Source organism: Zonotrichia leucophrys, chromosome 7 (genome assembly GCF_028769735.1).
Source record: "Zonotrichia leucophrys gambelii isolate GWCS_2022_RI chromosome 7, RI_Zleu_2.0, whole genome shotgun sequence".
NCBI classification, from domain to species: domain Eukaryota; kingdom Metazoa; phylum Chordata; class Aves; order Passeriformes; family Passerellidae; genus Zonotrichia; species Zonotrichia leucophrys.
The window spans coordinates 15088694-15140794 of NC_088177.1; the positions used below are offsets into that span (position 1 = coordinate 15088694).

General features: G+C 40.2%; 1 protein-coding gene and 1 long non-coding RNA gene across 3 annotated transcripts; one reads left to right on the forward strand and one right to left on the reverse strand.

Annotated features, from left to right (window-relative positions):
* The first annotated feature begins 19225 nt into the window (after window positions 1-19225).
* Window positions 19226-36340, forward strand: WDR75 (WD repeat domain 75). 2 transcript variants are annotated; one of them, XM_064718277.1, is made up of 21 exons: window positions 19226-19688; window positions 20267-20396; window positions 21131-21196; window positions 21762-21855; window positions 22445-22569; window positions 22887-22957; window positions 23265-23378; window positions 23917-24005; window positions 24782-24940; window positions 25222-25281; window positions 25371-25486; window positions 25956-26128; window positions 26923-27086; window positions 29272-29455; window positions 30860-30954; window positions 31305-31400; window positions 31947-32116; window positions 32692-32751; window positions 33805-33948; window positions 34031-34122; window positions 35981-36340. In XM_064718277.1, exons 2-21 carry the CDS (start codon window positions 20391-20393, stop codon window positions 36183-36185), a joined length of 2283 nt encoding a protein of 760 aa, XP_064574347.1. In that variant the 5' UTR covers window positions 19226-19688; window positions 20267-20390; the 3' UTR covers window positions 36186-36340. The 2 variants fall into 2 exon arrangements, with proteins under 2 accessions (XP_064574347.1, XP_064574346.1); XM_064718276.1 differs by lacking the exon at window positions 19226-19688 and adding an exon at window positions 20012-20119.
* Window positions 36341-36425: 85 nt separating this feature from the next.
* LOC135450264 (uncharacterized) lies at window positions 36426-51431 on the reverse strand. The gene is made up of 3 exons (XR_010440995.1): window positions 51358-51431; window positions 43315-43455; window positions 36426-36663 (listed from the first exon to the last, which is right to left on the reverse strand). It is a non-coding gene; the product is annotated as an uncharacterized LOC135450264 (long non-coding RNA).
* Between the last annotated feature and the right edge of the window lie 670 nt (window positions 51432-52101).

Here is a 52101-nt window from a genome sequence, read left to right on the forward strand (position 1 = left end):
AGAAACTGCCTTAGTAGTAAGGTAAAGCAACTCTAGTTTAAAAATGAATGCTCCACAGAGCCAGAAACTGAGTAATAGAACAGAAAGAAAAATTACTCTATAACCTCCACTAAAGAGGTTCAAAAGTTCATTTCATTTTACTGTCTTGGAAAGTTGCTGGTACATATCCAACCAAGTTTTGCTTGCACGTATGCAAAGCTGATAAAGTTAAATCTACAGTGCATGAATACTTAAACTGTTGAAAGACTGGAAACTCCAGGGTCCATCAGGCTCCAAACATCTTTTTCACATGTACACAATTAGTTTTATTTTGGGAGGAGAAAAAAAAGTAATAAGAAAAGAACAAAAGCCAGAGACAATCATATATAGCCTTGTTTTTAACTAGCAAAAACACACTGAGGAAGACAAAACATGAAATGTATCCTGGACCCTAAAATCCTACACTTCCCAAGAAAGCAGACCACAACTTAAAACAAGTCTGACTTGAAAGAGACCTTTGAAGGCTGGTTCTAAATGAACAAATAGCTCAATTACTAAATTAAGCTCATTTTCACCTGCCTGATCTCCTACAAACCTGTGACAAGGTTGGGATTCACATTTGTATTGAGAGCTTTGTTGGAACCAGATGTGGGATTACAAAGCCAGAAGTAGGTTTTTAGCTGTAATGTGTCTTTTGCCACTGAACACACTGTGGATGGAAAGAGCTGTAATAAATAGCACAGAATGTTCCAAAGGCTGGTGAGATGAAAAATGTTGGTTTTTGGTTTTTTATCCTGCTTGGACTAAGCTTTGTAAGCACAGACAAAAATGTGAGCAAGTCACAGCTGATTCAGATAGAAGGAAATTTCTACTCCAAACTCAAATGCAAAGGGGTTTTGTTGAATGCCTTGGCACTTTTAGTCTCAATTCTGAAGCTAAAGCAACAAGAACAGATCACAGTAGGAGAGATCACATACAGAACTAAGATGCCATTTGATAATTTCCCTGCAAAATAATTTAAATTTTAGAACTGAAGAAAAAATACTCCAAAATTCCTGAAAAAAGACTTCAGATAACTCCAGACTCAGAAGGAGGGGAGAGGTTGCCAGTTGTCCTACATCAGTACTTTCAGATATGCAAGAAGCCAAGTCTTCAATACTTGGAAGTTATTTCCAGCTCTGCAACCCTCACTCTCATTTTCATTACCTGATTGTATCATCTGAGATGCCACAGATTTCCCAAAGCTCTTTAAAGATGCTTAAAAAATAAATTCACCAGGGCTCATTTCAAATACCAAGGCAGACTAACAATAAATAGTGCCTCATGCAGCACTGATTTAAAAAAATGAATTATATACACATAATTTGTATTCATATGTAAATAAAAACTACATTAACAAGAAAAACTTGGATTATGTATTGCTGCCTCTGCTTTGCAGTAGTGTTTCTAAAGCAGAAACTGTAACTAGAAGATTAGAGGAGTTATGGAAAAACTGATCTCTCAATTGAAAAACAATCCACTGGCTTATTTTAGAAATTATTTAACTGGCAGTTGCTACACTTGGCCTTTTATCTGTTCCACAGCATAAACTCTGACAGTCTAACACACTCTTTCTTTCTTTCACTGCTGGCTAATGAAAGTGTGCATTTTCCAGTGACTGTGTAATTCTGTTTTGGACTGATGTCATGGCTGCCACTCCAGCAGACCCATTAAAAATAAAAAACAAACACACCTAGAACTTAAGCTGTTACCCAAACCTGAAACTTGTGATTGGAGAGGCAAGCTACACCACCTTATAAATGGATTTTGATATATGGCATCTGTTTTACTGAGAAATGCTGTAGATTCCAAAGCATGCACAGTTTAGGAGCATTTAAGCTCCAGGGGAAAAAAAAAACTGCATGAGAAAAATGTCTGATCAGTTTGAATTCACTGCAACACTAGATTAAAATGTGAGAAGGCCATTGCTTGGGAAAAAAAAAAAAAAAAAAAAAAAAAAAGCTTAATTAAGACAAACTAGGACTGAAATACAGGAGAAAATTCAGTGTTCCTTCACAATGGAATCTCTTGTGGAATGCTGCACCAGGGGAAGAAAGATTTAAAAACTTGGCCTTGACAATACTGATCAGAAGACAAGTTGCCAATAATCCATTTTCATGCGCAAAACTCATTTCAAAGTATACACATAATTGAGAAGAGATGAACAGAAATTATTCAGAGGCATGCTTTGGCAAATGCTTAATGAATATACTTTCTTCCCCCTTAACTTAAAAAACATGCCATAGACATGAGGGTTTGCACTTTGTCACAGCAAGGCCAGAGAACAGATAAATATAGAAGAGCTTTACATTAGATTTACAAATCATTGGGTTAGTGGAATTTCCAAAAAGGGAGATTATATACATGGTGCTAAAACTGTCATCAAAAGCAGTTACTGGAAGAATTCTAGAAAAAACATTCATTAAGGCTATTTCTGTCAATCTGTTGCCCAAACATACAGAAGCCTGGACAACTGTGCTTTGAGCTCAGGTGATGATAGCTAAGCAACATAGTTGTAAACAGCAGAAAAATCAGCAAAGTTAAATATCTGTTTTATCTCAAAATGTTCAGTATACCAGGGTGAGTGAAAGTGACAGAAAAATGCAGCAGTCACCTGGACATGGCCAGCTAAGAGATCAAACAGCCACTGACACAGCTTCAAGGCAGACTGTTATGTGTATTGAACAAGGCATTCTAATGAACAATCAAAAGTCATAGACATCTTGGGGCAAAAAAACTATCAACTCATCTTTGGTTTTGTTAACAAAAATTCAAAATATTTATGGCTGATGTGCATTGTATAAACAAATCAATCTATCTAAGTGAACTCTTAACAAAAGTCTTCTCAAGTGTTTTGAAACATACCAACCTAATTCATCTTACAGTAGAAGCTTGCTACATACTTTTCCTACCATTCAAAAATAATAGTCAAAACAATAGTGAAAATTTTTGTTTCTCTACAGTCCCATACAGAAACAATTCCCTTTAAACTACTTTAATGATGCATGTGACAGCAGCAGAATAGTCAGAAGATCTCCAAACCAGCAAGAACAGATGAATTCCTACCTGTAGGAATAGGCTGTACCTGTCCTTGGGAACAGAGGGACTGGTATAGAACTTCTTTAGCTGTACCTGCTTGGCAGCACAGCAACCTCAGCCAACAGCAGGTGCTAGGAGACAATCACATACATAGGTCAAACATAAACTGGTATTTTCCCAGTATATCACCCTTTCAATCACCCAGCCTGTGCAAATGTGACAGAAAATAGTGACATGCACAACTGTATTCTGTATTTTATCTTGAGAGCCTGGAACAAAGAATAATTTAATTATTGGCTTTAAAAAAATAATTCTTAAATGCAAAATAACACACATCTGTTTTCATTTATTTTTAATTCATATCTCAGGAATACCTGAATGAACAGTATTGGTTTGTATCTAGTACTTACATGCCCCTTTTAAAATGTCACATTTTCATAAAACAGTGTAGGGGATTAAGATCAAATTATCCTACTATTGACCAAAACTAGGTGGAAGCAAGAATGTAAAATATTTAATAGCATTTTTCTGGACAATCACAAACCTGTCTAAAAAAAGTAGAAGGTTTGGTGCTCATACACAGAGCCTGCAGAATGCCAATGGCTATTGAGGAAGGCAGCAGAACATGAAGTAAAGCAACACCATGAGGGTCCTGTGCTGCTTCTCCAAGTTTCTCTTCTGGGTGCGTGCCTGCAAGCACAGCCCATGAAACTGCCTTTAGAACTGAACTAGTCTGAAGTGTGCAACATACAAATCACTTTTGTTTCAGTATGCCTCCTGAATCCACTTACTATAGCACTACTGTGTGATCCTGAAAGGAAAATTCCAGTCTAGAGTATTGCAGTTTCTCCCATCCCCACCTTTTGTGGCATCATCTCTGGTAGCAAGCCCAGCCTGGATGACAATTTACATTGCTAACTGCTGTACAGTGCAATGTAGTCAAAAAGTTATGTGGGGGAATCCACAATATTTATAAGTAACTAACCCCTACAAAAAAGGTGAACATAAAGCCAAAACACATAAAGAAATATCTATTTCTCTATTTGCAATCCTAAGTTTTAAAACCTGGTTCTCAGAATAAGTGGATCATGTACATTTCCCAGGAAGATGGGTGGCTAAAAAAATTCCAGAATCAGGAAGGCAAGTATCACTTGATATGGCATTATGTTAAGTCCTTGGAAGATGCTGGCTCTAAACTGTTCAGTGTAGGAAGGTATTCTGTAGGTGTCTGAATTATTCCAAAGGAAAAATTTTACCCTGATTTTAAAATAGGCCCACAGAAATAAACATACAACAATCAAATTCTCTCCCTACTGCTACAGTCACTGATACAAATACATATTTTGCAGTATAGCTAAAACATTAGGACACCTCCTTGAGTAGGAATATAAGTCTTCTCTTTTTCTACTAAAAGTCAATATATTATTTTGATTAATTACTTGTCAGGGATTTGCTTGGCTGTCTAACAAAATGAGGGAATGATTTTTCCGCTATAGTTTGAAAAAAAAGTTATTCCTTTTCAGCAGATGAATTATGTCTCTGCTTTCCTCTGAAGAACTGGCTTTGGAATGGGTTTGGGCAACACCTTAAAAATAACATGGGCTGGATATTTCTTTTCCACTCTGGGAGGGTCAGTTCTAAGTAAACACTGGAAAGAAAATCTGTCTGTTTTGATGCTCAAAAATAACTAAACTGAAAATATTAAAGAACAGTTTATCAGCTCAAGTAATCTATGTGTAGAATACTGGTAAGTGAGAAATTTCACCACAAGGAGAATGTGGGACATGCAATGACAGATGGAGATAAGAAACCCCCTGACAGAATGAGTACATGTTGATAACCATAGACATTAACCAGTGTAGCTGCAGACTCCCAGAGTTTGGTTTGTGCCAAAATTCTATTGCAAGGTAGATGCAGCAGAATGGTCTTATGGTGTTTCTTTCCAATCCACAAGTAGTTCATTATCATTCACAAAGTAACAAAAAGACCACAATACATTCACTGCTAGAGAACTCCTAACTACTGAATGCCTTTCCTTCTAACACTGCCCTACCTTTCACCCTAGAACAAGTTCATCTTTTTCCTACACACCTAGGAGGAACTGGTTTATTCAGGGTGGCATACAGGCTTTGCCCTTCTCCTGAATATGCACCATACACATTTTGCCACTCAGGTCTCAGTTCAGAACAAGTGATTACCTCTCCAAGACAAAATATTTTTCTTAAAGTGCATCTTTCCAAGTCTCAGCTGTACTCCCAAAGGCCAAATGGAAACACAATTCAGGCTTCTCTTAGTGTAGAGAGAACTAAAAGGAATTCACTTAAATTTTATAGAAGACTGTCCCAAATGTCTTAGCAATTAGCATTGTCAGCTAGTAATTAGTGTTTTATTTTCTTTAAAAATCATGAGTCACATTCTGGAAAGCAGATCCTCTGTTTGACAGGGGACAGACTTAAAAGCAAGATTAAGCAAAAGGCAAGCTCTTTCCAACCTTCTCTTTGCTTATGGTAAGGTCTCCTGGGACTAAAACACATGGCTAGAAAACAGTTGAAGGACGCTTGACTGTGCAGTGCATTCAAAACAAAAATGTCACTATGTTGTTTTCAATTAACTTTTAATTATGATCAACATAAATCTTACTCACTAGCTGGGTATGACATTAGGCTCCAGCCACTCCTCTTTTCTATGCCAAAGCCCCTCTCAGAGTGTGGGGAGGATGACTTAGGAGCTGGCTTCATGTGAACTCATTCAATCAGGGCTGACCCCCGATCCCAAAAGCAGGAGCTGGCACAAAGAAAGCAGAGAAAGGGATTTTGGAAGTGTAAGTAGACAAAGGTGAACTAATAAACACCAGGAACAGTATGATCTGGTGCAGCCTCCCTAATGTACATCCCAGATGTACTCTCCCCAAAACTGAAACATGGCAATGTCCTTTAGCACCTGCCATGGTGGCTATTGAGCAGCTATCAGCATCTACACAGTGTGCACTTAAACATATAATTCTACTGCTGCACATGGATTGTAACTTCTCCCCACTCCTGTTCTGAGGGCTGATTTATTAAACACCAGTGTGCAGCATCAGGTGCTTGGGAGTTGGCTCAGTGGAAAAACTGATCAGATTGCTCCTCTGCCTGCCTGTCCCTGCTGCCAGAGCACAGGGCAGCTGCCGAGGGGTCGCACACTCCTGTCAGGTGCAGAGCAGTTAAACCAGCACCCAGCTCACTTGGAGTCCCTGCTTTAGCACTCCACACCTTTAACAGTTTGTACAGAAACCAAGATTCCTAAAGCCAACCAAGGCAAAAACCAAAACAAAGCCCAACCCCCCCACCAGAAAAACCCCAAAACACCTTACAGAACCACCCAAAAGCTACACAGAAGTTATTTGTCCACCTCCTGTCTTCATTTGTTTTCAAATTTCATACTAGCCCTAATAGCCAAAAAGTGTCCAGCACCTTCCTTCTCTAACCTCATCTCCTTCATTTAGCATTTTAACAAATTTTGTCTTTTGACCACACAAATTTTGTCTTTTGATTTTTCTTTGGAATTACCTTTTTTTCCCCTTTTATCTTTGAAAGCAAACTGATAACGCTGCTGTCAAGGTTTGGGCAAACAGGTCTTTGTGTAAATACTGACCTAGCTACCTAAGAAAATAAGCCTTACCAACATCACACCTGCTCTTAGTTTTAGTTTCTTTAATGCATTTTAAATGGAAGGTATGAATTTAAACTGAGTAACTTGAGAGGGAAAAGGTGCTTCAGAAAACACAGGTATTGTCACCATGTCCTCCTCAGACACATCCAAGCACCAGGCACCTGATAATCCATCACTTCCACCTCCCACAGACAACCACCATTTGTCCCAGCCTGTTCTCATGTGCTGTACCAGGGACAGATGTTTCTATCCACATAACAGAAAAAGGCATTTTTTTGACATGGCCCTTTTGATGCAGAGACCCAGAATACCTTCTCAGTGTAAAATCTGTCCTTTTCCTCAGTAATCATGATGCTGGTCTCAGCTATCTGCAGACCTTGGCAATACCCTCTGCAGGTGGAGTTTAATGAGCTGTCCCTGTCTCCTCTTTGCAGGTCTGCTGCAAGAGAATGCTCCAGTTCTGACACTGGCACCAGGATTTCACTCACATTTGACAAGTCAGCATAGAAGGCTCCAGCTATGAAAATTGCTCTCAAAGAATAGAATGGCCTCAGTATCTTGATTTAAATCACTTTTTAAAACACATCTCAAGGTAACATCTCATTGCACATCTACATTAGTCTCAAGCAATACGAGTTCCAGATAAAATTCTAATTTAATACAAGAATGAGTTCCACGTGCAATAAGTTAAACTGAGTAACAAAAGTGCTCATCAAAATGCCACTTTTACATCAGAACTGAAAATGCAATTACCAAGTCCACTTACAAATTTGATCTTCAAACTTGCTTGGCATGCTCAGAAGCCCACCTTTTTTTGTAAACTTCTTTGAAATACAAAGCCATTTTAAGATAAAATACAACTGCATTCTTTTTCCACTGCATAATTCCCATCAACTATATATCCAGCACTTCCATTTCTAATGGAATGACCTAATGAAAGCATCTGAAAACACATGCTTTTCAAATTATCCTTAAACCCACAGAGCTGGTTTCCTCCAGACTTCATGATGTTGAAAGTCCTAAAAAAAATTATCACCAAGCTCCCCTCAGGTAAGTTCACTTTACTCTAAGCATGTTGCATCATCCACAAGGAATATAGAAATAAATCTCTATGAATGTCCTTCTGTCCCCTACTATTCAAGCTAAACAGACCTTAAATACTTAAGCAATTTGTCCATTTTGATGGAATTGCAGTGTGATTGTGTGCAATTCTGTGATTATTCTGTGCAAGCTGAAAAGTTAGATGTTCCTATGTGGTGCTGTACTAAGACTGCTGGTGAAAAACCTTTGGGAGGGATACAAAGCCCCTGACAAAAAAGGCCTCTCTTTTTGCTGCCACAAATAGGTTAACTTTGTTATTTTGTGAAAGATCAGGCTGGCAGTTTTCCCTGTTTAAAATTCTCTTGAGACTACATGCAATTTTATGGCTAATGAAGTGGGAGAGAATGGTGAAAAGCAGGATCTCTGATTTCCCCCACACAGCACACACAGTGGGCAGCAGCACAGCATCTCTTCAGCTGCCTCCCCACATTTCCAGAGCTCTGGGCTAGTGACCATCCACAAAGAAAGGTCAAATGAAAGTAATTCATTTTCATGCCCTTCTAAGGCCTTTCTGCTTCTGCTGGCCCTCCACCACAGGCACAAGCACAAACTGCTTCTTGGTGTGCTGTTGACTTTCCATAAATATCTCTTGTGTCTCCTGATCTGAGTCTTCTCGGATCCTTTCATATGGGGCACAAAGGGAAAGACTCCTCTTTGCTAAGTCTGAAAGTTTCAATGTGGGGACTTTTCAAACTAATTATAGTTCACAACATTCAGCTTTGAACATTGTCTTCCCTTCTTTTCTACAAATTCCTGGTGTGCTTAACAAGTCAGAAAGCTGTAGCATCACACTGAGATTTGTCCCCTCACTTAAGATATGCTCTGTTCACCTAGTGCCTTTTCAAGGCAGTCTATTTTCACACTGCCTTGCCTCTTTGTCTTGACTCTCCTGCTCTGCCTCCTGTAGTTTTTATATATGCTCCTGCTTCTTTTGCTGCTGGAAATCCGTCCTCTAGCTTTCAAAGTCACACAAAGACAAAAAATTAAGCAATTCAAAAAAATTTTCTCTGTCCTTGAAGAGGTCCTTTCTCACTCCCCTGTTCCTAATATTCATGTGCCTCTTAGGAATCAAGCATAAAAGATTAAATGCATTTGAAGGAAAATCTTGATAGATGTGAAAAGCTATCTTTCAGCTTGAAATTATGAAGAAAAATTATTATTCCATATGCATCCACAAATAAAAAAGGAAATTAAAGCTTCAGTGATTTTGTTTCAAGATTATTCCAATTTAGTTTCATGTGACTGTTTTTGACATCAGGGCATCCTGGGTCAAAGGAGGGTCTGCACTGAAGGGCTGTTTAATCCAAAGTGTGACAAAGTAAGCATAAAACATTTATTTCCCTTGGACTTCCCAGGCAGCAAATATAGCCTAGCTTACAACTGAAGTGCAGATAGTATGCTGCAGAGAAAAATACTTTTTTTTTGTTGATGAACTTTCTTATTTATTCCATTCTATTTTGTCTTTTTGTCAGTTTCTTCCACACACTGCTATCTCAACCACAGTTCCTGCACAAGCCCATAAGAGACTGACACCCACAAGATGGGGCATAAGCAGGTGAGAAATCTTCCTTACAACATCAGCACATGTCGTGCTGAGGAAGAGAACAACAAGGAAAGAACAACAAGGGAAATGACACAGCAAAGCAGCTGGTGCCAGCTAGGAGGGTCTGCTGGTGAGGAACAAAACACTTCTTGTTACAGCATCATGCAAGTGTGATACCCAGAAACCACCTTGCACCAGTTAACATTCAGTTGGCTTCAAGTAGTACAAAACAGGAAGAACCTGCAGCACTGCCCATGGAAATAGTTCATAAATACAAGAGTAGGAGAGCTCTTGTGCTTGTGGGCTCTTAGTAATAAATGGCACAAGTAAAAGTAAACCACATTTGGCTCAAATCATTTAATATGGTTTTCTCTAACATTATCTGCATTTTTTTTCTATCTAAATTGGAAATTCATAATTCACAAAGTTAAAACTGATTACCCACATGGGCCTGAAGGATACCCAGTCAAACAAAATGCAGAGGTAAGCAAATTCCAGCAATTGCCACAAGGCTGACTGAAGCCTGGCTCTCTAGATTTGCACAGGAAACCTTTGTTGTATTTGGCAGCCACTCTCTTGTGGGGCTCTCAGAATTATTTTTTTTTTTTTGTCTACAGACCTTATTGCTCAACAGAGGAAAAAAATTTAGCCAAAATAGCTGATACCTTTGCTATTTTACTTTGACAGTCTAGATTATTTTGAGTATTTCAAAAGCTGCACATCCTCTAAGACAGATTATTTAACCTGCAAACTATAACCTTTGGTTCTGCTCCTCAGGCCTGATAACTGCTGAGCAGCACAGACTCCACAGAAATCATCAATTGGCTAACAAACAATCAGTTTTATAGAGAGACTCAGTGCTTATCAAACTCTGCCTTGCCGGCCAAATTCTGCACTTCCTCCTGTACCATCATGTAAGAGACCAAACATTTCCTATGGCTTTCTCTCCTCCATGCAGGAGTGCCTGGAAGCACTGCAGTACCACAATACCCAGTCTCTGTGGGAAGGGAGGCTCTCAAATCGCTCAGCAGCCTCTCTGCTGGCTGACAAAAGAGAAGATTTTCATGGCTCTGGCAGGAGTTCTGTCCAGCCTTTCACAGCCAGTAACTATGAGTTCTCCAAAATTATGACACCTGCAAGTTTCAGGGAGGAGTGGAGGCCAAATATTTATCCACAAATGTCAAATACAATCTTATTTATTCATCCCTGAGATGGGAAATAGCTGTGTGGCACATCAATCTGACTGACAGAAGTGGGCACATGGCAGGACCTTGCTGAAATTACAGGGCATTAACTCCCTAGGCACCTGCCTATAATGGCAGCAAAACAGCAGGACACACCATACACCAGCCTGCAGGCTGTGCTGGGGACATTTCTAGGATGTGGCAGTTTATTTACCTCTGATACCGATAAGAAACTACTGAAAATTTTGAAATTCAAAAGGAAAACAATTTGAAAATGAAAAATAATAGTAAGTTAAGCAAGAAAAGTAGCACAGCAAACACATTCATCTTCACAAAAAAAACAAAACCTGAAACACATTTAACAGTTTTACTGCAGTTCACAAGCAGAATAGCACTGAAGACCATGAAGGCAATTGTGAATCTAGAAGGGAAACTACACAGAACATACCACAAGAATTCATATGAATTACCTTCAAAGAGGGTAGAATAGAAGTAATAAGACCAAACTAGCATCTGCAATAGCAACCCTAATAGCTTGAGGATGTATTAACTTGTCCACAGCACACCACAAATTAAATACATAGTCAAGATAGGAGAAGGCATTTACATGAAAAGAAAAAAGAAATGGAATCAAGACAAATAAGCAAATTATTGCAACCAAAATAACTTTGGATATTTAGAAGAACAGGTATCTCAGTAAGATTCTCTCTCAGAGAAATAACAAGTATGAACACCTAGGTTAATCAGATTAAGATTACTTTTACCACAATATTCAAAGAATTTAAATTGGCATAAACTTACAAAGGTGCCCTAATACAATACAAGTCTGAGGTGCTTATTCATAAAAAGACTTGTCCAACAGACAGAGAGCAAAACTATAATTAAGCATAATTTGAAACAGGAGACTGATTTAGTGTTCATGAACAACACTAAAGTAATCCAAATAAATGCTTCCATTGCATAGAACATTTTCTCTCACCTCCATTTAATTAATTACAAACTTTATCTAACTCCACCACTTCTGTGACTTCTAAAAGTAGGAGGGTTTGACCGTGTTCTCTCCAGATGAACCAAAACATGGTTTGTAGCAACCCCAGGTTCTTGCTACAAGAATGCATTTCAGAGATAGCATGAAACAGATCCAGAAATTCATGGAGCTGCTTCTGCTGGGATCCTTCAATAAGACCTGCCATCATTTGAAGGCTGCTGCTTCCTTCTGAAACATGGTGCCATCCTTATTATTTCACTGGAGCAATGCCTTCCCTCTAAGCCACAAAATCAGCTGCAGGTCAATACCATGAGCTCTCACTGTCTCAGGGCCCTCCAAGTGCACTGGGTGGATCTGGAGTTCACTGTGCCAGGAGAACATGAAACCTTCTGAAAAAAAAAACAAAACAAACCCACTCTAATTGAAGCTACAGAATAGTAGCAATATTAATTATATCAACAATTGCTAAAGGCAACATTGTCTGGTTTTCGGCTGTTTGAAGGGCCTGGAAAGGCCCGGAGTGGCCTTGGGGCAGCCCACGTATCAAAGGACGAGAAGAGGCTTCAGTTCTTCTTTCGGTCTTTGTGTTTATTAATTGTTTATCTAAAAGATTTTCTCTCGGCCTGACAGAGGTCTGCTCAGCAGCCAGCCATGAGCACACTGTGTCCGCCCTCCGGACAGTCACCTATCTTTATACCTATAGTTACGTGTACAATATTTATCATTTTTCCCCAATCCTTTTTATTCTTATTGTCCAGTGCACTTTCAGTAATGACCAATCCCAAAGTGCCACCATCACCACAGAAGATGGAGGAGAAGAAGAAGAAGAAGGACAGGACACGCCCCAATTCCTCCATCTTACTTCTCTAAACCCCCCTGTACAGCAATCTTAAACCCTGTGTCTCACCCTCTAATTAACTAATCCCTTCACCATTCACCCCGGTGAAATCCTCCTATCCTCATACAGGTGTTGTCTCCTGTGTAGGATCAAAGTCCAGCCACCAGACACTTCTGGCAGCATTCCAGGACTCCCGAGCCCCCCAAGGGTGGTCTCGGTGACTCGGCACCTCAGTCCTGAGGTGCTGAGATCCCACACAACATAAGCCCAAACCCAAAGGCAATTCTTGCTCCACCAGCTACCAAGTTCCAGTAAACTTTGGGAAAAGGCATGTAAAGGATTTAACAGATGTGCATACCAATTTAGAAGATCCTTAGCTAGAATTGGTGCCTGTGGATTAAGAATGTTAAGAGCAGGTATGCAGACTACAAGTAAGCAGCCATGTGTGAGAGAAGACAATTTGGAGGGGATAATGCCTAAACCACATTTCACACAACCTGTTACTTGCATGAGAGCTAGGAGAGAGTCTCCTGTTAATTTATGCTTGTCAGTGCAATAGGCCTTACAATGCAAAGCTATTCCATGATGACTGTTGTTTCTAACAGGTAAAGTCCCAGTTCAGGATACATCATGGTTTGTGTTGGTTTTTCCTGGTAGCTAAAGCAGCAGCATTTACCCAGACTACTAAAAACATTGTGCATTAAAAGATACCACACAACTCTGAAATAAACAACACATTTGGACTCATTCTCCCCTCCAAAATCCTTCTTTCAGTAGAAATCATGGTAACAACCATTTGGCAACAAAACCATTTTCCCTGCTATGAAACTCAATACAACTGTCCAAAAAAAAAATAAAAACCCACTCTGCAGCTGCTGCAAGAGAGAAATCCAAACCCTAACAACAGGCATCTGGACTTGGTGCTTGGAAATAACTTGGGAAATGAATTTTACGTCAGTTTGAACATACTTATAAACTAGAGTTCGGTTGGCATCATTTATCTCAGAGGAGATGTGAATAGTAAAGGGCACCCACCCCTTAGAATCGGCCCCTTTGTGTCAGACAGAGGCCACAAATGCCAAGGCATCAGTGCAAAACGCAGGAGAAAAGTAGAGGCTACATTTCTTGTAAGAAATAGACATATGAGAAGAAAAAACAAGTAACCCCGCTTGCTGCAGTATCAGAAAAGGGAAAGTGGATGTTTACTTGAGCTAGTATATTGCATTACTTAGGACACCCACCAGTTCTGAAGTATCACTAACTCTGATCTGTGAACCCTTGAGGCTCCTGTCAGAGTTCTCTGAGAGAACAGGATAACTACCATTAAAGATAACCACCTCCAGTAAGGAATGTTTTAGTGTTAATTCATGAAACACAAGAAAAAAAAGAAGAGTCTATGCTTGCTCAATGAATTGCTTCTTGAAAAGCAGGGCCGTGGTTATGAACTAATGCATTAAAAGTTCATTGTTTCCATGAGTTCAAAGATTTTGCAATGAGACTTTTCCCAAAGACACTAAAAGCCCCACTCTCCTAGGCCAGCTTTCAGCCTGTCACTGGGCATGCAATCCAGCGCTGGCCCCTGCTCTTGCTGGCCTCAAGAACGGGAGAGGATTTTTAAAAATAGGGCAATTATCAGTAGTAGGGAATTAACACAAGTTGAGAAGAGAACAGTAAAGCTTGTATGTCCTGCTTTGTTGTTGGAAACACTTACAGCAAGGGAACACTGTTTACACACAGTAATGCATGGTTACAGCTGGTTTGTATCACAGCAGAGGCTGTGAACATTTGTTAGGCTACAGGCATGAAGCTTTTAAAAGACTGAGAGTCTCTCCTTTTCAGCCAGAATCTTTTTATAACCATTGCAGCACTTACCTTCCCTAGCTGAACAAAGCTTTGTCTCCCCTGCTATTAGTAAGGAAAGAAAAAATTTTAAAGACATGGGAAAATGGACACTAAAGATTCAGCAGCTGCTTGATGTAAATAAGATTTTGAGACCCATTTTAGCTCTGCTCCCCTTAAACTCTATCCTTGCTTACTGACAGGCACAGCTTAAAGAACAAACCCATGAAGGAAGACCCCCACATACAATAAGATATAGAATACGCCTGTCTTTTTATGGCAGAGTCTTTACACTGAACAGTTTCAATTCAGAAGTTATAGGTGCAGGCTCTGTTTGGCTTCTCAGGTTATCTTTTGAATAGTCAGCATTGTTTCAGCTGTTATGAGTTTTTCCATTTGCAATTTTAGGAAAAGGTATCCAGCAGTAACCAATGCCTTATTGATAAAGTAACTTAAAGTCTGTATGTAACACAGCTAATTAGAAAATACTTATTATCATTTATTTCAGAGCTTCTTTTCTTTACCAGAATAGAGGAGATACACCAGAATACAAAATCACACCTCTACACCTGGCTGGTATGAACAAGCAGTTAACAGTGATGGGATTTGACTGGCATTGCCATGACAGGTGTGTACAAGACACCATCTCTGCTTTTCAATGAGGAAAACGTGCTGTAAAATGCACCTGGATCTACACTGTCCCCACTCTGTCTGTTGGGGTAATTGGGAAGACCCTTGGCACTTGATCTAGCAGGCACTTGTTTGTCCAGCCAAAGCCCTGACTCTTCAGTGACTGCCTTGGTGTAAGGCACACACAGCTGCAGAAAATGCATTTGATGCACAGCTGGTACAAGCCACCATCTGGGACAGCACATACACAGGAGCATACAGAGCTCCCATAGCAAGGCTCTGAGACTGTTCACAGCCTGCATACAAAAGCACAGCTGTGTCAGCATGGAGGTCATTTGGTACCACATCTCCACAAAATGCCCTTTCCAAAGGGAAAGGCACAACCCAATGAACAAAGAAAAGGCCAAGTGCATTCACACCACCTTAAGGCGGGCTTCTGTTGTCATATGCTATAGCTTTTTCTATTCCAACTTGTAGAAATTGTCAGAAAATAAAGCCTATTCCCTTTTTACCATTAAAAAAGGAATGCATGAAATGGGAAGAAATTTCAGTGGAATTCTTGTTATCAAATTCTCATATAAAATATCCATTTTATTTACTTGCAAGGCTTCTCACTGTGTCATTACCTCCTTACTGGGCAACTGACATCTTCTTACCTTAAAATGTTGGTAACAACAATTCCAAACAGCTCTATCATCAAACTAAATGTACTTCAGTAATTATTGGCCAGTATTTCCAAAGTACTTAAAGAACTTGTAAAATCAAGCTAGTATGGGATGACATTATAATCAACAACTCTGTAGTATTAAACAGTCTTACAATCTTCAAAACAAAAAAGTACTTTAAAAATTAACTATTTAAGTTAAACTGAAACTATACTATTTACTCTGTCGCAATTTATCAGACACCAAAACATACACAGGTGAAATTATTTTAAATACCAACTTCAGAATCACTATCAAGATTCAAACTTCCATTTATCAAATTGGTCTCTACTCATTCTCACCATATACTCAGTCCCTCTATTTAGAGTTGTTTCAAAACAAAACTTCTTTGAAAAAGTGATTGCAGTGTTTCCACTTGTTGTGCCATCACCTGTTGAGCACGGCTAAGGAAGCCGTCACACAGATTCCCTCCAAGGTGCCGGCCCTCCCTTTGACAGCAGCAGATGCAATAGGAGAACACCGGGGCGCTGTTTCTGGCAAGGCTGGCTCAGAACAGAGCTCTGAGGGGCGCCACGCCTCTGAGGAGCTCCCCTTTCCGGGGGTTCTGCACTTCCAACACGGAGCTGTTCGTGCTGCAGTCGTTCTTGCAGCACCCTCTAGTGCCCACGGCTGTGACTCGATGCTATCATGGATTACTGCAAATGCCGTCTCTCCATAAGCCGAGCCTCCCTCCCCGCAGAGCTGCTTTGCCAGCTTGAACCCTATGGATGTGCCCCGCTGCAGGAGCTTCCCACACCACCACGCCTTCCTTCCTTCTGTTCTCATCTCTGTCACGTTCATTTTTCTTTCAGCAAAGGAAATGTGAATTTTTGGTTACCACAAAAAAAAACAGTGTAATTTCCCTTCAAATAAATATATCTCCTGAACTGAAGTCAACATATGAGCACATTGTCTTTGTGTTGTTTACTTCGGCAAATAAGTAATCATTTATTGGAGTTGCTCACATCACTGCCTAAACGAAGGCATTTGATTAGGAGGTGATGTGAGCAGCCTTTCTTATCCCTGATTTCCTTCAATAAGGCTTCAATGCATGTATTTCAGAACCCTCTTCTCTTTGCAGCCACAAGCTGGGTGAGAAGGGCACAAAATGGAAGACAAAAATCCATTCGAGACCAGCGGTGGAGTTTACAAACAGAACAGATTTTGAGATGTACCAGATCCATTGCTGGCCAGCCAGCATCCCAGTGTGAAAGCAGTGTGGGGAGTGATAGATCACAGCTCCCAGGCTCCAGACAGGGAGACAGAGCTGGATATTCTATTGAGGAGCAAGGCTGAGATCAAATAGGGCACAGGAAAGTAAGAAACCTGCTGAAAACCAAGTCAAATATAAAAGGCAGTTAGCATTTCAAATCAGATACCTGCCTTGTGTTGTACTACTGGCTCAATGAACTGAGAGGCACTGTAGCTCCTAAGGACAGTCCCTTCCTTAAGGACAGTCATTCTGCTTCCTTGAAGCCCCAACAATGGTCTTTTCTCTTAATCATTCTTACACTGTATTATTTACATAGGATTTCACAAGTGTTGGGACAGTTTACAAATTTACAGATCAGGCAGACTACATAAACCTAACTAGTAACACTTCTATAAAAAGAACTCACCTCTTGGCCTGGAAGGATTTCCATCCTTCCATTGATTACATATTTAAAGTTATTCTATTTCTATTTGCAACATTAAAAATAGATGTCTCAGAACTACAGCTGCATTCTCTTCTGTACCTGTAATTTACCTGTATTTACTTGTTTACCTGTAATTACTTACACAATCACACAGCAAATTCTAAATGCAAACAAATCTTTGGCCAATACCATTTGCTATGATTTATGAACTATTTGCTCAATTCATTGCAATATGCTTTTTCAAAAATTTGCAAAAATACACCTTGTAGTATTTCCAATTACATTCCACTGATGAATTCCTAAGCATCAACTGAATACATTAGAATCCTTACTGAATCAAGTCACTGCTTTGGGAAAGACAAAAGCAACTTTCTGCAGACAGACAAACCTATGAATTTTGTACACTGGAAATGTAAATTTATATAAATAAACTAGAAAAGCATACAAGGCCAACACTTCAAACAAATAAAATCAAACGAGGTTAGATTAGTTTTGCTCCTTTCACCATTGAACACCACAAACCAGGTACTTTCAGTATCTTCTACTACCTCAACTTCCAAAAACTGGTACAGGTAAGTTTTGGTTCTTTATACATCAGTGCATCAAACCACACTTAAAATATAGGTTGTGACAATGAACTAAAAGGCTGAGTACATCTAAAAAAAATTTTTTTTAAACAGACTGTGTGTGTGTGTGTGTTTACTATTTGTTAATAATTCTATATTCTATATTATTAATATTTAACATTACTATTCATTATTTCCTAATAAATGTATGGCAACCATTTTAACTTTGAATACAAAAATCTGCCATAGTGACCCAATCAAATTCACAGAAATGTTCCATTTTTAGAATAGCTCTACTAAAAACTTTGGGCAGCGTTACTTGGAACAATTACACAGAGAATCTACAGTTGAAAAAACTCTGTATATAATAACAAGTGAAATTGATACTGAAATCACATTAATTGTGGGTGCATTACTGGGTTTTCTGCTGAAGCGAGGGAAGGAAAACCGAATTAATTGTGCTGCTGGAAGCAGAGAAAGCCAGTGCTGAGAGCAGTGGCTGTGCTGTGGGGGAACAGTGCTCTGCACTGGTGCTGGGAGTTTATGGTTTATCACTCTGTGCTCCTGCCCTAGGATACATGTTTGGGGGTAGTCTTGGTCTCTACGTGGTTAATCAGCTTCAAAGCTTAGGGCAGACTCCTTAAAATAATAAAAATAAATGCACATCAGAAAAGCATATGCATTAAGATGCACAAGGTATTTGCCTTACTCCCTAATCAAGGAGAAGGATAAGTATGCTAAGTTCCTGTGTTTTAACAAACTTGACTACATTTAGTGGAGACCTGACAAAAGAGTCTCATTCACATAATAGTGTGGATTAAAGGGACCGGCTTTATCTGGAGACCTCAGCTTTTCCCCCCTCTGGCTTTACTCAGAGTCTGTGGCTCAGGGCCTGGACACGATGTACTGTCCCATACAGGAGGAGCACGAGGTTGCATCTGCCTTTGATTGTAAAATATTCACCAGAATGAGAGCACGACACAGCTGCTGCAGCCAAATGCAATTGAGGCAGCACTTGTAAATTGTGTTTTCAGCGCCGGAGAGAGCACACTGTTTAATTGCCGAAGCATCTGAGAATGGCAGCCAGGTTTCGGGGTGCACTGTGCCCTCTCACACCCATCCCCAGCTCCACATGACCACAACATATCACGGTGTGTGCTCCTGTCCCTGCAAAATCCTCACTAAACCTGCGAACTAGGGTTCAGCCAGCAGGGGAAGAAAAGGATTGACTTTACAGCGGGATGATCACAACCACCCGCTCACAGCGCACCTGTCCCTGTTATTGTCTGTGAAGGGCGACTGTTTGAAAACCAATTACAGGCATACCAGAGATACCTTCAATCGCCTAAACAGCCGCCAAAACTCCACAGCTGTGCAAGAACTGCAATTGCCATTCCGGAGCAGCAGTGAAGGGCGCAGACACCATAAATCACGCTGTACTCCAGACATTCGCATTGCTCCTGACAGCGGTTTTCCTCCCGATACGAGAACACGATGTGCTCAGTAACTCTGCAAACCCACAGCTCGTCCAAGTCGGCGAACAAGGCGGGGGTTTAGCAAAGCTTCCCCATCGGTTTCCTCTGCTCAGCCTTTCTGCTCACTTAAACAAGGGAGTTAGCGCATTTTTCTCCTCAGACAGGCGCAATTGCAGACCCAGGCAGAGAACTCTTCCTTACAGCCCGTGCCAGGCGCTGAGGCCAGGAGGGACCGGAGTGTGGGGTGGGGGGTAAAAGGGGCACAGCCCCTCACGGGCCGGCGCTCCCACCGCCTCTTAGCCTGGGAATGGCCGCGGGGAGCAGCCGGGGGAGGTCTCGGATGAAAACTCTGGTAGTGGGCACGGGCAACATGCCCGCAAGCTCCACAGCTCCCCACACTCACCGGAGCTCTGAGGGGCACTAGGCAGGGCACTAATGAAGGGCGGAGCACCCCGTAAAAATCACCCGTGGCCAGGTGAGGGCGGGCTCTGCTGCCAGGTAACCGGCGGGAGGACACAGTCTCAAGCTGTGCCAGCGGAGGTTCAGATGGGACATTAAGAAGAATTTCTTCAGAGAAAGTGGTTGTCAGGAGCTGCCCGGGGAGGTGGCAGCTCCTGGAGGTGTTTAGGGAGAGCCTGGATGCTGGGTGCCACGCTCCGGGTGATGGATGAGGCGGTTTTGGGGCCGCTCCCCTCCTGCGCCGCCCCGGAGTGTCCATGAGGGGGCGCGCGTGCAGCCCGCCCGCAGCACGCGGCGGCGGCGGCGGGGCCAATCAGCGCGGGGCGGGGCGGGGCTGGCGCGCGGGTGGCGGCGGGACAAGATGGTGTCGCCGGGCGCGCTCCGCGTGGTGCGCTGCGGCGGCGGCGGCCAGCGCGGCGCCAGGGCCGTGTTCTCCGCCGACTCCAAGCAAGTGCCACGGGGGGCCGGGGCTGCCGCGATCGGGGGGGGCTCCCGAGTTCCGGGCCGGGCTGTGCCCGCCGATGTCTCCGCGGCCTGCGGCTGCTCGGAGTGCCCGGGCCCCTTGGGCCGGGGTAACGGCGTTTCCCCCCGCAGGTACCTGCTGTACGCCTCGGGGGACTTCGTGAAGGTGCACAGCGTGAACACCGAGGAGACCCTGGGGCTCCTGTGCGGCCATGCCGACCTGGTGACCGGCATCCAGCTCAACCCACACAACCACATGCAGGTTTGCGGGGGGAGGTCCGGCTGGGGGTGGCCGGGCTGCCCCTGAGCCTTGTGTGCCACCGCCGGGGCTGGCTGGGGTTCGGGAAGGGGCTGGGAGTGGTTAGGGTGTCGTGGAGCTGATGTTTCGCTGAAATCTGACAAGAAGGGTAGAGCTATGTCAGTTTCCTACAGACACAAACGTGAAATGTCATGTGAATTTCACTCCTTGAATGGAATGACAACAAAACGGAAATACAGCAAAATTTCCGGTTGAAATTGATTGAAAGAGTAAAAGAACCGTATGAGAAGATCAGAAATACTGTGGTTGGTGTTCACCCATCTGTATCTGCTGGTAGTGATGCAGATGTGACTAAATCCCTTTAACTTGCCCAGTGGCTCCCTCTGCCCCCAGCCTGCCTTCCCTGTTCCTAGTTTGCTCGGGCTTTTTTGGTGTCTGGATATAAACCAGACTTATTTACCAAGAGGGACTGAGATAAGTCAGTGCATATCTTATGCATATTAGCTTTGTAAAACTGGATGTTCACATGGTGGGTATCTGTGCATTCACTCTTTGTGGCAATGTACATTTTGGACTAGAGTAATGATGTTGTGTTTGCACTTCATTTGACGTCAGCACAGGGCTGGTCTGTGTCATGTATTTTTTATTATTCAGTTACCTGGTTGTGATCTTAAGTAGAATCTGGCTTTGATACATTGATATTACTTATATAGTTGGTTTGGGTTTTTTTCCTTCAGGTCTATTCTTCCTCTCTTGATGGCACCATTAAGCTGTGGGACTTCATGGATGGCATTCCTATTAAAGTATGTTGAGTTATTCCTGTTAAGAGCATTTAAAAAACGGGCACAAATCAGTCTGAGATGGGTTGTTCTACTATGAACACAAACTAAAACCCATCTAATTATGGCAGTAAAGGGATGTGTGATGATGATAATGATGCAGATCCTTTTGGGGTGGGAGATGTACTGACATACTGACCTTGCTACCTGCTGCAGTTCTGAGTCCAGGGTAGCTCTGGGAAGTCTGCTGCAGTTTGGGATACACCCATAGGAATTGGTCCAGTGGCTTGAAAATGTGGGCTGCTTACTCTTGCTCATATTTTCTGCTAAATACCCACTTCTGGATATGCCTTCTGCTTTGTGTTAGGGATAAGATATCCTGAGGCTTTTCAGTAAATCTGATGTCTCATATTTCATTAGTTGTGTTTTAACATTTGTGTCAGTCCTTGATAGAATAAAGATGTATTTGTTTTAGAATTGAGAATTTTAATTAGTACGTGAACCTTTCTGTAAGACATTATTTCCTTATTTTAAAGACCTATACACAAATGTAGTAATTGTTGATTTCCTTCTCTTTTTTTTTCTTCAGACTTTCACTGTAGGATCCAAACTTCTGGCACTGTACGCGCTTGCCAGTGCTGAGGACTCAGTGTTTGTTGTCATTCCAAAGAAAGGTGAACGAGGTACAGTACAGGCAGCATCATCTATGTCATCTGTCATTCTGTGTCTGTGCTGCTGTCCCAGCAGTGAGCAGTGTGCTTCAAGAATGGGCTTTGATTAATTGTGAAATATTTTTTAAATCCTGTGGCAGATGTCTAGTACTGCAGTTTGTACCTCTTTCAATCTCCTTCTGTGACATGTATCATTCCAATATTTGTCTAGAAGAGTGCTTGTCTTTGCTTTTGAAGCATGTACTGCATGGTTGTGGTCTCACAGATGCAGTTCATCTTTGAGCAGTGCTCACCAAGGTTCAGGTTATACTGCTGAAGTTGGGTAGGAGTGCTGGGGATTATTCTCCCACCTTAGGCAGTATTACCATAAACAGATTTGTCCTATTCACAGCATGCCTAGGTATTTTTTAATGGGATTTTGTCTGCAATAAATACAGCTTGGCCTCACTGTGTACTAAAATATATTGCTACTCCAGAGCAAGAGCAAATACTGTGCAGCTTCCCTTGGATTCTCCTGCTTACACTTGCACTGACACCCACTGTCTCGTCCTCATTCTTCAGTACTACTGTTGGTTTCAGACAGATTTTTTTCTTTGGTCAGATACATTCCAGCTGGTCTCAGTTAAGCTGCCAAAAGGAGCAGGCCAGGATCTGGAAGGCAAGGAGCTCTCAGTGGTTCTGGATGGTGTGGGTGCATCATCAAAGCAAATTGCATTTGGAAGAGAAGTATGTTCACCTCTGGGTTTTTTTCTTCTCTGAGTGTTGGTTGGTTGGGTTTTTTTCCTCTCAAATGATATCTATACTGTTTATGCCTTTATACAAAGTACAGCAGTACTGAAACAAAACTAGAAGTAAATTAATCGGTGTAAGAACTATACTTTTTTAATATTACAAAAGCAAAAAAGAAACTTTGAGACCTAAAATGGGAAAGTATTTACTCAACGTCAGCTTATATGTTGTAAAGTATTTTGTAGTGAAACGTATTTTATTTTTTTCTATGTGAAAACTTAATCTGTATGTCCTAAATGGCTTGGCTTTAACAGGATTCATATGTGGTGTCAGTGAAGGATGTGGATCTCCAGGTTTATTTTTTTAAACGGAAATTGTTGAACAGGTAAGAATAAGAATGAAAATATCAGGTATTGATTCAATCTGATATATCCTAAATGGTTTTTAAATCATGATGTGTGCACACATGGTCTCATATTTGGTTTTCTGCTGGGGGATATGTAGTCATTATATGAGAGGAAAATAAGTCTGTCGCTATTTTTTGAGAGTGCATGTAACCATAACAACTTGAAAATGTTTAATTTTTCTAATCAGAATTATTTTTTATGTGCACTAGCTGATCCTTTTGAAGATTTGTTTCAGAAAAACCAACCTAATTCTTAAAATTAAAGTTCTTTTTTTAACTTTTGAAGGTTTTCTTTGAGTACAGCAAAGACAAAAGGAGACAATCGCTTCAGTTGTGTCGTGTGCCATCCTACAGAGGATTGCATTGCAACTGGCCATGCTGATGGAAAGATTCGCCTCTGGTACGTGGAGCTTGGTTAACTGTGCATCCCATGAGCTCCTCTGACTGTAGGAATTAAGTCAAACCTTAGCAAAGCAGTCTGATTTATCCTTAGCATTGCCATTTTCAGAAGTCAGAATGAGCAATGAACCTGCAGTGCTGACAGTCTATATGTCAAGTGGAAAAAATGCCTATGTTAAGTTATGCTCTGTTAAATCTAACCTTAGGTGTAAAAGGTAATGTGAGAACAGCTGAAATAACTCTTTATGGGCACATCTAAGGAGAGCACATCAGTGGAATACATGATTAGAAACACTACATGGTTAAGTTACTTCCAGGGCTGAGTTGCTCAGTATATCTAAGATATGAGGTGTGCACCAGGAAGTTTCTGAAAACCTGTAGTGTGGTTCCTTCCCTCCTTCTGCATCACTTGAGCATAGGATAAACCAGTCTAGAAGTTAGAGGACAGGATGATATAATTGATTCAGTTCAATATTTCCTTTGGTTTACTCTGTTGTTGATGTTGTGAGTAAACAATTGTTTTGTTCCTCTCCACACAGGAGGAATTTCCACCACAAGAAAGGATACACATATTCAGCACTGCACTGGCATCATGATACTGTCATGGATCTGGCTTATTCTTTGGAGGGTGAGTAAAAGAAAAATAAAAACCAAAACAAAGCAATAAGAAAAACCTTACCCAAAAATCTCCATCAAACAAACAAAACCTCAAATTTGAAGTGTTGCAGCAGACAAGGAAGAATCTGTAGAAGCTCCAAATTTGTACACTAACAAGTTAATTTCTAGAATTTTAAGTGTGTCCAGGAAGGATCTGAAATAAAAACTAAAGGAGTTATTTTTATATGCATTTTGATTGGCATTTATAATGTCAAATACCTTTCTCTTGTTGTAGAAGGAAAAATCTAACCCCTTATCTCACCTCTTCTCCCTCACCTCCACTCTTCCTCTCCTTCTTTTTTATTAATAGTAGTACTGATGAGTTCTTGCATCCAAATAAAACAAGTCAGTCTTGTCTGAGCTCAAACCTGCTGTCAGAAATAATACACTTCTGTTTGAATTGTGTGATCTGAACTATTCTTCTTAAGGTATTTCTTACTGCAGAGTACTTTTCACAGAAGGAGAACAATTTAGCCATATCCTAACACAAATATCCAGCTGATTCAGAAAGTGATGGGATCTACTACTCCCAAAGCATTGCTTAAATTTCACTGTAGACCAAGTTCCTGTTACTTAATCCAAGTTTCTCTAGCAATTTTAACAGGAGATAATGAAAAACATGTCTTCTCATTCTCAGTTTAAAAACTTTTGAGAAACTCATGCCTGTCTGTCATTGTAAAGACACAGGCTGCTGATTTCATTTATTTTTAAGCAAAACCTTTTAACTGTATTTTGTTGCTGGAAAAGGAACCAGGTTGCTGAGTGGTGGAGTTGAATCTGTTCTAGTCCAGTGGCACAATGAATCTTCATGCCAGAAGGATTTCCTGCCTCGTTTGGGGTCTCCCATAGAGTGCATCTCCCTGTCCTCTGACGGCGTTCTCTGCTGCACCCTGCACACCGACAACAGTAAGCCAAAACACATCCTAGCATCACTTCAGTGGAAATGCAAATCTGTATGAGCTTTATTTTGTTGATTTTGCATGAATTAACTAAGAACTGCATAAAATTTCATTAATTATCTGAAAAAACAGTTTCTTTTGCTCTTTGAAAGTTCTGTGAATTTGCTTGGTGACTGCTGTAACTTGGCTTTCCACTTTGGTGTCATAAATTGGGAAAAGATACATTTGCAGTACAGAAGGTTACAGTTCTTTCCCACCATGAAATGTGTGCCTTGCTTTCTCTTTCAGGAATTTCAATAATCAACAGCAACCTAAGGTTTTCCAGAAGTATTCAAGGGCTAATCAAAAGTAAGTGCAGTAAAATTTGTCTTCCACTTAGAGGGTGGAATGTATCACATGACATCTTTGGTCATTTGTCACCTGAATTTTGTTTCCAGGTAGGGATGTCAAGACTGGCCTAGTAGTTGATCCTAGAACCAAAGCTTTGGTCCTGAATGGAGAGCCAGGCCACTTGCAGTTCTATTCCCTCCAGACTGACCAACAATTGTTCAGTGTAAGTTGGATGGGCTTGTACCAAAACTTTAACTTACTCAGTCAAGTAGCTTGTGCATCAGGATTTATTTGAAGGCTTAATATGGCAAATGGGGAATAAAACCTTGCAGCTATCCCACAAGGCTGGATTCCAGGCTGACATGTTCTTGGCTTTATCTCTATTCATGTGCTAAGCAAATCTAAGTATTGATACTGAAAAAAGTACTTTAAAACAACATGCTATCCTGTTAAATGCCAAAAATTTGTAGGTAAAACACCTTCAAATTATTTTTCATTCTTTCCTACACTTTGCATCGCTGTGGAATGTACACGCTCTAATTCTGCTTTCCCCACACATTGGCATACTTCTTCATGCCACAGCCCAGTCAGGTCTAACTGGAGCCCTCAGAACATCCTTTCTCCGTGGTTTCATGAGTGGTATCTCTTCCAGCTGCAGCTGAATTTGACTCCCCTGTGGGCTTGCTTTGCAGCTGGACATCGTGCAGCGGCAGTACATCCACCAGGCGGGCCTGAAGCAGTCGGACCTGGTGAAGGTGGCGTTCAGCGCCCGGGGCACCTGGCTGGCCACGGTGGAGGAGAGCGAGGAAGTGGCTGACCCCGAGCTGCAGCTGAAGCTGTGGTTCTACACTGAAGAAACACAGAGGTAATGGTAACAGCTGGCCTTCCAGCTGCCAGTCACACAAATCCCTGCACACAGATTGCCTTGCAAAGGCAGAGTTTTCCCAGATCTGGGAAGTTACCGCGCACACAGCAGCATCTGCAGCAGAGCACAGAGTTGCACTGAATACACACACGAAATAATTGCTCTGGATTTATTTTACTTACAGTAATTAGAGACTATTGTAACCATGGGACTTCAATTCACATAATTTCTTGGTATTAAAAATCATGGACCTGACAGAATGATTCTGTAGCTCATATAGTTTTCCCACCTCTGTGTAATCCATCATTAGTTGATTAGTCCTTCTCCAGAAGATTCAGAAGATGATAACTTTATTGTTGGTTTTTGTCTTTAGCTAACATATGCATTAATAGCCTTTCTTTAATTTTCCTTTCCTGGTTAATTGCCTTTCCTTAATTTTCTTATTTAAAAAATTGCATTTTGACTACAAATTATTTTCTTAAAGAAACAAGGTAAAAGAAAAGATCTTACTACACAGATAAACCATGTTACTGATTTTCTAAGTACTGGAAAGACTGCCCAGGTTCAGGCTGAGTATTTGAGAGATGCTTGCCTGCTGATAATTTTTGGTGCTGGGCTACTGTATGGAAGCCATTAGGGAAACCTGATCTTTAATGCTGTAGCATTTAGCAGTGTTAATTACAAATTCCTTTGATTGCTCTTCTCCCTGCCCATTCCAGAATCCGCTTGAACTGAAGTCTTCCCCAGGTTCCAAATGAAATAGAATGGCAAACTTTTGCTTTCTTTTCCTACAGCTTTGCACTGAACACCAGAATAAACACACCCCATGACAACCACATCACAGACATGTGCTTTCGTGACATGGATGAACTGGGAGATGACTCTCTCATCCTGGTAACAACTGGCAGAGACTGTGTGTTTAAAGTCTGGGTGATGGTAGGAGACTCTGATCCAGAAGGTAAGCATGGCCAAAAAATAACTTACTTCATCTTGTAACATAGAACTGTAAGAATAACCTGAGCTGGAAATTACCTGTGTTGCCATTTGAAGTCATGCTCTACAAATCAAGACCCTGCTTTTATTTGCTTAGTCCCCTGCATTGATCTGCTTCTGCTGCTGCATGAAGTATTGTGTTCTCCTGAGCATCCTGTGATGGAGTTCTGCCATAGTTCCATAGTATTAGTTTGGTCTGGAGTTTCCTGATATAACCAAAGACCTTGGCAAGCTGCTGCAGAAGGGAGTGGCAGCCTGTTCATTGGTTAAAGAACTATTTGTGGTAGTGATTTTTCCATGCTGAGAGAATGGATTTTTGTCAGTCCTCTGGGTTGGCTTTTCCTTTGAGAATCTTGCTCAAAGGAGCAGGATACAGAAATGTGTCAGTCTGTTTGAGCTTAGTGTAAAATAAGAGCGCTTTTGCAATTCAACATATCTATCACTTCAGAGTTCATTTTTTGAACATCCTTCCTTTCCATTAGGTACTTGAACATCATAGAATGGGTATTTAGATATTTCTGATATTTCTGGTATTTTTAATAACTAAATTTAACCTCTTGAAAGACATGCTGATGTTCACTTCTTTCAAACACACCATCTGTGTATGTTTATTGATTGCTCTGTATGCCTTTGGACATGAAATACAAAAGATTTCCAACATATTAATGTCTTTTTACTTCAATGTTATTACAGTGTCAGGGACACTTCAGTGAGTTGGCACTTTGCTGCCACTTAGCTGTCTTGTTATTTCATGTTCCTGAGTAGCTGTGATAGTGGTGTTGCTGGACTGCTTGCAGTTTAGTAATCTGTTTGTCTTTTCATGGGCAGGTGAGAACATGTTCAAAAGTACTTTAGAGCTACTAGGGTTTCCATTTGGCAGACTTTGCCAGACTTTCTCTTTCCAAGCTCTTTATCCCTCAGCTGTGGCTGCTGATGAGAAGAAAGGCAAACCTTGTGTCATACACTGTATTAGTAGTAATCTCCCCAGTGGTATCTGAAAGTGTGTTTGGGTTTGCTTTTTTTCATAAATTATTCTGAGGCTAAATTATATCTTAACTTAATGAGCAGATACTTTGATCTTGAGTATAGTGTCAGTTGGGGATGAAACTTAATTTTCTTTTTCCTTCCACAAAATAGTTTTGTCTCTGCTGACTGGCCTCATCAGGGTGTTTGTATTTGAGGTGACTGCAGGGTTTCTTGGCATATGTGAAAGTACCAATTAGTGGTGGCTGCTGTGGTGTATTTGCCCAGTGGGGCAGAGTAGGAATGCTCAGGTAGAAAACTTGACATGCTGCAGCTTTTCTGCAGCAAATACTGATTTAGCAAAGAGCTCCTCAGTTGAGTTCATTCTGGTATGTGTTCATTGCAGCAGGTCTCTTGCTGGGCCCCTAGATGGTGCCATGCACTTGGAAGTGCTCAATCGTTTCTGGCTTTTTTTTTTTTTTTACAGGCAGGTCTTTTAATCATCAACTTTTAGCCATTATATAAAGGGTAGCTTAGCATAAGGTGATTTTCCTTTTTTTCCTCATCCTACTCAAATATTTTAAAAGCATGCTGTAGGAATTATTTTATACTGGGAAATGTATGTTAATGTGGTAAGTACATCACTTTGCTCCAGTTTATTTTCTGGTAACTATCAAGAGTGGGAAATGTGTCCAAACAGAATGCAATGGCAGATGAACCAACAGAAGGAAGCATGCTGGTGGGTCACTTGATGATCCTCAAATCCTCTGTAAGTGAACCATGAGCTTTGTTGGACTCAAATGCAAGCTGTGTTCAGATTTTGAGTGATGCTCCTGTGTTCTTGCTAGAGTTATGACAGAACAATTTTTACAGAAAAATAAGTATTGAATCTACTTGGGTATCATTTTACCTAAGCTCTGCCTCTGTGAGAGCACAGTTAATGGAGCTGGCAAACTAAGCATGAATATTGTACCATGTCAGTCTCAAGGTTCTCTGTTCAAATGCAAAACTGAGGACAAATTCAACCCCTACCAGCTATTTCTCATATTAAAACAGGGCAGACTCTCTCTACTCTTCAAAAATTGTGAAAGAAAACTGCCTTGCCTCGAGCCTGTTCTGCAGTAATAATTGACTTCTTCTTTCTTCATGTATGGACTTGAATTAACTGGCTTGTTCATTCAATGCAGCACACCAGAGTGTGAGCTGGAGCTGTGACTTTGTGGGCAGCTACCACAACTACCAAGCTACAAACTGCTGCTTCTCAGAAGATGGCTCTTTGCTGGCTGTTAGCTTTGAAGAAACTGTCACTGTATGGGATTCACTTACTTGGGATCTTAAGTGTACATTTTGCCATCCACCTGGAAATATAAGGTACATTTTTCATCTGCTCTTTTATATCTCATTTGAACTCTGAGAAAGAAAGAATCCATTCATAGCAGTCCAAGACCTTGTATATGTTCATAAACGTATACACATAAACATTGAATTTATCAGTCTTAAATTCATATATAGAAAATACTAAAATGGCTTTTAGGTGTTGGTTAAAAATAAGATTGAGCACTGCACTTCCTTCTTACTTGTTTGTCTCTTGTACCTCTCATCCTTGAATCTGTATCATGGAGCACACAAGTAGTGTGTTGATAGCACTTCTCTTTTCCCCCATTAATCCAGGGGTGAATAAAGTCCTGGAAAAATGTAAATGCAAACAGTTGGTTCATTATTTGCGTATGTATGCATGCAAATGGAAATTAGTTCATCATGCCTTTATGGTTTATTGATATTACCTGTACTATGAAATACATATGTTCAACCTCTGTAACCTCTGTTCAAAAATCCATGTTTTCCTGGCAGACTATTCCAGCAATGCTCTGTTGTATGCTGTCATGATAAAAGACATCAACATTGTATGGTCACAATATTTTAAAGACTCTTGGCACAAAGAATCATGGCAACATACAGAGGTTTCTCCCTTCCATGTGCTGTGTGTATATTTGTAAGCTTTTCTTTTGTGTGATGAAATCTGTTTTGTGCTCGTCCTCTAAGATTAGAAATTGAGAAATGTTATTCTGAAACTGCTGTGGAGGAAAGTTGTGGGAGGCATGTGAGCCACCAGCTTGGTGCAGTGGCAAGTTTTTCCCAGGCCAGCTGCCTCCTCTTATAACCTTTACTATTTGTTATATTAAAAGGAAATCAGTTACTCTAGGAATATAAAGAATTGCTGTATTACTTGCATAATGTCAAAGGGCTTTGCTTTAATATACAAATTCTGTCCCTTATTAGCTTTTTTTAAAATCTTTTATCATTACAAGTCCTAAGGCTGTTCTGTTATTCTCAAACAAGAGACTGAGAAATTAAATCACATGCTGTCTTCAACTGGAGTTCTAATAACCCTTTTTAAACTACTTCGCTCATTCTAGTTCCTAAACAATAGTAGGGCTTCTTTAAATATTAAATTATTTTCCAATCCCAGTGTGAATACTTAAAATTATGTATGGGTTTGTAATTTATTTTAGAGTTTTAAATCCCTCCTTTATATTGGAACGCTGTAGAAACATCCTTACATATTTATGCACACTTTAAATTATCAGATTTATGTGATAGTTGTGTGTGGAGTTTCATGCCACTTGAGGTGAATGCAAAAAGCAAACTTTGGATTTAGATACCAAAACTAAATCATAACTAAATGGTTTTTGTGACTTGTGAGTAATTGCTACATAGAAAAACAAAGATAAACTCTGAAGGTGACTAATTTGTTTTGATTTTTTACTTCTGTAGGAACATCTGCTTTGGGAGACTAACATGTTCCAAGTACCTTATTGGTGCCACTGATTATGGCTTTCTGTGTTGCTGGAACCTGCTCACTTGTGCATGTAAGATCAGCTTGAACGTGTGCTAAAGTAATTTATTGCTTGAAATTACTGTGAAACCTTGAAATCATTCTAGTTCAGTGTGAAAATGAGATTATTTTCATACTTAGGAGAATATCCTGTCCATGTGCATGTGCTTTGTGTGTGCAGAACTAAATCTTGGGTTAGGTGAACGATAACCCAGTAATAGTAATTTCTTACACTTGTGTAGGAGTTGGTAGCATTTGTGGGTTTTTATTCACCAGGGAATGAGTGGAGCTGCTTCTTCCAGCAGCTAAGGCCCTGTGTGGTGTTTGCTTGACCTTTTGTTTGGCTCCTTTTCACCTCTGCCTCTTGCTGTGCTTGCTTTTCAGTGGAGTGGAATGCCCACCTCAATGTCGTGGTTCTGCAACCTGATCCCCTTTCTGAGCACATTGCTGCAGTCTCATGGCTCTCCAAAGAGTCCAGCTGTAAGTACAAAGCCTTCTTTCACTAGTCATGATCAGCAGAATTTAAAACTGGGGAAGCACAATTCCTAGAAAAGGTTTTCTTAGACCATGAGAGCTGGAGAGGGACTTCAGTGGGTGCTTGCACCTGTGGGAACTGAGCCATATCTGGCAGCAGCATTCAGATAAAGTGTGTTACCTTTTCTTCCAGCTGGTACTTTCAGGTACAGGATAGATCTCAGGATTAACCACACTTTCTGGGTGAGGGTCTCAAATGTTCTTGACCCTCTCTTGTAAATGCAGAACTATGCAGCTACATTTTAGAGCTCTGACAATAAATTAAGATAACTCTTCCTACAGAAATGTTAATTTCCAAGTGTGTTCTCTGGACTGGAGTATTGTGAAAGGTCCCTTCTGTTATTGACTAAAGTTAGCCAGTTATATTCCTGTGAAGTGGTGCTTGGAGGCAATCCTGTCCAGCTTTCCTGGCTGTGATATGCAGGGCTTTGACAGCTAGCCAGGAGCATAAGAATTTCCTGATTTAAAAAGAAGGTATTTTTGGTTTTGCAGTGTTTGTGTTTAAACCAAGTGAGCCATGGCCAGTCTACATCCAGAGAAATCTTTGTAAAGACAAGATCCTGCTTGCTGCCTTCGTTCCAAGAGATGAACCTGAAATGATTAGCTCAGAAAAATACCTTTGGCTGAGAAAATCCCAGCTGTTTTTTCTTACAGATACACAAGTAAGGAATAGTAATTGGTAGGTGGTTCCTGGGGAAAAACTGTTTTCTTTGAAATGGATTGATGGGAAATCAGAGTTCTGCTTATGAGCATAGAAGTTCCTTTTTTGATTTCATGTCATTGTAAGCTGTGCTTTGTTGAAAGCTTTTAACTGCCAAAACAGCCTAAGATCAAAATTATTTACTGGTTTTCTACTATTCTTGTGAATAGTTTTATGCTGCTTCATTGATACAAGAGACTAGATAACATGGGAACATTGTCTGTGCTGTTTAACTTAAACAAGCACCTAGAAGCTGTATGGATTATTGCTGATTATTCACATGTTCCATGTGATACTCAGTTTCCCTGTAATTTCTGGATGGGGTTTTTGTTTGTTTTCCCAAAAAGCCCATAGAACCTTTAGGTCCATTCTTGCTTCTCTTCAGTTTCTTTACAAAATAAAGATGAAGAGATGGTTTTCCTCTTCCACTTGACTGATAAAACTTTTGGGCCAGTTGGAAGCTTCTGTAGGCAAGCTATGTAAATATAGAAAGCAGTTTCACATATGATAACTCTGCTACATCCTTCTGTATTTTAGGAGCTGATGACACTTAGCACAAAGCCTCTGGAAGAAAGGCTCACACCATCAAGCAAACAGGTACCTCTCATAGAACTTCTGACTGAGATGGGCAGGGCAATTCAAAATTCTGATGGTTATTTTGTCATATTGAAATTCCCTTTTGTCATGAAAATGCTCACCAGATCCTTACCTGGGGTCACAGGCACTTAGCTGAAGGGGCAGTAATCTGTATTTGCTTATTTTTTAACAAGAAGTGCTGTTTGCAAAATTTTTTTTAAGTATCAATGAGCTACTCCATTTCCCATGGGGGGAAAAATCATAATTTTCTAAAATATTCAGGTTATACAAATGAAGCAAAATGTTTGAGTAAGCTCTTATCTTGGTTTCTGTAACACTTGGAACCTTGAGTGTGGTCTGAACTGTGAGGATGAACAGTTGTCAGTCAATTGTGATTTACTTGTGAGAAGGAGTTCCAGAATTGCATTCCAATACGTATTTCTGTGGAGAAGTAGTCTGGGAAATTGGATTTTTTTTTTTTTAATTCACTTTGAAGAAGTTAAAACTGTAACAGCAGCATTTGATTGATTTGGTTGGTCAGTTAACTAGATCAAAGTAGAAGTTAGTGTCTTTCTAATACAAAATGCTGTGGGACCGTGGGCATAAACAATCAGTTTCTTTGGAGGGTGGGAAAATAATGTGGTGTTCAGATAAACATATATTGATGCAGGAAAATGCCAAAAGTCAAGGTGCCATGTTTTGCTTCCCATTGTACAATTGTATCTCTCTGCACATGATGCTGGAGTATAAATCATCTTTTGGTTCTGTGAAATCAGAAAACCCATCCTTTGGTTTTCTGGCACATGCACCACCTTCCATACTTGGAAGTTAACAGGTACACCAGCAAACTAAAATCCAGTGTTCTTGGGGCCCAATTCTGGAGAGTTTTGTAACCCTCTGTGCAGGATTCTCTCCAGACACCTGACAGAGAATGAGTACAAAGAACCACATAGCTCAGTTGAGTTAAATTTGAGTGTAGGCTTTTTTCACTTGGGTTTATTCTGAATTTTGGTAACTTAAAAGGAGATAGAACTTAGAATTGTGACACTAAAATCCTACTTACATTTTTTCAAGCTGGCAGTAGAAGAAAGTCTTCCTGTGACACCATTTAGTGTGCTGCTGGGAAAGCACAGACGTCAGCAAGCACAGGAGGATACAGACCTTGGAAAACCAGTTGTTCATAATAAGCAGGAGCAAGCTTCACCTGCTGTCAAAGAGGTAGGAGTAATTACAATAAAAGTAATTACAAGCAAAATCATGACAAACAGTCTTTCATAAAGCTTTTGTTCTATCTTTGCAGCTTTTGCACACTCCAGCACACGTTTTGCCATCTGCTTCCTTCCTCTGCACTATATTTATTAACTCATTGCTCATCTCCAAAGAGAACAAAAGGTAAGAAAAGTTCAAGAATTCTCCTTAGTTATCAAAGTTACTTTAAATTATGTCAATCTTTGTTTGAAGTGTAAAAGCAGTTTTCCAGCACTTTATCTATTCAGTAATTTAGTAGAATACTTCAGTGTGGTAATGGTCTGGCTATTTAGTGTATTGGCTCTTCTGTTGCTGTTACTTTTGCTGGGTTTTGCCTAATGTGCTTATATGCAAAACACTGCCTTTTACACTCAGATGTTCTTTATGAATTTAACTTTATTCCAGGGACTTAATGGCTTTTTAGTGCTATTTTTGGTTCAATATTAGATTCTCAACTTTATTTGAAATTCCTATGACTTGCTGCATAATTCTTGGTTTCAGTTTCTAGCTACACCACTAAGTTAGAAGCTTGATCTTAAGAATTGGTTTAGAACTCAAATGTCATTTCTAATTAAGCTACAGAATAAAAGGTTATACTGTAAGCACATCTAAGTTTGGCTTACAGTGCATTAATGCCAGTTTAATAGAGTAGTTAGATAGGTACTTAAAATTGTAGCTTTCTCCTTTAGGATCAAAGGAATGCAGGCACAGGGATTATGACAGTGCCCTTGTACTAGGATTAATATCTTGTCACTTACACTGAAGCCAGTTCAGTGATTGCATTTTTGTGCCATGTGTTCTTTAAAATGCTTCATTAGACTCTGCCAGGCCGGGGATGAAAGCCTGTCCTTGCAGTCAGGTGTTGGTGTGGGTTTGTCAGATGGGTGAGTGGGAGGTTCACAGGGCCAGGGCTCACCAGGAACAGTCACAGCCCCTGAGTGCCCTGGGTTCTGCCCTGCAGCCTGTTCTGGGTCCTGCCACTGCTGCAGGATCTCTGACTGCACAGCACAACAAAACAGCCACACAACAGTGGCAGAAATCTGATACATGGGAACTTGCATCTAGTTTCAGTCCTGAAGAATGTGGGAGTTCAGTGACCTGTGTAAATATTTGCACTTGCAGAGCTTGTACTTTGACAGCAGTGACTGCTGTGGCTGTGCATTTAAAGGTACATGTAATTGTAAGCATTGGGCCCTTGAAGATTGATCACAATTTATCAGTGTATATATTATACAGTTGGACATATTATTAGCATTAAATGCTTCTATTTTCCTTGGCAATATGATATTACTGTGTGCTTCTCCATTTACATTTTGTTAGAACAGAGGGTTTTTAGAAGGCCAGTACTGTTTGTTTTGCCATGCAGTTCACTCTTAATAGATCTGGACTATTTATACAACAGACACTTGAATTAATACTATTAATTAATGCTTTTTAAATTTTAACAGTTCCATATAATTTGTTGGAATTGTGCTTTCTACTTCAGCACAGGCTTAAAACTCCTGAACTCAGAAGGGAATGGCCACTTTAAACATCTCTCTACGTTTAGAGAACAAAAAAACAAGCAACCAAAGAATTTTTTTCTTTCCTAATAACACTCTAGGTATTTTTAAGACCAAGTGACCCTTTTCAGATTTGAAAGAGAACAATGACCTTCTTGAATACTGTCTCATCTACCAGTATATCCAACATTTCTGATCCTGTAGGACTGCAATGTTGTAACATTTGTCATAATGCTGACTTGCCTGCTCTGCAGTTACCTATTATATTTCAAGAAAAAAAACTATTTTAAGTTTACTTAGAGGAGAGCTATTTAAAAAATGGCTTGAAATTGAGATGGCAAGACAAGTATAGTAGGTAGACTGAAAGGAAAAAGGTAGATTGAAATGAAAAAAAAAAGATAAAATCTTGTTTACTTAGTTGTTTACATGATACTTCTCCCCTTTAGTACTGTAGTATGTGAGAGTACCTATTAATTGGGTTGTTTCCAACCATCTTCCAGTGCTGAAGAAGTTGCTGATGAAGTAGAAATGGAAAGTGAAAAAGCAGAGGATGATTCAGATGAGGAAGATGTCACAGCAATGGAACAACAGGATACAAGCCATATGGAATTATTAGGAGAGATTACATGTAAACTGTCTAAATCCCAGGAAAAGGAGCTACGAAAAATAAGAAAAATGGACTACAGCTGGATATCAGCCTTCTAAACAGACATCTTACTTTTTTTATACTGCAAGTTGAAGCTTTGTGGATTAAATATTCTTTTAAATTTTTTTCAGGTCCTCTGGCCAAAAATTTTATCAGCTTCTCTTTCCAAAGGAATGCGAAACAAGGGGGAGTGATTAAAGTTTTGAAAAGCTGATTCTGCTCTTAGTTTATTACTGATTCTCTGTGACCTTAGAAAATGCTTAACCTGGCTTGGGGGCTCCCCACCCCCTTGCAAATGTATTTAAAAGGCTAATAGCAAAACTGAGTTCATTATCTGGCTTGTGATCAGTTAGCAAAGTGACAGCTCAGCTGCTGAAAATCTTCCCCACTGGGGCTGGGTTACTGCTGCCAAAGGCAGCCACAAATGCCTTCAGTTGGTGACAGAGCTTAGCTCAAGGTGTGGCAGGGGAGCTCAGGGTGGTTCTTGATGCTGTATGCAGGTAAGTAACACGTCTCCTCCCAGAAGTTCCTGTCCAGCTGTTGAGACAGATGAGAAATGGTTTGACATGGCTGGTTAGAGAATAGAGGTATTAATGCTATCACTTAACTGTAGCAGAGTGTAGAATTGGTTTGAAGTGAATTTGAGGGCCTAAGAGTGAATACAATCTCCATGGTGCTGCAGTATGAAGGCAAGCAGATGCAACTGGTACAGGTCACTAAAAGCCCTGAAGAAACAATATTTTGCTAAAACTATTCAGATTAAAAATGCTGGAGCAAGAACAATCCAACATTCAGTGAAAGCTGAGTTCTCCCTACTCTACCTTTCAAACAAAGTGGAGGACCCTTTTCTTCCTCTCCTGTGTTAACATGATATAGTGGGAGGCAGTTAGTGGCAACACTTTTAACTTTTTTGGGGGAAATTATCCTACAACAGACAAAATCTGTCACTTCCACCCATGAATAGAAATACTGAAATTCATCCTTAAGCATCAAGGAAAGCAGCTCAGAATCATTTTCCTAGCAGGTTTACCTCTCCCATTTTAACACCACTACTTAAAATGGTGAGGCAAATTTTCTTCTATCAAAGATTATTTACTAGGACTATCATTACTGAGATTTTAAAGGAAAGTTTTGCATAATTAGGTATTTTCCTGTTTAGGCCTTGGTATGCAGAAAAATAACATTTTAAAACCTGTAAAGATTTTTCAAAGTTAGTTTGTAAGTTCATGTCTTTTATTTCTATCACACTTACAGGGAGAGAAGGGAAACACACTCTACCACAACTCTGGCCTGTTTTCTGCTTTTGCATTTTGCTCCCTTTGTTTAACAACTTTTTAGATAACCTCATATGTAGCTGAAGAAAAAAAATCACAGCTCCCCAAATGTCAGCAATTTTTACTTTCATCGCTGTTACCTGCAGAGCTGAAACTGATACAACAAGAGGTTGGACCTTGGACCCAGTGGATTTTTCCCTAAAAGTTTCAATGGAAAAAATAGGGAAAATTATTTAAGATTGTAACTGACAAGTGATAGGTTTTGAAAACTCAGAAACATTAAGAAAATACAGGAAAATAAAAAGTAAAAAGATTCCTCTTCCAAAATATGCACCACACTAGGAAAGACATGCTGAAAGGTTTTGGAATTTTTTTCTTAAATACAATCAGACTTCAGCTCTGTGAAAAACAAGTGTGAGTTGAGCAGAGATCTGTACACATGTTGTTGCAAAAGTGCTGCTTCAAAGCCTGCTGTTGTGTTACTGTGTCAGCAACATTCAAATGTGGCTTTAAAGGAGGAAACCTTAATATCTGTTCATGTGGGAGTTTTTTAAATTCACATGAAAGTCAAGTGCTTTCCTGGAAGCCAGGCTGGCATGAGCAAGGAGACAATTCACGTGCAAGTCAGCATCTGAAGGTGCAATTCAGTTTTGTGTGTAATGCATTGTGTTAGAAATCTTCATCAAGATGCAGCTTTTAGACTTAAATCTTTTGTCATTACTGACTTGGTTTTGCTTTTCCCAGCAGACTGAAGGTACTGGGATAACAGAGAGCCCTCACTTTGTAGTTCTCTGTGTGTGTATTTTCTACTCAAGAAAGAAATACATTTCTGGTTACAGTTTTACTACAGTTAACAGGCACATTCTTGCCCAACCTTTTAGAAAATGTCTTCTGACTGATACTGCAATTGCAACAATAAAGAATACACAGGGAGGGCTGCTACTGATTTGTCTGTGGCTGCTTTGGAATGCTTTAGTTTTAAAACAGTTTTCTGCTATTCCTTCTTTTTTTTTTCCTTTTTTATTTCAATCTTGTGTATCCCAGTAGCCATAATCAGTCCCTGTATTTACTGTGATGTCCTAAGTCAAATCTTAATTTGATATTTTGGCTTCTGCTTCTTCCTTCTAAAGGCTACTTTACAAGAGTTTATTATTCTTTTATAGAAAGATTTGACACAAAAGACCACAGAGAAGAAGACTGAACTTAATCTCATGATTCCAGTTACATGATAAATACAACAGGTAAGAAAACACCTCTGCAATGTGTAGAGGTCAGTGTTCAATACATGTGGGTGCCCTGTGCATCACAGCAGGACGCTAATTTGCAGTGAAGCAGTCACAGCTTTATTTAGGCTGAGGGACAGACCACACGAGGGTGGCAGGTGCCTAGAAGGGGACTTGTTTACTTCCCCAATTTTCCACTCAGACAAGTGGCTGCTTAAACATGACAGCCTGAAATTCCAGCAGCTATGGCAAGCATTTAAAAAAAAAAATAAATAAATATACAGGCAAGGCTTTATGGAGCACATCATGGCAAGGGGCTCTGACTGAGGGGCTGCTCCCCTGAGACTGCTCAGGTGCTGCTCTAAATGCTGCAGAGGTGCCCAGTGATTTCAGCCCATGTGTTCCAGTCAGGTGCAGTTCCACAGGGATTGAAAACCACTGCTCTTCACTGGCATTTTGGGAGGCCCAAAGCAGTTATGAGTTAACAGCAGCTCCAACACGTGGCCTTGGTGGGCAGAATTGGCAGGAAAACCATGAGAAAGGGGCAGTAGTTGCTATGGATTTTTGAGTTCAAGAACAGGAGAAAAAAGCAAATTGTGCCGCGTGTTTTAGGATCACCTGGATCTTTATTTCAGCCAACAATCATTGTCTGGCTGGCCTTGGGGAGGCTCTTGCAGATACCTCAGTGTGCCAAACCCCAGTCTGCTGTGAGCCTAAAGCACATGCTAACAGCCAGAATTAGAACCAGCAGAGAATAGGACAGAGGAAAACAACAGCAGCTTCAAATGTAACTCAGAGAAACCTGAACAGACCTTCTGCCCCAAAGCAGAGGAACTTAGGTATATTTATTCTTGACAGATACTAGACTAATTTTGCAAGCCTCTGATAAAAGCCATTCTATGGTATGGAATCTGTTCAGTGCTTATCTTTTCTGACAGACACAGTTTTTCCTAATAAAAGTAGTTTTTCCTAATAAAAGTAATTTTTCCTGCAAAATTTCTGTGCCATTCTTCATTAAGAATCTGTAGAAAAAAACCTGAAAGCATGTTATTCTATTTCCTTTAAATAAAATAACATCCCTTATAACTTTTATTTTTGCTTTTCCCTGGTCCTTAGCAACACCAGAACTGTCCTTCAGCCCTTCTTTGGGGTAAATGCTTAAAGGTCAAAGACTGTTCTGACTAATGTGTAATTTCAAGGGCAAAACTAGTCAGAGCCATTTAATACATTTCTGGGATGTCCTAAAGCCTGTTCTTTCTCTGTTATGGCTTGTACTTCTTGCTGATTATCTTTCTGGTGATGGCAGAAGCAAAGGCAGCAATTTGTGCATCTGCTAACATCCCAGTGCTTCTCAGCAAACCCCTCTCCCAGTGCAGAATCCCTGCAGAGCACTGGTTTCTGTGGATATCCCAGTTCAGACTGAACAGGGCAGGTTTAGCTTTAGCCTCTGCACAGCATTTCCTTGTGGAGTTAAGCAGTAGGCTGTAATGATGAAAGCTGGAATTTAGCCAGGGCAGCTAGGTCATTCCCCTCTAAGGTTGCAAAAGACATTTAAATAATACTCTGAACAGCTCTGCATTTTAACTACTTCTCTAACATAAAGGGGTGAGCTTGTCACAGTAGTCTCTTCACAAGATGGAATCATTATCAGAGGGCAGAAATAATGAACAATATTTGTGTTTGTACTGTAAAGCCAACTCAGGATGAAATCCCTACTCTTCAGAAATCACTGACAAAGCACCCTTTCACTTCATAGTCCAGGGTCACAAAGTCACAAGGCCAGCAACAAGGTAAAGTACCAAATCTTAAAATACTGCTATAAGCAGTGTTCTGACTTGTATGTGTGGTCTGAAAGTGAATGTACCCCAGCTTCTTACAAAGAATTTCTTGTTAATATTGTTGTTAACAGAGGGAGCGAAGCCCTTTAAGTAAACACCATCATGTGGCTGTAAGGAAAGTTACCCCACAGCTCTGGAACCCGTGTATCCGCAGTTCCTGAGGCTGTGGTTTCTCAAATGCTTTGAACGTGTAAGTGGCCACCATGGAAAGAAGCATTCCCATCTCCCAGCTAACATCTGCTGCATCTGCTGTGCCAACACAAGCTCCCATTGCCTTTGTGGGGAACTGGCTGGGGGAAAAAATCTGCATCTAGCAAAACCAGGTAATACATGAATAAATAGTTTAAGATGTTCCCAGAACTGCAGTTCCACTGAGAACAGGACAGGACTTTTCTTCAAGAGGTTTTCTATGCTCAGAACATGAAGTTCTAATGCTATACACCCAAACCTCACTCACATTTGTCCCAGAGCCTGTCCCTTGTCCCTCAGAGCCCTCCCAGGAGAGCTGAACCACACCCAGAACATTCCCAAGAGATGTTTGTTTGGTGTGATACCCGAGACAGCTCAGCTCTCATGCAGCAATTCCTGGTTTCCCCTTCCACCCTCTTCCTCCTCTCCCAAAATAATAGGTAAATAAACAAATAAAGCAGTGGCCAGCAGTTCAAAGAAAATACTTCTTGACTGATGGCATTAAACTGCTGAGGGTGATTATTCTATTAGCTTCTATAATTAAAACTGTTAAGGAACGTGAGCTTTTTAACATGTAAGGAATTATCATTATTGGAGCCATGACCTTTGTCTTCTGTTGACCCTTCCAGATGAAGCTGTGTAAGTAAGAATTAGGCTTATCATTCAAGAACAGACATTGCAGCCATCAACTCATCTCATTTCTTCATGGGAGCAGCAACAACGGAGTAGGCAGAAGGTAGTGCTCAGAAAAGCAAGAGGTTTGCCAGTTTTTCAAAATGGCTTTCTTATACTCTAGCTCCTTTATTTTAAACTAGCTAAATTATCCAGCCATAAAGCTGCTTGTCAGTTGCTGCTACTGATGCCTCAACTTATGTTTGTTTGCAGTGCTTAGTTTATTTTATTTTTAGATTCGAGATTGTGATCAAAGCTTTGAATATCTTGGCTATTTCATTTCCTTTAGTGACCAAAGGAGTTTTCATTTCTTCCTCAAACCAGTGGAACAAGCCAACAAACAAACAAACTCTCCAACATTATCTGAAATGTTATCTCTTTCATTTTTAAGTCACTGACTTTATTATTTTTAAAGTAACTTGGCGCTCCCATAAAGTTTGCTAGTCAAAAGCAATATACAATTTTCACCAAAGTCGGACACTTCTGTAATGACAGGTTTTGTTCAGGCTGAGTTTCCCCTGTCCTTTGAGCTTCCTTGGCCCTACTCTCTTCCTTCCTCGCAGTCCTAGCTCTTCTATGGAAGAAATACAGGGAAAGTAGGGACATCTTTCACAGCTCTTCCTTTTCCACTTTGGCACAAAGTTTATCTTATTTGTTAAAATTATGTAAAGATAAGTTCTCAGTATGAAAGACAACTGAACCCAGCCTCAGAAGGAGGATCAGAGGGGTTTGACACCTTGGGCTGTAGCCCTGTGACCGAGCAGGAGCACAGGGACTGTTGGGGTCACAGCTGCAAGGACAGTGAAGAGCAGGTCCCAGGGCACATTGCTTTATATATTAAACATTGCTTTAGCCTCCTGTTTTTTCTTGTGAGCTGCAGATTGCTCCATTTCCCCATCACTTCAAAGAAGGAAAACTACTAAAAATATAAACACTAAAAAACTGTGCATGAGCTCTTAGTACAAAGAAACTATTTAAATCCTGAAATATCGCATCCTGAAAAGAGGCCTTTTTCACTTGGCATAGTGCAAATGAAAACTGGATTTCTGAGAACTATCACATCTGTAGGAAAGAAAAATTTTCATATTGCTTGCTCCATCAGTCTGTACAGTATGTTATTTCTGGACTGCATATTCTGTGAGTAGGCTCAGGATACAGACAGTTTATCTTTCCTTTTCTATGAAATCTACTAGCTGATCTCAAGGATTAAGTGGAAAGAAAAACTCACATCAGTTGCAAAATAAATACCCACTTCTAAATCAACAGGTTAAATGAAGCCAGAAAACCACCCTGAATGCCAATCAGTGCAAATCACCTGGAAACCATAAATAATAACTTTCCAATTAACCTGCAAAGAATGTTCCAAAAAACATCTCAACTCAGAATAATGCAATGTAAGTAGAACCACTTACAAAATAATTAAAGATGGGCTGAGATAACAAACAGTGGAGATTTCCAGGTGACCCTCTCAGCTCAGAGGTAAATCAAGCCACTTACACAGTTCAGGTAAAACAATTCAGTGCATCCTGTAGAAATGCTGCAAAGATCTCTCTATAGATAGATAAATATAATACAACCATGGCTGAGACTTCAGTTTAGAGATGGATACCAATGCAAACACAAACAGGTCAAAAAGGAGAGCTTCCTATTTACATTCCAAAAATTTCAGAAGTGCTGAAATAGTTTTCCAGACTAAATACAACTGTGTGATGTATCAACATGGAAATCCTGCATCCAGAGAAATAAATTTTAAGCATGCTTAGCTCTTTGTTAGAGAGAAGGAATCTGCAGAGACTCACAGGTGCCACTCATGTTGCAAGAGTAGCATCAGCAAGCAGAGGAATAGCAAAGGGGAACAGGCTAAAAAAGACCCCATTCTTTAAAGCTTTAGGAGAAAGAAACCCACTAAGTTCTATGCACAGCACAATGTTGCTAGTTTTTCCCATATTTCTTTAGCCTTGGTTTGATCTCTGATGACTACATTTCATCTACCTGGAGCATTCACGTCCCTTTTCTGTATGAATCTTCTGGTGCAGAGCCACAGCCTCCTCTTCACTGGGATGTTCATGGAGAATCTCTGCTCATCTCAAATAACTCCCTGCAGTGCAGCCTCCTGGTCCAACAGGGCCAAACCTGACCGAAGGGTTCAAAAGTTATTTGGGAGGGGAGCGGGGCCGAGGGGGACGCACACAGAGAAATTGCAGGAAGTTTCATTTTTCTCACGGAACCAAGGCAGAAATCAATTCTCTCCTTTTGTACAACTCCCTCCTAGGCAGTCATGCCAAGTGGGAGAGGCAGCTGCTGTGCCTTTTCCCTGAACTCACACACTGGGCCACCTGCACACCAGGGAGGGAAGAGGATCCAGAGGATCACGTACAAAGCACAGGGACAAGAATCTCACATTGAGACCCTGCTGATCTATCGACTTAAAATCTATTCCAAAAAATGGAATCTAACAAATTCGGTCTAGGTTATTGTTCTAAATAAGAATAATTAGGAAAGAACAGCAAGGAGGATTCCTGCAGGCACATCAAATGGACTTGAAAGATGACTAAAATGTCCTAAGTGTTTTATTACACTAATTAGTGAAAAGCTGTTCAACCAGAGATGACCCAAAAACTCTGCATGTGCACAGCAGCTCACACCACAGAGAACAACAGATTAAGTTTGACTCTGGGCAACAGTTAGGTTTGACTCTGGGTTTTACCCTAAGCTTAGATTTTTTATTTTTTGTAGAAGATCCTTTTTTGCTTTAAATTTTATTCCTGTGATTATCAGTTGGAGGTTTATAGAACTGATATTAATTTCCTGTAAATTTACCGAAGTCTTATTCTGTAAGAGTTTTCTGTAGCTGTTCTTTCTTTCATCTGTTTTGATCTCTGTGGTTGTTTTAATTACCATCTTACTAAGTTTGCTCCAAATTTACAGGACCGAGAGCCTTACACCAATACAATTTTTTCTTAAAAAAAAAAAAATCAAAGTTTTAGAGAGAAGGAAAACGTGGATGGCATCTGGAAACTGGTTTGTTTCTGTTTTGTTTTCCTCAAATAATCAGGCTTTGGCCATCACATGTGTGGTTCTTATAGGTGAGGCACAGTTTGCCCAAGCAAAGCCCTGACAGGAACAATGAATTTTGCTGTTTGCAATCCTGCACACTTCTCCCATTCCCAAGGAATCAAACAATGCAAGAGAGAGAAGAGTTCCCAGCTGCTTGGTATCCAGCCTGAAATGTGGAAGAAGCCATTGTGCTCAGGTTAATGTGCTAAATATTCATTACAAGGAAGCAGACCTATGCAAGGCAAACAGGCTGCCTTCATTAAGGAATCTAAAATATATGCTTGTTTCTGACATCTTTTTAAAAGAGATTCAAGAGCTACAAGGAAACCACCTCTAGACTAATGCAAATGTGGCTCTCATCAAAACAAAGTTTAAAATATTAACAGCTTAACAGAACTCAAAAGCTTTTAATGAATTATTTGTTAAAACTTTTTTCTCCATAGGGAAAAAAAAAAAAAACGGTCTGCTTAACAATAGGGATTACGTTAATTTTCCTATCATTTTACTGAAATCACTTTAATTGTCATTTTCCTTTAAGTTTCATAAGAAGTACAGGCTCAGATCTATAGAATTTAGTAAGAATGGAATCAGCAGGGTTCCAAGGAAATGATCTCGGGATCTTTAGGTGTTGCTATTTCTCAAGAAATTAGAAGAATAAGAAATTCCATAGCAAACATTCAATTCAAAATGATAAACTGAAAAGCCTACCTTTTTATTAGATCCAGTCAACACTAATTATTTCTAAAGTAAAATCTGAGTGGTACAAAGCAGCTTTTATTTTATCCTGCATTCATTTTCCAAATTCAACTTGACTATTCATTAATGAGATCACACTGCAAAGAATGAAATGTGAACCAAGCCATTGTGCAAGTTTGCTAATCCTGTATTTACTTTTTGCCCACAAAAAGGTTAGGTTTTCATGTTCATAAAGGAAAATTAGTGTAAATGAAAGAAATATCTGTTTAAGGGAAGAAAAACTAGAGTAATAGAAATCTGGAAAAATGAACAATTCAGAAATGCTGAAGTGCTCTCTTGGAAGGTTGTTACTGAGATTCAAACAAAGGGGGCATTTCTGGCTATTTTCTGTATACCAATAATGAGATAGGGCTACAGTGTGCATAATGCAGATCACAGGGGTTGAAACCACTGGCAAATATTAGGCAGGGCCAAGTTTTTAGAGGGAAAAAGTTTTCATTGCTTCTTTAGACTAGGTAAAGCCTGCTTTGTAATCCCAGGGGTGTCTGCTGCCTAAATAGAGCACAAACACCATCTGGGGCAAAGGGGGCTGTGTGTGGGCACTGGCACTGGTAGGGATGAGAGTCAGCACCACATTTGTTGGGGCTGGTAAGGCCAAATATCTATTCCAGATATGGCACAGGGGGCACACTGCAAATATATTTGTCCCTTTTCTTGACACACTGATGGAGACAAAATCCATCTTAAAAGCCATTACTGGAGGCTCAGGTTTATGAATTTTATGGCTTTGAGGGTTACAAACCAAAAGGCAACAAACATCAGAAAAAAAACAACGAAAACCCAGTCTGATTTCCCATCCACCTCATGCCCCCAATTCTAAGAGCAATAATATTTGTCATTTGAGATTATGGGATTTGGAGAAATAGGGTTTGTTAACCCAAAGTGTTTCATTTGCTGAGTTTGTAAGTCCCTCGTGCGTAGGGTAAAAACCAAACAACCCTACAAAACAGCTGTGTTTGCATTTAAACAAACATTAATTGATTGAAGTAATGAGTAACCTCAAAGAATGGTTTGGAAAGTTCACAGCATCCTTCAAATGTTTGTAGACTATTAGAAATTAACTAATTTAATTTTCTAGGTACCCTTTTGCTACAGCTGTATCTGGAAGCAGGGGGACGGGAAGACACACCACGCTTGTGTGTAATGGTTAGAAATAAAAGAAATTTGAGTTAAATACTCAGAAAAGTTTTCTGGACAGTAAATCTACCTCCAGTTTCCAGAGGACACAGTTCTGTTACACTTCTGCTTTTTCAGAGAGGGGAAACACTGCAGCAGCAGCCTGGCAAGTGGGTCTGGGCTTGTTCTGTTCCTCCACCTCCTGCAAATGCCCCGACACATCCCCCAGGTGTGAGAGTGGATGTTGGGATTTATAGAATGTTCTCTGATTCAGAGGCACATGGCCAGTCCCTCCTGAGAGCTTAGGGCAGGGCTGGAGCCCTCAGAATGGCTGGGCAGGGAACAGAGCACCCATCACTAATGTCATACAGTCCCAGGGCTGTCCTCAGGCAGAGGAAATCTGAAAAGATGGAAAGGTAGAACTCATTTCAGATATGTGTAGTACCTCTTCAAAGGAATTTGACATGTCAATGGTATAGTCCATAAAACAAGCCAAGAATTTCTTACTTTCTCAAGTATCCTCTTGTGATGACAGATATCACTGCCTGGACAGATTTTTCTAACCACTTGTTTCCATTCAGTTCTTTCAATGGTGTCTATTGCTGACTTCTGAAAGCAACTGGTTACTTTCAAAGAGGAAATGCAACTTTTGGGACTATTTGGTTTTTAATTTACCTACTAAGACTTGACTAGAAAACTGTCTGCTCTTTATTTACACTAAATTTCATGCCTGTAATTAAATCATAAATCATACAGAAATCATAATTAATGTAAAATGATCCTTTGAACACCCCATAAATACAACACAGGGTGATGTTCCATAGCAAAGAATGTATTTCCTTCAGTATTTTGCCCTGTCTTTAGTTTAAGCAACATCAACTCCCAGCTGGGAGGTAGCCATGGAAATCAGGAACTCTCTGCAATGCATCAACATGCTCAGAAACCACTGAGCTGGTGGCAGCCAAGTCCAAAGCATGTACCTCATTAATTAATACCACATTTGTGGATTGTCCACTGATTTGCTGAATAAGTTCCACTGTTATTCAGAAAATAAAGTGGGTAATCAGAATCAGATGATGTACACAGAAAAGTTCTTATTTCCTTAGTTTAATTTTTCTAAAACAATAGGGCAGACAGTACTATTTAAAAGGATAAAAAGAAGCAATTCTAATCAAAGTTTGCTTGCAATAATGGTAGTTTAGTGCTAAATATTTGCCCCCAAATCAAGCCCTGACTGTACCTCCACAAAGCTGCATGTGCAAGGAAGGTGGAGCAGCAGACCAAGGGACGCTGTTAATCAACCAAATCCACTCAGAGAAAATGTTCACTTTGCAAGACAAGTTGTTCCTACAATATCAGATGCAGGTTTAGTGCATTGATATTTACTAGTCCAAGCAAGATCTGGATTTTTCTCAGTCTCTCTGTGTTCAGAACTTTAATAGCACTAAAGTTATAAATTAGAAGACCCATTCCTTCCACATGAGTTAAAGTACAGAGTCTAATTCAATTTACTGGGACAATTCAGATGCATTAGGAATTACTTATATATACATTTGCAAAAATCAGTGACTTCTAGATCCTTTCAGAGGGTGAAAATGAGGAGAGGAGACAGAAATTTCATGTCAACAAGGTAGGCACCAATCTGCTCAACCAGCTTCTGGTTTTCCAACACCACATAAGGTGAAGGGGTTCCAAAATGAAGCACACGCTACTAGTGTATAAAACTTGATGACATTCTTTATCTCCCCAAAGACCTGAGCTCCTAGATGCACCAAAAGAAAAGCTAATTGGACAGCAGCTCAGCTGCCTGTGCCTACAGCCACATCCAAGCCTACAAACAATGTTGCTGAAGTCCATGAGGTCAATCAGATGGAGAAGCTGGGCACAGAGGACCCTTCTGCTGAGCAAAAGTCTCAGCTGAACAAACAGTGCCTTGATCTTCCTTGGTTCATGCCTGTAGCACAGAACAGCTCAAGGTACTCAGGCAAGTAATTATATTTGTACTTTGTATTTGCTAAGGTTGCATGGCTTAGAAGAATTTACAGCTTTGGAATACCAATGCATATCTATAGATGCTTTTTCACATTTTCCATGATAAACATACTTCTCTATCTGCTAGCACATGGAATGAAGCCTTTCTCAGAGTCATGGCAGGCATAGGTTATATATGAGGTATAGGTTACCTCATGTCCCTGGGCTGCACTGTTTCCAAGTTACACACACATTACCAGCACAGCAGGAGCTGTTATCTACTGCAGCACTCCTGACAAGGAGCTGAGGCTTGTGAAGGCAGTGGGAGCCTTTTCATTCTAAGAGAGAAGTGATAGCACACATCCACAGGCCTGAAAGGGAGGCTGCCACCAAAAGGATGAGGAATCTTGCTCCATGGCACTGAATTAATGTGTAGTTTGATATAAACTTTCTGCATCCCTAGGGAAGCTGGCACAAGATGTCACTGCAATATTTTAGTCGTCAAGGAATTTATGAATCATAAATTATGAACAATTGGGAAAAAAACCCAAGTCCTTGAAAAGCCTTAGCCTCAGGGACTTACTAAAGACTTCTTTCCTGGGATTATTTGGGTAACTATCTGCATTACCACACAATTTAAGGATTCTCTACTGCAGAATTAAGGATCATGTTAACAAACTTGTACTGTGTATCATGTGGTTGAAAAGCTTTTAAACCTACAGCCTTTTAAAAAATATGAGGAAAAAAAAAGCTGTTCTGTATGAATATAAAGGATTAGGAAAATTTTATACTGGATTACAAAGTCTCTTACAACATACCCAGCTGGAGGCACCAGTGCTTGAGTGAGCAGCAATGCCTCCAAGCACGCTGGTTTAAATACACAGGGTTTGCCTTCACTTCTGGAGAAACTAAAACAATCCCAATTAATAATCAAAAGCTTCCATAGCAGACAAATAGTGTTAGATTCAAATTATCATATGAAATGAGACAGTTTTGAGGCCACATATCCCAAAGGCTAAAGCTAAAATCATGATCCATAACTACTGAGAATGCTGATCTTGCATGGGACAATAACGTTGCTGTGGACAGTATGCCAACGCAGTTTTGTTTCATCTTTTTTCATTTTTAATTTCTCATACATGGATTTTTAAATTCATATTCTGCCTGAAGCACCTTGTCTTTTAGTAAAGCTGAAAAACATGCCAAACTTTGCCCTAATTCTAAGAACATACTCTCCAGATCAAAATCATATGATGTGAGGGTCATTTTTATTCCTTAGCCATTACTTGTGGTCATTGAACCAGTCCCAGCAGTTCTCTGCTGCTCACGGTACCTCAAGTGGTGAGAAAGCTGACACAGCACATAAGCTGTGGCTTGGATTGCTTAGAAAAGGGGATCTTTCATGCTTAGCAATCCTCACTCGTGCAGGGAAAGGACAGTTTGCCTAACCACAAAAACAAAACAACTATTGAGTAATGTGCAGTCTTCATTTTAGTGCTCCCCTTCTCATTTTAACATGGATTTTTCTGCAGTTTTTCCATTAAGTTTTCCTACCTCACTTATTCAATTATTTTGCTCAAGAATTAATCACACAGTAGATAAAGTGAGGGATGGTTCTGTTATTTCAGTGGAATATATTCCCACAAATGCCTCTGAAGCCACAGAAAGCACCACAACAAGAAACACAGACAATCCTTAATAATTTACTTCCTACAAAGCACACCTTGAGATGTGTGGCCTCATCCTGCAAAAGCTGCCTATAAAAGCAACATTTGTCTAGGATAAAATCTACTTTTTGGAGAAAAAACCCATTGTAAAATAATGGAGAGGAAGGATGAAGTGGGCCTTTTAGTGGGTGTTTTATCTTCAATTTGTGATGTGTGGCAAGTGCATGACAAAAAATATACATTTTTGATTTAAAAAATAAGTTTAAATTTTTTTTTTATTTAAAAAATGTACCTGTACCAAGGATTTTATGCCTTGTTTGAATGCCAAAGACAAAAGACACTCAGAGATTAACAGCATATACATCTCTCAAACTGCACTTGGCTAAATTAATCACAAAAGCAGCTTTAGAGTGTCTGGGACCTATACAAAACAGGAAAACTATTTCCTTCCTCCAGCTCCCCAGAGCTGGCTTTCTTCATAGGACAACATGTATTTCATAGGGCTGGGTGTGGAATCAGCTCTCCTGCCCTCAGCAACACCACGTAGCCATCCTGCCCCAAAACCCATTGTGAAAGAGAAAAAAAAAGGGGAAAAAAAAACCATGCAGAGCATGCAAATTCACCCCATCCACCAGTGAAGGAGAATAAGGGAATGATGACTTCCCTTAGATGGGCTCTATTTGCTAGAAACAATTTAAGTGTTGAAGTTTTTCTGTCCTTTACTATGGAAATTAGTCCTCAGAGCCACTGGAGAGTGACACATGGGAGAACTGGACTGTGCAATGGGGTTCATGGAATATTTGTTATTCCCCTTGGATTTGACTCCAGCAAGTCTTTCAGGGTGAACAAACCAATCAGTCCGAAGGCAGAGAGATGTCTAAGGCAGCTGAAAACCTAAGAAGAAAGCACACTTTTTACTCCTTAGAGACTCCACTTTTATTTCTCTTCCCTGAACACCTCTCTTGGCCTGGAAAGAAATACATCTTGCTAAAGAATCAAGAGTCCCTAAGTACAAAAAGAAAGCATGGAGGTTTAAAGTAAAATCATAAAATAGAAAAGTTAACAGCACTGAGTTACAAAGAGGTAGATGCTAAAAAGAAATCTTTATTTGTTAGTCCTGACTGGGGTTTTACTCAAGATGGAGGTTTGGGGCTGAGGAGAGAGGACTCCCTGTTCTGAGAGGAGCCTTTGCCCATCTCAGTCACACAAGCAGGGGAAGACACAGTTATTTATCTGTAAGAGCTGACAGCCCTGATCTGGCTGTTACTGGTGCAACAGCAGCCTGGAAAGCAAAACACTTCTGCTGCCTCAGCTCCCGACCACAAGAAGTATAAAAGAAAACAATTTTTGCCTTTGTTTTGTTCTTGGACATAATCAGGACCCAATTCCATTTAAAAACCATTAAGTATTGTTGCCATCTTATTGCAGGGGCTCCATATGTTGTCTCCTTATCACAAAAGTTCCATACCTTCCTGGTGTTTTTTTCTTGGGCAGCTCCTCCAAGCACTGACTCCTCCTTCTTCACAAAGCAGCCACTGACCCCAGCTCCCTTCTCACCCAGCCACCCCACTCTTTTATAGCACTTTTCTTCTCATCTGTGGGCCTGTAAAAGTCAGGCCTGTTCCTAATCTTTGATAATTGGCCCAGCTGCAACTCCTTAGGGGTAAGATTACTTTCTACACTATCTTTATTTTCTTGTATTCTATCCTCCTACAAAGTCTAAAGAGCCCTTTATAAAGAGCTAGAGACAAAAGTAACACTGAACATCAACTGCACTCATCTGTTGTCCTAGGGAGGCAAAGAGCTTCCTGAAAATACAGACACAAGACCTCAAATGGGCAGGTTAGTGTAAATTCATTACAGAAGTGAAGCCATTTTAACCTTCCCAGAAAACAGAAAGAGTTGGTTCACACAAACTGTGAACTGGGAATGAATTTCAAAAGCAAAATGTTCACAACCAGCCTTCAGCAAATAATGTGCAGAAACAGCAATTTCACAGACAGAACCAAGAGTCCCACGGGACAGGAGGGCCACTGTCACCACGGTGACAAACTGTACACAGTTACACCAAGGGATCCCAGACAAGGCTTCCAGCTGTTCCATGATCCAATCAGCACAAATAAAATATTACAGTCCCCATTTTTTTACTAGTTAGCACTGAACTATTCTTTTGAGGAAGAAGCAAACTGTCTAACATGGATCAAAAAATTTG

Bases quoted from the DNA above. Each gene is read 5' to 3' on its own strand.
- WDR75 (XM_064718276.1), top strand. From the start codon at position 20,034: ATGGTGTCGCCGGGCGCGCTCCGCGTGGTGCGCTGCGGCGGCGGCGGC. The intron at 32,752-33,804 runs GTACCTCTCATA...CATTTTTTCAAG, and splicing joins TCACACCATCAAGCAAACAG to CTGGCAGTAGAAGAAAGTCT. The intron at 33,949-34,030 runs GTAGGAGTAATT...CTATCTTTGCAG, and splicing joins CTTCACCTGCTGTCAAAGAG to CTTTTGCACACTCCAGCACA.